The 52323-nt window shown below is 31.8% G+C and overlaps 4 protein-coding genes across 7 annotated transcripts; all 4 read left to right on the forward strand.

The window, feature by feature from the left end:
• The first annotated feature begins 14270 nt into the window (after positions 1–14270).
• LOC105115841 (T-complex protein 1 subunit zeta-like) lies at positions 14271–21339 on the forward strand. Its single transcript, XM_011012883.1, has 15 exons — positions 14271–14555; positions 14657–14720; positions 14993–15128; positions 15683–15834; positions 15916–15963; positions 16078–16170; positions 17623–17729; positions 17851–17965; positions 18060–18146; positions 19194–19398; positions 19638–19732; positions 20278–20346; positions 20432–20539; positions 20640–20758; positions 20979–21339. Exons 1-15 carry the CDS (start codon positions 14422–14424, stop codon positions 21052–21054), a joined length of 1608 nt encoding a protein of 535 aa, XP_011011185.1. The 5' UTR covers positions 14271–14421; the 3' UTR covers positions 21055–21339.
• Positions 21340–22282: 943 nt separating this feature from the next.
• Positions 22283–24697, forward strand: LOC105115842 (uncharacterized). Of its 2 annotated transcripts, XM_011012884.1 has the most exons (5): positions 22283–22402; positions 23067–23131; positions 23701–24082; positions 24169–24224; positions 24341–24697. In XM_011012884.1, exons 3-5 carry the CDS (start codon positions 23731–23733, stop codon positions 24515–24517), a joined length of 585 nt encoding a protein of 194 aa, XP_011011186.1. In that variant the 5' UTR covers positions 22283–22402; positions 23067–23131; positions 23701–23730; the 3' UTR covers positions 24518–24697. The 2 variants fall into 2 exon arrangements, with proteins under 2 accessions (XP_011011186.1, XP_011011187.1); XM_011012885.1 differs by lacking the exon at positions 23067–23131.
• Positions 24698–27392: 2695 nt separating this feature from the next.
• LOC105115844 (14-3-3-like protein A) lies at positions 27393–30954 on the forward strand. Its single transcript, XM_011012890.1, has 5 exons — positions 27393–27552; positions 28559–29069; positions 29201–29323; positions 29991–30107; positions 30676–30954. The coding sequence occupies exons 2-5, from the start codon at positions 28584–28586 to the stop codon at positions 30736–30738; spliced, it is 789 nt and encodes a 262-aa protein (XP_011011192.1). The 5' UTR covers positions 27393–27552; positions 28559–28583; the 3' UTR covers positions 30739–30954.
• A 548-nt stretch (positions 30955–31502) lies between these two features.
• On the forward strand, positions 31503–40193 carry LOC105115843 (ultraviolet-B receptor UVR8-like). 3 transcript variants are annotated; one of them, XM_011012886.1, is made up of 11 exons: positions 31504–31775; positions 31874–32018; positions 32465–32575; positions 32712–32772; positions 33077–33195; positions 33879–33964; positions 34117–34318; positions 34858–34911; positions 38616–38777; positions 39493–39549; positions 39808–40193. In XM_011012886.1, exons 1-11 carry the CDS (start codon positions 31747–31749, stop codon positions 40006–40008), a joined length of 1227 nt encoding a protein of 408 aa, XP_011011188.1. In that variant the 5' UTR covers positions 31504–31746; the 3' UTR covers positions 40009–40193. The 3 variants fall into 3 exon arrangements, with proteins under 3 accessions (XP_011011191.1, XP_011011188.1, XP_011011190.1); XM_011012888.1 differs by having other exon boundaries at positions 31507–31775; positions 38616–38729; XM_011012889.1 differs by lacking the exons at positions 39493–39549; positions 39808–40193 and adding an exon at positions 38966–39039 and having other exon boundaries at positions 31503–31775.
• Positions 40194–52323: the final 12130 nt, after the last annotated feature.

Genomic DNA, 52323 nt, shown 5'->3' on the forward strand with positions numbered 1-52323 from the left:
AAAGTTGTAGAAAATTATCTCAGATTTCTTGTGTAAAAATTTTAGATCATTTGGACTTTTAGAACTCTAGATATGGGTCAAGCACTGAACAGTGCTTAGGCTAGAGGACAGATTCAGACTTCTTTGTTATTGCTCCAATTTGGACAAAAATGGCCTTTTTAGATCTTTAGCTTATATGAAAGTTATAGGTCTATGTCTTACCTTTTCATCCATATAAAGTAGACATAAATCTGAGATCTACAGCTCTAGATATGACCTAATTACCGAACAATACTCCGGTTTGGATTGCACCAGCATCTTTTTTCTAAGTTTGGCCATCTCTTTGTCCTTTCAATTTCAGTTCTTAAATTCATCAATCAATCCTTTTATTTATATGATAAGCCTGCATTTAAAATAAATATTTACCATAAATTAAAGGTATCTTATATTATTAGATGTGTTATTATAAAAGATGCTTTAGTTAAGAAGTTATTGCTACTTCAAGTGCAAAATGATGATATAAAATCTTGATAAAAAAATACACTTTTAAGTACTAATCAATCATGTTCTTGCTCTCTCTTTATTGTAATACTTAAGTTTTGCTCATATTAATCTCTTGTTTATGCTTTTCATTTCCTTTCATTTCCTTTACTTAGTTAAATTGTATCTTATTTATGTTCTTATCTTGTTTATTTATATTTTTCTTTCTAGATTTATGTTGTATAACCTTGGTACAACAAATACCTAGTACTTTCATAGCACAAACCATATGGTGTAACCGATACCTGTGCTATGAAAGGAACTTGATTTGCTGTTAATATAAATTATAATCATGAATACCTGACAATATTTACAAGTATTAGCATTATTTGAATAAGATAACTAATGTAATCATGTTAGCAATTTATAATTCGATTGGAACCTCCTTTTGTGTGGTTTCCAGTTGAGTAATATGAGTTTATACTATTCTTATTTGAAATACCAGGAATCACTTCATAATAAGAATAACTGTGTTAGAACACTTAGAGAATGCATGAATCCCACAAGAACAAGTGCACCCTCATGCATAGTTTTCCCCCTAATGCATCTCATTTTAATTTTAAACTAGGTATTATTCAACTTTTACCTTTTTTTAATGCCTTAGATCTAGAAAATTCATACTTGCATTTAAGGAGATCTGTGACACCTATAATAACTTAAATTATAGCATGAACATCATTACATTAAAGCTTTTTACTTTTTCATTGAGAAAATAAAGCTAAAACATGGCTATAAAATTTGAGACCAGGATCTATTCGTGTTTGGGATGAAATGTAACAATAAGTTTTAAATAAGTTTTTTCCTTTTTATATAACAAACTCTTTAAAAAAATCATCATTTTCACTCAAAAACTAGCAGAAATATTTTACCAATGTTGGGATAGGTATTGAGACTTACTTAATACTTGCCCTCATCATGGTTTTGAAACTCTCTTTATTATTGTTGTTGTTGTTGTTGTATTGTTATTTATAATTTATATAGTTAACCTTCTTATAATTCGACCCCGGTCTTGCCGAGTTATTTATTACTTTGATATTCATACACTTGGGAGAAGACATAAATATTTCAATCGTGTCAAGAAGTTTTCTAATTTTGGTGTGACTCATAATAAGGTAAAGTGAAGCATTTTCTAAGAGCTTTTTTATTGGAAAATCTGTTTTCTTTGTCATAACCTCAATGTCATACACATTAAAAAAGAATATTGTTAAAAATATTTTTAACAAAATTATAAACATGAAAAGGAAGATAAAGGACAACATAAAGACTAGAATGGATATACATTTATTTTCTCACTGTAAAAATATAGAGTTGGTTTATGATGAGTCATAGGTCACAAATCCTAAAGCGAGCTTCGTCTTAAACAAGAATGCATAATTATTTGTCTATTAATAGTTTAAGAGTCTATGATTTTCTAATGGACATACTTCAAACATATCTAAATTCATGAGTTTGGAGGATTATAGATTGTATGGAATAAAAAGTTATGACTATCACTTGTGTATGTAAACACTCATAAAAATCAGTTACTTCTTCAGAGATATATGCTCCAACAAGTTGTATACATAATACATAGAGATGCTTCAAATGAATATTGTCCAGATAATTTGTAAACTTGAGATGATATTCCCTCCATATTTCTTAGATTCAATGAAGTATCTACCTATACATTTTACCAGTTAAGGATTACATATGCATCGTAATTGAATTTCATGTTGTCTTTTTTTATTTTAATTTAGAATGTTCATGTAATTTTATGTAGATATTTGTTCAATCTTAAGAGAAAAGTAAAAAAATAAGGTATATATTGAGGCTTTGATATGCAAAACTTATATTGTTAAAGAAATCTTAACATTTATTTCGAGCCTCACTTGATAAACATCAACCGTGTTCCAAGACATGATGATAGTGGGGAAGTGCCTTTAAGTGAGAACTTATTAATATTATCATAATAAATAATATATTATTTGTTGAATTTAAAATTGTATATAAAGTTAGTTTGTGTATATAATGTGATTATTTGTTAAATATAGATACAAATTTAGTTTGTGATTTTTGTATGCATAAAATAATAATAATAATATATATTAGGTGGAATTATTGGAAAATAAGATCGGATTTAGATTATTTTGTAATAAAAATATTGAAATAATGATAGAATTTCAACTTAAATTTAACATTGTTCAGTAAAAGCTCATGAATTGGATTATTAGGTTTAAATTAATTATTTAACATTCATAAATTTAAATAAACTTATATTGAAAATTTAGAAGCTACAAAAGTTAAAATTAACGGATTCATGAAAACATGTTATTGATATGTATTTATAGATAAATAAATTTTAGATAGTCTCCCGTACAGGGAAAGTATTACTAAATTATTTTAAAAATAAAAATAACTTAAAATTTTTTAATTTTTTAATTTATATAAATATCTAGAAAAAAATCAGACATGCATCATATAAACATAATCATTACTAGTTTTTTTAGAAATGCTTTTCACGACTATAAATCATTAGATGTAGATTATAAACAGTCACCTGAAATACGTAGAGCCTCTCACAACATGGGTTTACCAAGTGCAATGCCGTCAACACAACAAGGGAAACTCCATAGAAAAAGTCTCTACGAAGTTTTTTTCATTCCCTAAATTCCTTTTCTTATACTATATTCTTACAATAATCAAATTTTATTATTGAAATGAAGCTAGAGCCAAAATTGCAGGCTAAGGAGCAAAAAGGAATACGAAGAGAGGGATACATAAGAAAAAAGTAAGGGATTACAAGAAGGAAATACTCAATCAATCCTTATGAGCCTATGAACACAGTTCTATTAGGATCGAAGACCATAAAAGGATCCCCTCCAAATCTCTAAATAAATCTAAACCTGTGTATAAAAAGTTTTTATCAATTTTATTTAACAATAAATCGAGATGTATTTATCGAGAGGATGAAGAATGAGCTCAAAATGTATTCCAATTGCAAATCTTTTCCTAGAAAACCAACTTGTTGCTAACCATCCAAATTTCTCATGCTATGCCAAAGGCTAGCATTAGTATTCCTTTGCTCTGAAATTTCTTTTTTACAGGTGGAGACCATGCAAGTAAAAGTTCATCTATAGTACTGTTAGGTATGCATCATTGGATGCACAACCATTTCATAAAACGATTCCACAATTTCCAAACAACTGAACAATGCATGAAAAGATGATCCGCGGTTTCTATAGATTCATTACAAAAAGGGCACATAGATCTATCTCTAAATGCAAAAGATGTCTACAGCGTCGAAGTGTCCTGTGTATCCATGGAGGACTTGTTTTTCATGGACATCCCCAGGCCAGAGATAGAAGCTCACAGACTAGCCACGCCCTCATCGGTTTACATTCGTTTATCATTTACTTGACTCGAGAGAACAAGATGACAACAATTTAGTGGGAACCGCAGTAACCTTCACAACATAGCCTCGATCTGCATTAACCTTCATTGCATTATTCATGTCCTTTCATCTTTTGAACAAGAAATAGAACTGTGTTCATTGATGGAGTCTTCTCCAGAGCCAAGTACCAATGGTAAATTGCCAGTTCTTCCCTATATGTTCTTAATTAGACTTCCTGTTTGCCACCAAATTTTAATGCAAGATGTTATCTGTTGTCAGTGGATCACTATTTCAACTCTTCCTCACACTCGGAATCAGAAAAGAAATCTTAAGGTAAGCTGCTATTCCTAAGTAACTAGCCGGGATTGGTTGATAGATGGATGGCTAATGCCTTTTCTCTTATCTTGTGTAAAAGAGATCATATTCAAGGCTTCATAACATAATAATTTAAAAGAAGATTGAATTATATTAGTGCTAATTAATTCAACCAGAGATAAAAATAAAAATAAAGTTGATGAACATCTACGCTCTTTAATTTTAAATTTTTGAACTACGTCATACAGCACTAATTAAAGATGGTTATGATAGCAGAAGGTTGTTCCATGCTTCTCTGCTGCTTCTGCTTATGCTTCTGCTTATTGCCTCGAGTTGCAGCCAGCATAAAGTGACCGGATAAGAAAAGCTAGAATGATTAAAACAATAACTCCTAAGACCAACCCTGCAGTAATGTAATCGTTCATCTTGCTTCTTCAAATCACCCTTCTAGCTGTGAGTACTGTACCTGCATGCAAGGCCAGATTAATGGATTCTAATTAACATGCATAGAATTTAAATGCTCTTAACATTAATTGATAAGAGAGGCAAAGCTAGCTCACTAGTCTGCTTAGTCAAAAGCAATTTCCAGCGGCCGGGAGAGTACTTCCAGCGAAGAGTCTGACCTGTATTTATATAGAGTATTCAGTAGTCTGCAGTGTATACAGGAAAATATTGTTATTATCCAGTATAGGAAGCTTGGCTACAAGATGCACAGAACTGTATAGGAAATTGCTTCTTATGGAATAGGAAGTCATCTGTCCGAAATAGTATAGGAAAATTTTCTTTTGGCAGGTCCGATCACAACTATACGTACATGAACTTTTATGTTAGAATTTTATAGTATAGGGAAAGTTTCCTTCTGGCAAGCTGGACTACAACTATACGAGAAGGAACTTTTATGTCAGAATATTTTTTTTTTTCCAGTTTATGTCCGGAGAAATTCCCTCTTACAAGCAGACTTATTAACCATAACTAAATGTCATCGGTTTTTTATTATAGATTGCACTATACAATCTACGGGAAAAAGATTAATATCTTTTTTTTTTTTTTTTCATGGTAAACTATATAGTACAATTTATTAATAAAAGACAGAAACTTTTATTTTTGTAATTAAATTTTTTAGCTTAATGTAATTTGTTAATATTAAAATTTTTTTTTTATTTAGTTATCAAATTTTTATAATATGGATCCCAAGTTTAACAAGTTAACATGGTTTGACTAGTTAACCCAATAAATTTTTTTTTCTTTTTCTTCATTAATTTTTTTTCTTTCTATAGGTTTTTTTATTTTTAATTAATATTTTTTGTTTAATTTAGTTCACTAATATTAAAAAAATTTCTATTTAGTTATCGCACTCTTATAACACGAATCTCAGGTTTGACGGGTTAACTTAATTTGACAAGTTAACCCATTTAATTTAGATTTTTTTTCTTTTTCTTCATCAGTTTTTTCTTTCTAATTTCATCTTTTAATATTATAACTAGAGATCAACCTTTTAATATGGATTGCACTATGAACATCATGTGCCTTTTAGTTATAAGTTTTTTTTGTTGTTTTTTCTTTTTTTTAATTAATTTTTTTTTGTTTAATTTAGTTTGTTAATATTAAAAAAAATTATTTAATTATTATACTCTCATAACACCAATCTCAGGTTTACCGGATTAACTTGATTTGGCAAATTAACCCAGTTAATTTATTTTTATTTTTATTTTTTTTCTAATTTTATCTTTTAATATTATTTGATTGAGAAATAAACTTCATGATTTGTTTTATTTACATTTCATTAGATTATCGTAATCTCATGAGAGGATTTTATTGTACCTCTCCTCGCAAACCACTATTTATGCTTTGTTTTGTTTTTATCTTTTCAAATAATTTTTTTTTTGTTTCATTTTATTCTTTAACATTAATTTTTTTCTATTTAATTATCATATTTTCATGACATGATTTTACAGTTAGACCCACATTTGAGGCTCTTGGCTTTGGTGTTGCAACCAAACATAAGGCTTTTAGACTTGATATTGCAACTAGGTCCACTTAAACTTGAGTAATGCAAATTTAATATTATTATTAATATTATAAATATTATTCTTGGATCAGGCGGTGCAACCAAAATGAAGATTCTTAAATATGATTTTGTAAAAAATCTTAATATTTTTAAATTTTAATTGTTTTTGATATTTTTTATATAAAAAATTGACCAATAGCATAGCACGGTATACTATTATCTACTTCTAGATATTTCTTCTTTTTTATTAATTTCTCACACAATTTATATCATAATTTATTAGCTGAACACCAATTTATGTCATAATTGGCCGATGGCGTACCGCGGTCAATGATAAACGATGAACATCATAGAAGGAAATCCATGCCACCATGTAGAGCAGAAAAGACTATTTTAACCATCTATTCTCAAACTATTGGCACCAGAAAACTGTGGATCTACTCTCTAGTAAGCAAAGTAAGCTGCATCCTGGAACGAAAACCTTTTTCTCGACGGCGGCCAGATTATCTCATCAGATCAGAGTTCTCAAGCTTACCTCTATATTATCTCTTTCTTTAACAAAATCCCAAAAACAGCGGCCAGGGAAATCTTCGCAATTCTAAGAATATTCCTCTGGAGCGGATGGCATGACAAGAAGAAGCTGTGCAAAGTGGCGAGGGGAAAATGTATTCTAGAGAAAAGTTCTCCATTTTTTACACTTAAAGACATTCCATTTGCTGTCACTTTCATTTCACTTTTTAACTATACAGTGTATTTGGTATTGGAAATTTTGTTAAAACATAATTAATGAGCATATTCAAGACATGGGGTATACTAATTTTATAAATTAAAACTATATTAAAATTTAATCTCCACTATAAAGTCTTTGATATAAAATATTAATATGTATATCATCATTTATTCTTATTGCTTCCTACTTTGTTCTTCATATTCCACCTTCATTTTGATATTCAAATCAGGTTTTACATCGGCTACTTATTCTTGAATCAACTCCTGAAAAGTTATCACTATCTTGGATTGAATTGTAAAGTATCTAAAGTCAAGACACTAAACCCCACCTTTATATTTTAGGTCGTAGTTACAAAGATAATATAAATCTAATTTTTATTAGATCTATTAGGAGCTTTAACCATAACTTCAGATTATATTCCATATGGGTTAAAAGATCTTTTATGTGTTTGGCATACATGTTATGTTATATATTTCCTAAAAAATACAAGTCAAAGCTATTAATAAAAACACATTAGTTTAAAAAATATTCAAAATCTTTTAAAATTTACTTACAATAAACGTCTTAACACTTCATGAACTGTTTCACTCTTTTCTCCTTTCATACATGTGTTTGAACATATAGCTAACTCTATTAGATCAGTTGGTTCACTTCAAAGTTGTGTAACTTGTAAAATTAATAATTAGTTAAAAATTAACCATCTAGGTGGTGGTCAAGTGGTAAAGACTTGGGACTAAGGGGTTTGCTCTCTCTGTGGTCTCAGGTTCGAATCCTTGGTTGCTCATATAATGGCCACTGGAGGCTTACATGGTCATTAACTTCAGGGCCCGTGGGATTAGTCGTGGTGCGCGCAAGCTGACCCGGACACCCACGTTAATCTGAAGAAAAAAAATAATTAGTTAAAAATTATTATATATAAACACTAATATTCGAAGAAAAATGTTTAAAGATAAAACAGAGTCTTACCAGGCACTTTTTATTTTAAAAATAAATAAATAATTAGTTGGTATGCTTACTCATGAAACCATGAATTTTTATATTTATGTTTTGTACCTAGACTATAACCGCCACTTGAAACTATTTGAGATGTCATGAATTCTAGATTTTTTTTAATTATTTTGCATGACAGGAGGTCTAAAATTCTTTCATCATTTGACTCGACTATTTTCTTTGTATTTGTGTAGGCATCGTAACAATAATTGTCTAAGGATACACTGGGATCTAGTTTGGTAAACTGTAGATAAAATAATATAAAAGAGAAATGTAGGTTTGCTCTGCAAATGGTGTTTTAGCAACTAAACTCAGTTAGCTGTTTATTTTTATATTTTTAAAGTATTTTAAAAAAAATTAATTTTTTTTCAAATTAATACTTTTTTAATGTTTTGATGTATTTTGATGCATTAATATTAAAAATATTTTTTAAAAACTAAAAAAATATTTTTTAATATATTTTTAAATAAAAAAATTTAAAAAAACAACTACACTATTCAAATCATGGTTTACACCAAGGTTATGCCGATGACAAGAGCACCCCGCATTTAGCAGATGTACAAATGGAAGTGTGAAGCCATCCAAGTTCAGTGAATCTAACATAGAAATAAAATGTAAATTCACTAAATTTTGACAAAGGAGATTAAAAAACAAAGGAAAAGGAAAAGGCCTTCCTAATTATCATTTCTGCTTGCCCCCACATGAACTCGACAGTCGGGGGTATGAAAATTTAAATGCTTTTACCATATTAGAATTTGTCTTACAGTAGTTCTAATTATAAATCAGATCGTACTTCATGTCACCTTCTAAGTGTTTATATAAATAATGTAATCCTTTAACATTTATTATTATTAATTCTTACAACTTCATGTATATTATTAAAATTAAAAGTTGAGCTAATTATTCTTTTTAACATAGTATTATAAAAAATATAGGTTTTTTTTTGTTACAAACTATATAAATATTTTTTTATAAATTATATTTTTAGAAGATGCCGTCATTACAATAAAAAAATTTATTTTTATATTTGATATATAAATATTTAATTTTATATTATAGATAAACAAGCTTTATTGTTTTTTTTATTAACATATATTATTGATTGATTAATTTGATATGATATAATGGTAAAAAAATTTATTTTAAGTTAAAAGATTTTATCACATGCAAAAAAAAAAATACAGTGCTCACTTTTTTTATGCAATAATTGGTTTTTGATTCAGTACATAATGAAGCACAGACCTAGTTTTACACTAAATATCAACCAATAATAGTTTAGTGTGAAAAGATTTTGAAATATGAACTAAAATTAACACATGGTAGGGTGTGGAAACTCAGATATCGTATAGCCTTTAACAGTGTTTTGCATAATCAATAGTAACGTATTCATATTGAAATAATAGAACTTCTGTTGAAAATTAATATTCATATTTTAACAACACAATAAATAAATAAATAAAAATAAAATAAAAAATTTATATAAAATAAAAAATTTAAATATTGATGTAAACTTTATGATCAAGTAACCCATAATGAAATTGATAACGAATCTTGTAAAGTTGAAACTTGTTTTATAAGAATGTGGTACAACAAAAACAAATCCTAAAAAATAAATATTATTGGAATACGAACTTTTATCCTATAAATACCAATTTATGAACAAAAAATATAAAAAAGATACCACAAAGTCAATTAATTTTTGATAAGTCAATTTAACTCATTAAAGAACTAAAAAAGAGAGAATCTCTCTCACATAAGCTGAATAAATTCAGCAATAATAATATTATTAAGTCTAAATATTTTATCCTTGTAAAAAATATTTATACTCTAGAAAATAAAAACACTAATAGATCTATCTTTGTGGATTAAATTGATCTACTTACAAAAATAACTTAAAATTTATACTAATAAATCCAAAAAATTGGAGCCAAATAAGCCTAATAATTAAACCCAAACAAGCTTGAACCTTAACTAAAAACTAATTAATAATTAAGCACAAACAAACTTTGCCCTTAGATAATTAATCAAACTAGCATAAATTAATAATGAAAAACTAAGTGTTAAGAATTTTCTCTAATATGTCTAACTTAAAAGAAAACAAAAAATAAAAGATAATTGAAATTAAAGTATTTATAGAGCCCTTAATAATTATGTATATAGTAAGAATGAAAAGATTTTAATTCTTCAATGAATCTAAGTCGTATTTATAATAACCCATTATTATTATTATTATTTTCAAAAATTCAACAGAATTTCTTATATATTTATCTATTTTAAGTTATAAACTCAATAATTTTCACAACTTGTATTCAACAATCTCAATAATTTTCCTACTACCTGAGATTTCATCAGCATGGCAATATTAAGATCAAATTCCTATATTTCTTCAAGACTTATTCAATAGAATGATAGCTATAGTATTCCATGATTATGGCAGCAACAGTACGCTTAATTGCAAGTTAAAAGAATATCAAAATTAATGTGCAACAGAATTATAATCCACTTAAAATAAACAACTTCTTTAATTACATTTTCCATGCTTATATTATATAACTAAATACATTTTTAATACAAAATTATATTACAACAAAATATGCATTCTCTTGTGATTTGACAAAAGACATGTGTTCATGAAAATACTAATCGGTACGGTGATGCAACCATCCTAAATATCTAAAAATTATTATATATGTAAATTTGATGGGATCTGCTTTTCAATCAACAAGAATTAGTTTTTTTATTTATTTATATGGGTGTCAGGGCCTACAAGTACCATGACTAATTCAACGGCCCATTAAACACCCTGCAAATCCAGTAGGTATATAAGACACCGCGGGGATAACAGGCGTGTATAAGAGGACTCGAACCCAGGAGCAGCGAAAGAAGACAAGCCCCTCCCACCACTAGACCAAGACCCTCAATGCAAGAATTAGTTATTTTGACCTGGGCATACATGCACACAAGCATTCATACAATCCTTTATCGATTGGTTTATTCTTATTCCACCACTTCTTTTCGCAATTCAATATCATTAAAAACAAATTCTTTTAGACATGTCGTAAACCTTGACTAGTCTAATCCATATATTTAATTTATTACTAGATTCTCTAATTATCTATCACTTTAGGCACCAATCTTGTTTTTCAGGATTTGATTTCTCTGATTGTCTATTCATTAAACTCCAATCACATTAACCAAAATATTTGTTACTTAAATTATCTATTAACCAAGACACTAATATTATTAATTAGAGATTAGTTTTTCAATCCTCCCAATAATTAGACACTAATCTCACTAATATAATCAGGGTGTTAATCTCATTAATCAAGGATTAGTTTCTACAATCGACCCTTCATGCTTTTCAATTTAAAATAGGCTATAATTACAATAATTTTTAACTATTTTTTAAATAATTAATTAAATTTCTTAAAAGTGTTAGGCATCTGTCCAGGACCTGAATTCATGAAAAAGTCTCATGTTGTAGTGCTGAACTTGCTACCTCTCCAACCGTTTGGCATACAACATTATTTAACATTCAATTCTTAATTTATCATGAGTTTGAATTTGTACTCAATTATTTTAGTTCACTACCATATGTAAGTTTTACTCATTTTATGTAATACAACCACACTCATTCAAAATTCATTTTCCACACAACATTATGTATTTTCTCTCACATTATTTACTTAAGCAAACACAATTTTATTACATGCTAACTTGTTATCTTTTGGCTAACCATATATGCCTTTAGAGACACAATGCTTTTCTTTACAATTTAACACTCATGACAAGCTAATATAACCCAATTAGCTCAATTCACCCTCCATTTGCATTTGTCCCAATTTCAAATTTCAAATCCTAACATAAAATTCATAATTTAAACATTAATTTTTTCAATTGGATTGATACCTATCAATTTTTTATTTTGACAAACATAAAATTAATCACAAAAACAACAATATCATTGGCCAAAATCCATGCCACACGAACATATCCAATATTTCACACAACATAAAATTGATTAAATCGATCATTTAAGATGAGTTTGAGTTTGTTATCTTAGCTAGATGATAATTCAAGTATAAAATGCATGAATAACCCTAGCTCCCCTCACCCTTCTTCTTCTTCTTCTTCAAATCTCTTCAAAACCCTTGCTTTGATATTTGTTAATTCCTAGTATGAATATGTTTCTCTCTCTCAAAATCCTTTCTTTTCAACTACTAACCATCACTTTTTTAATTCCTCAGGGAGACAAGAAATAAAAAGAAAAGGAACAAGAACAAGAAAGAAAGAAAAACACTTTTTCTCTCTCTTGATTGCGCCTCATCATAATACATTTTTTAGTAGCTAAAATGGTTTGACCATTTTTGGTTTTGAAAAAATACACATATTTGATCATAAACTTTTCCTTTTCCTTTTCCTTTTCTTTTTCCTTCTTATTTTCTTATTTTATTTTATTACACTATAATTTCTATTACATTATTCTTAATTTATCTTGAGGCTTACAACATTAGAAACTCTCATGGCTTAAGCTTATGCAAAAGTTTAAGGCCTAAATAAGCCTAATATAATCTCCTTTTGCTATTCAAAATTTACCCATTACAAGTCTAGACTGGTTGGGTTGAAAAATTCAAAAATGAACACTTTGTCAACAAATATATTTAAATAATAATAGCAAGTTTGACCAATTTAAATGATATATTCTTGAACTTTGATTAACTTAAATGCTTACAATAATATAGTTCTACGTGTTTAGTATCTCTCTAAAAAAGTTCAGCTCAATTTGATATATGGTTTGAAAAATATAATTGATCTTGCAAAACTTGTCAATAAATATTTTAAGACAAAATTCAAACCTAACTTGGTTTGTATCAAGTATTGTTGGAAAGTCAATAATATATTATTATGGTTAATTTGTTTACAATATGCTTGAAACTTCATGTGTTCAGAATTGAATTCCAAATGGAATTCAATCTATAAAATGCTATAAAAGTAAATTAAAAGTCAACTTCTCTTATTTATAATTGTAAAGTGGAGAAATTTAATGTTAAAATTAAATTTATCAAAATAATCTAGCCAGTTTTCAAAAAGATATTTGAATAAATAAAATGAAAGTAATATAGAAAATAAAATGAATTGAATATTATCTCTTCCGAACGCGTGAATTCAACTTATATATTAATTTAATTCAAATCAAATAATATAATTAAATTTAATTACAATAAAAAAAATTAAATACAAACTACCTATTAATTATTTCAATCGGTTTTTAATTTTTGAATTTTTTTGGACATGTGTTAGATAGAAGCTTGGTTATTAAACCCAACTTGGCCCAGTAGGTCAACCTGATCGTTGGGCCGGTTCAAATTTAATAAAAGACTAGACTGGGCAACAATCCAACAAAATTTGGTTGACCAGGCAGGTCCACTCATAACCTAGGCGAATCAATATGAGACTCTGTGTTTTTTTTTTCAAATGTAAGATTTGAAATCCATTAATATATATACTTTATATTCTCAAGAAAAAAGTTATGTTTTTTCATTTTAGAATAAAAAACCTTTTGATTTAAATACTTCAACTTAAAGGGATAACATAATATTTTTTCAATGTAGGATTTAAAACCCTTTCATATATATACTTTATGTTCCAAAAAAAAGTCATGTTTTTTCAATGTAGGATTTGAAGCCTATTAATATACATACTCGACGTTTCCAAGAAAACAATTATGTTTTTTTAATGTGAGATAAAAAAATTTTTGGTTTAAATACTTCAATTGGATAATATAATATCTTTTCAATGTGAGATTTGAAAGTTTTTTGTATATATACTCAATGTTAAAAAAAATTATGTATTTTTTAACATGGGATTTGAAACCTATTAGTGTGTACACACATATATATATTCTTTATTTCCAAGAAAAAAATATTTTTTCAATATAAGATAAATTATTTTTTAATTTAAATATTTCAACTTCAAATCTTAACATAACATTTTTTTTATGTGGGATAATTTTTTTAAAAAATTTATTATTTATAATTTATATAATCTATATTTATAGAATTTTTTCATATGAAATATTAAAATTTTAAATATAATTTTTTAAATTTTTTTAGATTAATAGAAATTAAATTAAGTTTAATAATTATGGAGGGAAGTGAGAAAGTCAAACTAGGTTTTATAGGACCACTATGTCCATTAAAATCTGGACACGTGTGTAATAGAAAAAATAGAACTTGAGCTGGATTAAGATGTTTTAAAGATGAAGGACGTTCTTGACATAAAATCAGTAATATAAGGACCCCGAGCTCATCAACCCTAACTTTTTGGCGCTTGTGCTTAGCTTGAACTTCCAGAAAGCCCTAAAAACCCAAACAGCACATTACACACATACAGACACAGACAGTTCCTCTCTACAGTTCCATTAAAACTCCGAACGACAGCAAACTCCCGTACTCTCCCTCTCCCTCTCTTTTATTTTGAAAGAGAAAAATGTCGCTAAGAGTATTAAACCCTAATGCGGAGGTTCTCAACAAATCGGCGGCGCTTCACATGAACATCAATGCCGCTAAAGGCTTACAAGATGTTCTCAAATCCAATCTCGGCCCCAAAGGCACCATCAAGATGTAACTATTTCGCTTTTTCGTCTTCTGTTTTGTTTTTTCTCTTGTTGTAATTTGGTTTGTGTTTCTGCGATTTAATTGCTTTGTGTTTTTGTGTTTTTAAGGCTTGTTGGTGGTGCTGGAGATATAAAACTCACAAAAGATGGAAACACTCTTTTGAAAGAAATGGTTTGTTTTTTTTCTCTTTGGTTTTCTCGATCTGGATTTTTTGTGATTAAAGGCAGAGTTAGGGTTTTATGCTTTTCTTTTCTTTTTCTTTAAAGTGAGTCTTCCTAAGAAATGAGCTCTAGGAGCAACTTGAAGCAACTTTAGATTCTAAATGCTGAGTTAGATCTAAAAAGACAATGGGTATGCTATTTGAGGTTTTAAATAAACAATGGGTGTCTATTGGTGGTTTTTTTTTTTAAAAAAAATTGCTGGAATTTCTTTGATGGTTGCAGCAAATTCAAAGCCCTACCGCGATTATGATTGCAAGGACAGCTGTTGCCCAAGATGATATAAGTGGAGATGGTACGACATCTACTGTGATCTTTATTGGAGAGCTTATGAAGCAATCTGAACGGTACATTGATGAAGGTTAGTGAAGCTATATATTATGATTCTCTTGAGTTCTATACTTTTGATGTTTCTGTTATTTCTCATTGTCCCTTCTATTCTTGAATCATTTATTTTTTCAAATGTTTAGAGCCCTAAATAAAGAAAGACATGTTCTGACAAGACAGGGTAGTGAAAGGTGTTAGATTCTAATGCCCTAAAGTTCAAACAAGTTGGTGTTGTTCAAGGTTTGCATCTGTGTTGTGTTTGCGCGTTGCAGAGGCAAGAATAGAAATTTGCAAGTTTTTTGTGTATTTGACCTTGGAATAGTTAAATTTTGCTATGATTAATTAATTTATTGCGCTAGAATTTAACATCAAGGCACATCTTCATTCTGCTGTTATACTTTCTCTGATGGTAAAAATAGTTGTATCTTGTTCTTTCAATTATGCCTTCTAGGTTTTGGAATAGGGATGCTTGGTTCTTAGTTGTGAGTTTCATTTCAGAAAATCTACAACATTCTCATATGGTTTTTTTTATTGCTTGTCTGAGGTAACCTTTATATTTTATTCATGGGTGTTTATTTTGTCTTAAAGGGATGCATCCACGTGTCTTGGTTGATGGTTTTGAGATTGCCAAAAGAGCTACCCTCCAGTTTCTTGAAAAATTTAAGACACCAGTGGTGATGGGTGATGAACCCGACAGGGAAATTCTAAAAATGGTTGCAAGAACAACAATAAGGACAAAGGTAAGGTCTATTCATCAGTTTACTTTTTGTTTTATAACCTGTTTGGATATTATTTAAAGTTGACCTTATTCTTTTGTGCAGCTATATGAAGCTTTGGCTGATCAATTAACTGACATAGTTGTTAATTCGGTGAGTGTAGCCAGTGGTGCTGATATATCTTGAGGCTGTTGGAAAAGAAGACGTTTAAGTCAGATTTTGACAGCTTCTATTTTTGCATTAATTGTGATTTACTTGTTTGTACAGGTGCTATGCATCCGAAAGCCTGAGGAAGCCATTGATCTATTTATGGTGGAGATTATGCACATGCGTCATAAATTTGATGTTGACACAAGGCTTGTAAGTTAATCTTTTTTTATTTAATCTGGGTTCCTGTGGAATATTTTCACCTGGAATGTGTTAAAATTGTTTTACAGGTCCCAATTTCCTGATTGACTGATTTAGTTAGGCTTCAAGAGTGTATGTTTCAAATGGTTTTCTCAAGTTAATTTATCTAGTTAGGTTCTTTATAACTTTAGTTTTTGTTTTGGCATGAGGGTATTCACCAATGATGGTTGACTACTTAAATCATATTGAATAGAGATCCTTCAAGATTAAGATTGAGGGGTCACGGATCTTCAAAAACCCTTCCATGTGAAACATAATCATTTTTTTTTTTTGAATGAGATGTATTTAGCATTGAAATTAAATGGAATGCACTGCTCTTTTCCATTATTCAACCTTTATTCAGTAAAATAATGCTACTTGTTAGATTTTTCTCAATGCTGTTACGTTGGATTGGGTAAACTTTCCAGGATGTTGACGATTGGTTTTAGTTCGAAGGTTCCCAAGTGTAGCTTGGACAACTTTTAGTTATTGTTCATTTTTTTATTTCTACTTTGATATAATTTTTGTCAGTGTTGTCAAGAGGTGCTGAGGTGGCACTTGCCTGGGCACTCTAGGCAAGGCGAGGCTCCAACGCCTTTATTAGCCTTAGGTGTTGGATTTCAATGAGGTGCTGCCTATGCGAGCACCTTGTGAATGGGTGCAAGGCGCTAAGGCTAGCGCTTGCTTGAAGTTCTTCCTTTTCTGTTGGATTTTTCTTTCTTATTTTAAAATGATTTATGTTTTGACCTATTTGTCCATTTTTTTAATATACCACAAAAAAATAACTTAGGGATATTTTTGTAAAAAACAAATATTAGGGTAAAAAAATTAAAATAAATCATTAAAGTGGGAGACAAACAGAGAATGAAGGATACTTGGACGAGAAACACCAGCCAAACTTTTTTTTCAACAGTGGGAGTCGGAGAACACATCTGTACAAGTAATAATTTAATTTTTTCTAAACAAGTGCAGTATGGCTTGAGAGATGAGGATTTCGATTATAATCATGAAATGGAGGGTGTGGAGGATTCAAGTGAAGGAGAGGAAAGCATGGATGAAGATGTTTTTGAAGATTAATGAATAATGATGATGATTTTTAATTTTGTTTTTTAATCTATTTGGCTACTTACTACTTTAAATTATCTTATTTTGTTTCAAGGGTGAAATATAACTTTATATGACTATGTTATGGTATTTTATATTTTCTTTTGATTTTCTAATGATCTAATCTTAATTGGGAAGACATATATATATATATATATAAAATTTATAGCATATTGCCTTGGTTCATTTAGGCGAGCGCCTAGGGCATTTTACAGGCTTGGTGCCTTTTGCCTCTGACAACACTGATTTTGTCTTTGGAAGATAACTTCTCTACTTTTTTAAAAACTTTTTGTCCCAGTATTTACTTGTTCTGTCTTCCAGGTTGAAGGTCTTGTTCTTGATCATGGTTCCAGGCATCCTGATATGAAAAGACGGGCAGAAAACTGTTTTATCTTGACATGCAATGTCTCTTTGGAATATGAGAAAAGGTATACATCTTGTCAACTTCAATTTGATTGGAATTGATGTTGATATGAGCTATCAAGAACTCTGTAGATAGAGCTGTGGTCTGTTTCAGTTCATTGGAACCTAATATTTTTTTTTCCACAGTGAAATAAATGCAGGATTTTTCTACTCAAATGCAGAGCAGAGGGAGGCAATGGTTGCAGCTGAAAGGCGCCAGGTTGATGAAAGAGTTAGAAAAATTATTGAACTAAAAGATAAGGTTAAGTTACACATTCAATACATTTTATGTTCATGTTACTGTCCCTGCCAACATGTTGGTTTCTGAAGTGTTGCTTGTACTTTTGGTCTTCCAGGTTTGTTCTGGTACAGACAACAATTTTGTGGTTATTAATCAAAAGGGAATTGATCCTCCATCATTGGATCTTCTTGCACGAGCAGGGGTAAGTCATGGAACAATTATATTCTGTTCCCTAGAGATTGAAGGCGAGCAATAATTAGCTACTTGATGCAATAAACTTGCATCAGCTTGCTGCAAATCATGTTTATGTGTTAGTATTGGGTGTTGTCTTTCATTCTGTTTTCTCTTATGGTGTATGGCATGATTAGGGATTAAATGTTACTACAATGATCAATTTTGTTTGTTGGAAATATTATGAGAGGGGGGATGATTCAGGGATTATTAGCTACCCTCCAGGAGGGTGTAATTATAAACCTTGTGACAAGAAGGAAAAGGCTTTGAACTAGGGTGGAGGGTGGTTGGGTTCGACTTTCCGCCTTTCTTCTTCCTCAAATTTATAAATCACATTTTCTATCTTTTACTGTTTACTTGCACCTTATGAAGCATATTGTTTTATTTTTTCTTCATGTAATTTCCATTGTATCTACTGTAAGCTTTACCAAACATTGTTATACCTTTACCAATTGCTTTTGTGACAATACATCCTCTTTTCTTAACCCTGTAACGAACATGCAAACACCATGTTAGATTGATTTTGAACCTCAAGATTTAGTAGATACAGATTTCACAAGTTAATGATTGTTTGTGATAACAATTGGTTGCACATTTTGGAAGCCTTCCACCTCATGTTTTATTTTTAATTTTGTGAAATCATGCCTTATGCTCAATGAAATAATTATTAAAAGCAACTAAGCAAGAAGGCTTAATTTAATGGAGGTACGTGGACCACTTGCTACTTTTGTAATTCTCTTGATTTTGTGAAATTATGGATGCAGGAATGGAGACTTGAAATGGTTTTTCATTATAGTTTAGATTGTAAATATGGCTAGAATACCTGCCATTGTATGTGACTCTAGTTTTGGATGATTACAAGCAAGACTTGGCTTTTTGAATGCTTTGTCTTGGATTAGATTCCTTTTTATATGGCACCTAATGATATATGTACGATGACTATTGCTAGTTTGAAATCTGGTTAGTGTACCTGCTTGTCCTGATGTTGTTATTTGATCTGCTTTCTTATGTTTTACAGATAATTGCCCTTCGAAGAGCTAAGAGGAGAAATATGGAACGCCTGGTTTTAGCATGTGGAGGAGAGGCTTTGAATTCTGTTGATAGTTTAACTCCTGATTGCCTTGGTTGGGCTGGACTGGTTTATGAGCACGTCCTTGGCGAAGAGAAGTATACATTTGTTGAAAATGTTAAAAACCCCCATTCTTGCACTATCTTAATAAAAGGTATAGAAGCGTGTATGCATCCTCAGCAAACTTGTATAAATGTTTACGATTTTCTTTTTTATTTGTTCTAAATGCTATCAGATGATTTTTTCTTGTTTGTTTTAATTGCTTCTTTAAGGCCATTTAGCCATGAGGTTGAAGTATGTACTCTTTTATTTTCTAGCATGAAATGTATATTCGTCTTGCAATTTTGTAATTTAGCAGGGGCGAATCATCACTCAACTTTTTTATTGTCACAGGACCTAATGACCATACAATTGCCCAAATAAAGGATGCTGTCCGTGATGGCTTGAGAGCAGTAAAAAATACTATTGAAGATGAAGCTGTGGTACTTGTAAGTTCTGCTTGCAGAAATCTGTGACATTTGTATGTGCAATCATGCTTGATTAAATTGTTGCATATTGATTTATGTAAAGCCGTGCTTGTGGCCTTTGATGGTGGCTTTGGAAGTTCTGTGGTACATCTAAAATGTGGTTCATGTATATGCAAGTTATGTTTCTGCTCAAATGAAGTGTGCTTCATGAAAAATCTGTTTCTTGTATGTACTGGCAGTTTAGGACACAGTCAAAAACCAACATTATTATGAACCAAGAGTGGTTTCAATCAAATAAACTTAAAATCTAATTTGCATGAATGCTGATTAGGATGAAATTTGTGTATGGTGGAGCTGTGGACATCAATGTATTGGATTATAGGATGAAAATAATTGACTTGAAAGTTGAGATTGGCCTCTTGGGATTGGGTGAGATATAGAGTATTGACATGTTTTCTGTTGTAATTCTTATCATATAATTCTGCAAATAAGCAACCATTTGTCGATGACTTGATTCAGTGCTGAAATTTCTTTCCCACTCAAATGTTGTCATTTATTTTCTTCAGGGAGCAGGAGCTTTTGAACTTGCAGCCAGAAAACACCTGATCAATGAAGTAAAGAAAACAGTTAAAGGGGTAAATGCCTGTCTGTTTTCTATATTTGAGTAATTATTCCTATCCCCTGGTTAATTTTAAACTGGTGTTTGCAAATGTGGAACAGCGTGCTCAACTAGGTGTTGAAGCTTTTGCTGATGCCCTTCTCATGGTGCCCAAAACTCTGGCTGAGAATTCTGGGTTAGACACTCAAGATGAGATTGTGACTCTCACGGTAACCATCATTGGAATCCATCCATCATCCTTTTTTTCCTGGGGGAGCAAAAGACACAAGAAAAGAAACTGACTTAAGCTTTTCTTGCATGTTTATTCAGGGAGAGCATGACAGGGATAACATTGTTGGAATAAATCTCCAAACAGGAGGGCCTCTTGATCCTCAAATGGAGGGTATCTTCGACAACTACTCTGTCAAGCGCCAACTCATAAACTCAGGGTACACATGAACTCCTAGCTTTGGAGTCTGTCCTTTTCTCTCTCCCTATCTCTTTTCCCTCGGTCCAGCTTTTGTTATACTACATAAATGTACATATAAAGAGATACGTTTTCCAAACTTCCCCTAGATGTTTAAACTAGAGAAACCTGTTGAAGTTCTCTCAGGTTTGAACTCTTAACATGCCTAACCTAGTTATAATCACGCTGCTGTAATTTTCCAGGCCTGTGATCACATCACAATTGCTACTGGTGGATGAAGTCATTCGCGCCGGGCGTAATATGAGGAAGCCAAATTAGTCATGGATATGCTCCTGCATTTTTATTTTATTTTTTAAAATTTTTTCCTCGTGGGGATGTTGTGCTGATTGGATGTGTAACAAAACCGTTTGTGCCTATATGCAATGGAGGATGGTTGTGTTTGTAGGATTGTGTTAGAGGGAATCTCCATTCATCTCATGGAATTTTGATGGAGAATGAACTTTTACTTAGCGGTATGCTTATCGTCCATATTAGCAAGCATTCATTTTTTTGTACCCACTGATCGGAAATTTCGTTTCAAGTTGAGAGTTTCAATTTTTGTAAGGTCTGTATGCTATTTGGGGTCCTTTGTGTGCTTTGTGCCTGCCTGATTCTATTAAGGGGCAAGTGGCCGCACCATGCTGAGTATTTCGAGGAGCTGTTTGGCACATGAATTGGAACCGGAAATAGAGTGGAGTATGTCAAGGCATTTGAATGTTCTTGGGGATCACAGGCTTTCTTAGTTGCTTGACCTGACATGCTCCCTTCCACGGCTTCGGGGGTTTTGTTGCTCTTTCGGCTGGTTATAATGGTTATGGGTGCCTTGAAACCCAGCCTAGTCGACCCCTAGATAGCGTTGGGGTTTCTTTTAGCTCTCTTTTATATATTGCGTTTTAATAGGGTTAGCTAAATTTTGAAGAAAATTAAATTTTATTTAAAATTAATTATTTTATATTTTCAAATTGTTTTTGATTTATTGATAAAAAGCAATTTTTTAAAAATAAAAAATATTATTTTAATACATTTTTAAATTAAAAGTACTTTAAAAAATAATTATTATTCTATTTTCAAACATGATAAATTTTATTAAAAAAAAATTATTTATAATATCATTATTTTAGAATTTTTTATTTATTTTAAAAACAAGAAAAAAGTTGGTAAATTGAGGTTTTTCTGCATCAATAATTTTATTTTTAAAAATCCTCGACAGAAAAGATTAGATTATCCGTTTTGATTCTCCAGATTGATATTTATTTATAGATAGATAAACAATGTTATGAAAATATTTTGTATTTTGCATTTTTTTGTGGTTAATAAAGTTGCATCATTCCATGATAAAAAAATAAAAAAATATTTGCAAACAAAGGGTTTACCGTTGTGACTTCAATTTAATCAATCGAAAACGCTGACGTTTAGTACGAAGCAGCGGAAACCCAAACTTGTCTTTCCAACGGTCATATTTTTCTTCGAAATTCAAGAGCCCTCTCGCTATAAAAGCAACGGTCATCTCCCTCCCTCCCCTTCCTTTTCACACACAGCCCCTCTCTCTCTGAAAAAAAATCTCTCTGCGCATCTAAAACAAAAACATTCAGAGATCAAAAGCCTATCATCGATCAGTGGCCTCAAAGTAAGTTTCTCAGATCTAATTTCACTTTCTAATACTTTGAATAGCGTTTTAAATTCTTGAAATCGATTTGGTTTTCTTGTATTTACCTTCGAACAACCCTAGTTGTTTTTTACCTTATCATCTTAGATGAATACTTTCTTGGTAGTGATTCTCTAGTTATTCTCGAATTTATCAAGTTATTAGATTTGCTGCGTGTTTTTATAATCCGGTCTAAATTTGTTCTCTATGATTTTTTATTTGTGTGTGAAGTAGAGATTTTAATTCTCTGTTTTCTTAGAAGTAAATCTTCTCTGTTTTCTCAGCAAACAAACAACTTTCTCCTTCTCCGTATGCGTGCATTGTGTTTATGATCGATCTTTACTTCAATCATAAATACACGTGATTCTGCTGATTTTTCTATTGTTATGTAAAAATCTAGTGATCTGGTTTTGGGTTGCTTGGTGCACTTGATTTTATTTTCAGCATGATATCTGTGTTTTAAACACGGGGTGATCTGGTTTTGGTTTGCTTCGTGCACTTAATTTCATTTTCAGCAGAATATCTGTATTTTAAACATGGGGTTAGGACAATGAGTCTTTTAAGTTGACGGGTCTTGTAATCTATTATGTTTTACTGTGATTAATCTGTTTGTAGAGACTAATCAGTTTTAACTAATATTTGAAAGGGAATCAGAGGATAATCAGTTTCAACAAATATTTGACAGATTGCTGCTTCTAAACTTTTAACAAGGTTTGATTCTTTTTTCTTTATTCCCTTCCTTGAATGGATTGCTTGTTCATGTCTTTAGATTTTGGCAAATCTTGCTTTCACAATCTACTTTCATTTTCGCTTGTATTAATACTCATTGTTGTTGCTAGATGTGTAATCCCAAATCTCTAGTAGATCGCATGATCTCCTATTTCATGCTATTCTGTTTGATAGAGGATTCAAAATAACGAAAGTATGATTTGTGATCAATGCCACTGTTACACCAGATGTTGAATTGGTTTCACGAATTCGTCCATCTTCTTGACAAGTAGTGTATGTTTTATCTTATTGATTATTCAGTTACAATGATTTACATATACCATGCTTGGTATAGCTATGGAGATTCTAAGAATTTCAGGAAATGTTATGGGAGTATTTGTCCTAGAGTTTAGCTGGTTTGTTCTGACTTGCTTTGTGTGGGGTTTGTGCTCTTGGGGGTAACTTTTTTTCTTGGTTACTTTCTGAAACTGAATTTATGGTATAATGCGGTCATCCTTTCCTTATTTTACATGGTTTATCTAGGGTATTAACCAGTTCCAATGCTTTTGCAGAATATTTCTTTGAACTCATTTACAGCACCAATGGCATCACTAGTGAGTAGACGGACACCTCTCGGTGATTTGTCAAATTCAATGAAGGCTGTTGCCTCTCGAATTCCACATGACGCAAGCAAGATGAAAAGTATCTCCAAGGCACCAGGGAAATGGCAAACTGCTGGCAGAAAACCACTTTCCGACATTTCTAATTCAAGGAAGCCAGAAACAAAAAAGCAGAGTTTCAATGCAAAGAAGCTAGCTGTCTTGACAGAGGAACCAGATCAAACCAGTGCAATTGCAGAGGAAAGGTTTCTGCACAATCATCAGGAATGCATCAAAGCACAGACAAGAGCTATGGACATCAATGAATTTCAGCAATCAATTGGACTAAAAGATGGTAATGGGAACTTAACATTCTTCTGTTTATAGTCACTGCAGAATCTTTCCTCGTAAAATTCAAATCATATTTATTATTTTGTCCAGATTTTTCCAAGCAGTTGGCAACTCCATGTTCACCGCTGGCATCAATTACAATGAAGGTCACTTTGCTTTCCCTTTCCTCGTTTCTTCATTAGGGTCTTTCTTTCTTGTTTCATAAACTAACTTTTCCTTGATAATTATCTAAACAAAATACTGATTTCTATTTAATGCTCAGAGTCCCCCTAGGCCCTTGCAACTGGAAGCGATGGTCGAGCAGCTCCTTAAAGATCAATCTTGGGAATTCAATCTTGATTCTCCATCTCCTTTCAGAACGCCAATATCACCAAGGAATTATAGGGACTGGAAGGATCAGAACGCCAACATCAGCTTTAAGTTGATAGAAACCCCATAGTCGTTGCCAAAGCATTGATTTCTCTCTTCAATGCTCTGCATCCATGTTATGTCAACTCTTTTTAGCCTTTTGATCAGGATTGGAAAGGAAAATTTCCTTTTTGGTGATTTTTTGGTTATTTTGGAACGACTAGTAGTGCAGTAGCGTGACATCCATTCTTTAGGATTTGTAGTCACATTATCTCTCGCTGAAGGTTTCTTCTGTTATGTGTTTATTAACTAGGATTGAAGATGCTAACTTTATCAATGTTTCTTTAACACCCTTCCTTAAACCAAGTTCTTCATGCCCCCGTCTTTATCAATGTTTATTAACTGGGATTGAAGATGCTAACTTTACCAATGTTTCTTTAACACCCTTCCTTAAACCAAGGTCTTCAAATTTCTTCATGCCCCTTCGTCTTCTTAAACTTTAAGAAACAAATAAGAGACTTTGTAAAAATATTAGCAACTTGATCTTCGGACAAACAAAACTCAATCATGATTTCTTGATCTTTCACCAAACTATTTGATGCTAATATGGTTGCTAAGACCATGAGATAAGTGATTCTTTGTTAATATAATAGTATATTTATTGTTATGAAAGATCTTTATTAACTTGTTTTGATAATGTTGCGACTCACTAAAACATTTTTCTCTACCACGTAGTTCCAAGTAGCACAACTTCCTACTCAATACAGAGCTCGATAGTAGAAAAAGCAACCACTTGTTGTTTCTTTAAAAATGAAGAAGAATATGAGAATATATAGCAAAAATGAATAAGTATATTGAGTAGTTTCTAACATGTTGTGATCGTTAATCATTATTTATTGATGTTCATCAGTGGAATTTAATTATCTACTAATTTTAATAAATTTTTCATATAACTCTTTTTTCTCATCAAAGTTTCTTGTTTTCTAAAATAACTTGTGCAAACTCTTTTTATATTCTTTCCCCAAGAGAAGCACAATATATTAAAACTCTTTTTTTTTTCTAACTCAAAAACTTTTCTTTTATCTTTTAAATAATTTTTTTTATCTCTTTAAGTCTTTTTATCAATTTATCTCAGGTTTTACATATCTTATTTTTATTTTATTAATGATATATAAAAAATATTTACTCCGTAAAATGTAAAAGATTTTTATTACTAATTAATATCATCAGACCAAATGATTCCAATTCCTCCACTTTATTAAAACGACAAATTCTTGAATTATAAATATCCATGAATTATTAAAATAAAAAGTTCACACTTTTTACTTTTCAAGCATTTATAGATTAATATTTTAAGCATTTATCATATAAAAACAAAAATAAAAATTATTATTCTTAGATTTTCAAGTTATTTTTTTAATTTATTATAATATCCATTTAAAGTTATTGATTTTATCACTAAAAAATTCCTAAATAAAAAAAAACCTGTTTTGATGGTATTGAATTTCCTGAGCTACAGAGAAAAATGTACATTTAATTAACTATTATCAAAACACCAACTAACCTCATTTATAAACGTATTGAATTTTAGTTCATTGAATTTTGGGCCATCATCTAAAGAAGTTATAAACTAGAACCTAAACCCTTTCATGAAGTAAACATAATGATGCATCGATGACACAACTCTTTGTTGGCATGGTGATAAGGCCTTGCCAATGAATGAATAGCACGCTAATAACTATGAAATTTTATAGTATTTATACAAAGAATCTTTTTAATTTCAAATAATTATTTAATTTTCATTTATTTGCAAGTGATTACTTTTCACCAAATGCATATCAAGATGAGTCATAACTCATCACCTACCAAGAATCCTCCTCCTCCTATTATTATTTACTATAAAAAGTATAAATACTTGATTAATTTATTTTTTAATTATGGGAATTACAAACTATTTTTTAAAATTTAGACAAGTAATTAGATTGACTAAGAACTAAATTAATTTATTTTTTAATTATAAAAATTACAAACTATTTTTTAAATTTAGACAAATAATTAGATTAATCAAGAATAGATTAATTTATTTTTTAATTATAAAAATTACAAACTATTTTTTAAAATTTACACAGATAATTAGATTAATCAAGAATAGATTAATTTATTTTTTAATTATAAAAATTACAAACTATTTTTTAAAATTTACACAGATAATTGGGTTGATTAAGAACTAACCAACCCAAGAACAAAAAAGACAAAAAAGCATAACTGATTAAGTTAAGAAAGTCAGTTGATGTAATGACTTTGCTATTAAGCCATTGATTTCTTTTTAATTATTCTTATAAGAACTCCATTATTATAATTTTTTTTAATATATATTTTTGTTGAAGTCGATTGAGATCGACCGGCCAACCTATAATTCAAGTTGGGTTTTAGAGAGACGTAGGAAGCATAATGGGAAGAAGAGAATTGACAGGATAATAATTGATGAGGCAAAGGCAAACCCTAAAATCTCAAAACTCCAAGTCCCCATTTTCCTTGAAGTGATAGCCAACCTAAAGAAAAGAAAAAGAAACTCAGGCCCACCACACACAGACAGTCGAATCATCAATACACTAAGGCTGTTTTTTATTTTAAAAGTTTATTTATGATTGTTTTTTAAAATATTTTTTATTTAAATATATATTAAAATAATATTTTTTTAATTTTAAAATATTAATAAATTAAAATTATCTAGAAATATTAAAAAATATTAATTTAAAATAAAAAATAATTTTTTTAAAAAACATATAAAACAAAACAGAATCTAAAACTTTATGGGCTCCCGACTACACACGCACACAGAGGATCAGTCGTTCAGACCATCTCCGTTGACGGTCAAAGCTAGAGTGTCCTTCCCAAAAACAATAAATCCGAAAAGAAAAATACGAACTCCCACGAAATCTCCGCCACCCATTACTTGTCACTTTTTCATTGGACCCCTAACCTCATGACCTCTCTTTTTGTAACCCCAAAGTACCCCTCCCTCGCAGTCTTTTTAACAAGCCCAAAATACCCCTCCCTCGCAGTTTCTTCCCTTCCATTTGACGCACAGAGATAGACCCGTGTCTGCAGAATTCACTCTTCAAGGTAGCGTTACATTTTTTGTTTTTTTTGTTTTTATGGTTAGATCTGTGGTTTTAATTTTGTGGATTTATGTTATTTGTGATTTGTTTGGATTTATTTGGTTTGTTTTTTATTCGATCTGCTGAGATTTATGTGCTTTTTAATTTTTTTGTGGTTTGTTTGGATGCTGAGAAAGTTTAGGAAATGTTGGTTTTGGTGTCTTTTGTTTTATCTTAATGTGTTATGACGCTTAACTGATTGGTTTCGCTAAATACAGGAGATTTTTTTTGTTTTTAATTTTATTTTGGAGATAGCAAAGCATATGAGGTCAGAGTTGATTGTTACAATTTTCCGAAGAATATTTTTGAAAGTAATGGGATCGGTAGCTTGGATTCGTGCTTTTAATTAGGAGGCCAAGACTCTGAATTTCCAAGTGAAATTGTTACAAGATGAAACTTTTTGTATGCTAAGGCATGGTGTTGCCGTTTCCATTTACGTGCGTGTGAATCTGATCTGTTTTATTAACGAGAAAATGTTGGAGAAATTAAGGAATTAGAGTTTGATTTATTTCATTTCTAGATGGTCGGTTTTGGGATTAATTTTTTTTGTTGTAAAAACAATAACGACTATCTAAATGACTTGTAGAAATCAGATTTCATAACTTGATCCGGGGCTGTGATTTTGTTAATGTTGTAAAGATATTTGAAGGATAATTCTTGCCATTCTTTTTTGGGGGTTGTTCAGAATTTGTGTTATTTCAACTTTCTTAGCGTCTCTAGGCTCTAGCTGACTTGGTTGAAGCTTGAGGGATTTCATTCTAAAGCTTGCAAAAGGTCTGCAGTTTTTGTAAATTATTAATAACTTACGGATGAAAAAGTTAAGAATCAATAGATGGAGACGTGTTATTGAGTGGTTGATGGAAGAGTTAATTTATGAATCTGTGCAAGCTAGTTATGTAATTAAATGTAGCCCTTAGAGTTCGATATTGTTCAGCTCATTCTAATGATACGTGTTTGGAACTTCCTTGCAGAAGTAGCTTTTAGTTTGATATAAAAATGTCGCCAACTGAATCATCACGTGAAGAGAATGTTTACATGGCCAAGTTGGCCGAACAGGCTGAACGTTATGAAGAAATGGTGGAGTTTATGGAGAAAGTTGCAAAGACAGTTGATTCAGAGGAGCTAACTGTGGAGGAAAGGAACCTGCTCTCTGTAGCCTACAAAAATGTCATTGGAGCTAGGAGGGCTTCTTGGAGGATCATCTCTTCAATTGAGCAGAAGGAAGAGAGTAGAGGAAATGAAGATCATGTCACAATCATCAAGGAGTACAGGAGCAAGATTGAAGCTGAGCTCAGCAAGATCTGTGATGGAATCTTGAACCTCCTTGAATCGCATCTTATTCCTTCCGCCTCATCTGCTGAGTCCAAGGTATTTTACCTCAAGATGAAGGGTGATTACCATAGGTATCTTGCTGAGTTTAAGACGGGGGCTGAGAGGAAGGAAGCTGCTGAGAGCACTTTGTTGGCTTACAAGTCTGCTCAGGTGGGCCCTTTTTGTGCCAGCATGATGCCAATTCTTATAAATTTGAATTGTCGATGTTGTTTGTGATATTTAGCTTTATATGTGCAACTATTATTTCTCTGCTTAGTTTGCTTTTGTTTTGTTTTTTGCAGGATATTGCACTTGCTGAACTGGCTCCTACTCACCCAATAAGGCTGGGGCTTGCTCTTAACTTCTCTGTCTTCTACTATGAGATCCTTAACTCTCCTGATCGTGCTTGCAATCTTGCCAAGCAGGTATTTCCTTGCATACAGTAGCATTTTTGCCTCTATGGTTATAGGCAAGTTGTGAAAAGCATAGTCTTCTGTTTTCTTTTCATTATTATTTTGAGTAAAAGGAAGTGATTGGTGTTTTTCTTCGCTTTTGGGAGCGTATTTCTGGCTCTCCATTCCTCTCATTGGTTTTAATTTGTAAATTTTATAACTGGCATGGAATTGGATCCTAGCTATTAACTTGTGGAAGCTAACAGTATTGAGTGCTTTAATAGTTGTTGGGTCAATAATGTTAAGTAAATTGTTTGCTCAAACCTGGTTTAGTTAGTTTGTGAAGCATTGATGCCAGTACATCTGGTTTCTCCCCTAAATGTAACCATGTATTGGTCCATAGGGTTGTCATGTTTCATTGATGTACATTTATGGAGATCTTTCTTGTCCCTTCTTCACTTTACTAAATAATATTACAATTTAGTGAAATCAGTTTGCTTTGTAATTGTTTCATGCTAGTTGTTCGTTCTTTTATACTCAATTTGTTCTATATTAATATAAAACCTAGTTGATAAGCGATGTTTCCTTAAACATAAGTTGATCTATTCAGTCCTTAGTGTTGATATCTTTAATTGCATACCAGTCACGGACCAATTTCTTGGTCCTATTGACATCACTAAAAAGTACTATATTTGGGCAGGCTTTTGACGAGGCTATTTCCGAGCTGGATACATTGGGTGAGGAGTCTTACAAGGACAGCACATTGATCATGCAACTTCTCCGAGATAATCTGACACTCTGGACCTCTGATATCACGGTCTCTCTCTCTCTCTCTCTCATATTCATATTCTTTCCCCAAGGTTGCACACATGCGCACCCATTTGCACATCTGTGTAAGCATGCATTTATGTACATGTGTTTTTTGAGGTTTGGCTGACCCCTGAAGCTGTCTAACCATTGTCGTTTCTGATTACAGAATCATTAAATCCTGTTTTGGAACCATATGTGCATAATAACCCATTTGTGCATTGCATATTTTAAAGAACGCTATATGCTTTGCATTTTTAACTTGCAACGATCACTACCTGAGTGGACAGAGTTGACAACATTCTCTCAAGTTCAAAGGCAAATTATGCCTGATACTGTATGTTACGGTTGCCAGTTTATGTTGGCTTGTTTAGGCCCTTTTTTTAATATCACAATTCATCATTGTTTAAAGTTATAGGGCATCTTATGAGAGACCTAAGCAGAGTATGATATTAGAAATGGTCTTGGGTGGTTTTCACCTGATGCTGCTTATGCATGAGCAACTGCTTGTAACTTTCAAAGGCTTCTAGTTTATATTATTCCGGTTATGCTTGATGTGTTCATTATTCCAATTTTAGGATGATGCCGGGGATGAGATCAAGGAAGCATCAAAACGTGAATCGGGCGAGGGGCCGCAGTGATGAAGTTCAGTTCATAGGATATTTGCACTCTGTACTTCTATCTTGTGAAATTTACAGACGCCTGTGGGTTGTTGTAGTTGGATTTATTAATGAATTTGATAATCTTGATTGCCGTGCCACAGTACTTGGGATTGAAATGTACCAACAGATTATCAAGTTTTTAGTATTGATGCCTACAATCTGGGTTGATGTTTTTATGAGATTTTCATCTTCCAATTCTGTGTTCCTTTTGGCTCTGCTATATGATATTACATCAGTGACGAAACTACTGGTTTCGAATTTTAAGCATTCAGAGCCCCGTTTGGTTTATCAGAAACACCTTTAGGGGGTTGTAGTACAACAGAACAGGAATTATGTAAGTTACCGAATCAGTTTCCCTCCTTTAGGTCATCAGAACATCAAGCATCTTCCCTCCAAAGTAACTAGGTCCGACGGTGTCTAACTGTGGATGATTAAAATTGAATGTATAGGCGTTTATTCAACTCGACCAAGTTGGACTTCCAGAGAATGCCAAGTGGACGAGCAATTTGTTCGTGTCATTGTAAAGAGCTTAACTGAAAGGGAAAAGGACAAAGTAGAGAGTAGAGCCTTGCCATGGCTTGAAATGGATTAATTTTTTGAATTTCTTCATTGTGCTTTGAAATTGATTAATTTTTTATTTCATGAAAAAGCATTTTAAAAAACATGGGAAATCCATTACCAGATCTAGTAGGGTTGTAGATGATGTTACAATGGCTGGCATCTTAAAATCGTGTTGGAAAATGACAAGTAAATTTAGCCTACAAATCCACAAAAAGGGAACCTCAAGGTTGTCCATTTCCACTAAACTACGGTTCTGGCTAAAGCTTTTTAGACCACTTGCCGAATCCAATTCACCTCGCATAAACAAGGCGATAGGCAGGGAAAAAGGGAAAACCCCCACTGGCACCACTAGCTCCAAAAACCCTTCAAAAAATCTCCTCTTTATAAATACACCCACGTACTTATTTCTTAGTCGCTTTCTCTCCAATGGCAACCGAGTCCTCTGTGATTGCCTGGTAAGCATCCTCTCTCACTGTTAACTGTATAAAACACGTGTACAAGTAAAATCATGGCAATGTTTTCGGTTTTATTTTGTTTGTGAAATATGAAACAGGGGATCGGGCGAGGATGGCCAACTAGGGATAGGGAACAACGAAGACAATGAATGGGTTTGCGTTGTCGAAGCTCTCGAGCCTTACAAAGTTCGCTCTGTTGTTGCTGGAAGTCGCAACTCTCTTGCCATTTGTGATGATGGCAAGGTTTTTATTTTTCTTACCCTTCCTTGGCTTTAGCTAGAATACTAGTATGCACTGAATAGTTTGTTTGATATCAATGGTAAAAATTTGATTTAAGTTGTCTTATTAGCTTCTAGTAAAAAAATAATGATTGAAAGTTCAGCCTTTTGACTTATAGTAAAGTTTTAAATTTTAAGTCCTTTTAAGTAACTGATGATTAAAGTAGTTGAATTTTTTTTAGTGAAATAACCCTGGAATTTATTTGGATTAAAGTAATTAAATAACTTGATTAGATTTATTGACTTGTTATTGATTTGGACTGAGTCAAGAATAAAAAAAGAAGAAGCTCAACTTGAATGAATTGTTGAGGACACTTTTGTTTATGCATGCAGCATTTTTTTTGGTTTACAATATGTTGGTGTTAATGTAAATTGGTTTTTTGAAATTTTTTTTTTGATTGATATTGCTAGTTGTTTACTTGGGGTTGGAACCAAAGAGGGACATTAGGGCATCCACCGGAGACCAAGACTGAGAACATTCCTAGCCAGGTCAAGGCTCTTGCTAATGTCAACATTGTTCAGGTAATATCTTTTCTTTGGTTATTTTTTTGGAAACCATGATGATTATGCTTCTCTTTGGTTATGCAATCGGTTCGTGTGTGTATAAGTCTGTGTGTCAATCATTTTGTTCCAATATTTTGAGTTTCTTGATTATCAGGCGGCTATTGGTGGCTGGCATTGTTTGGCTGTTGATGATCAAGGACGTGCTTATTCTTGGGGTATGTAATGATCCCCTTTTAGTTTTTTTCTTGAATTAATCATCTCATTGTCTGCTTATAAGAATGAATCATTGAGATAACAAGGAGGTTTTTTCCCTGTATCTGAATAGCATTACTTGGTTTGGTTAATTCCTGCATGAAAGAAAAAATTTGCAGAAAATACAATGATTTTGTTTTTTTGTATGAATGAAAATTCATGTTCATACTTTCTTCCTTCTCATGAATGTAGTTTGTTCACTCAATGTTCATAAATAAGTGGAAGAACTAATGAATTTAACAGTATGATATATTTTTAACAATGTAGGTGGGAATGAATATGGCCAGTGTGGTGAAGAACCTGAGAGGAAAAATGAAACTGGGAGGCCTTTGAGAAGGGACATAGTCATCCCCCAACGCTGTGCATCAAAACTTGCAGTTCGCCAGGTGATTTTCTTTTCTATCAATCATTATAGAGTGCAGGAGTTGAATTATTTTTAAGGAATCCATTTCAATATCTTCCCCAGCACCTCCCAAGCTGTATGAAATATGAATATGGTTTCAGATTGTCTCCTTGGTTATTATGTACAAATGAATACTCAGGAATCTACCATTTGTACTTAATTTCATCCCCTTTTCCTTGTGTGGGTTGTATTTGCTCTCCGAATGATATTGTAGAAGAGGATGGTTAACTGTGCATGCTTATTTTTCAAGGCATTAATTAAGTCAATATTAATAGTATGTAACTTCCTCCTTCGGCTGCATGCTATAAGCCAAGAAAGCTGACCGACAACCTTAGAGTGACATGAATACTCAAGAACGGTATTTGAGATGTTAGAGTGCACGCATGAGTTGTAATCCTGCTTCTTAAATTCTATTCCAGCATCAGGGAGTCGTTTTCCCCCCCGTGCTGGTGGCATCTTACTCACTGAGGCATAAGCCTTAAGTATCGGTTTTATGGATCATAGCAACTTTGGACAAGCATGCGTACAACTCAGAAATTTTTTCACTTACATCCCTTCTATATTTGTGACTGTACTTGTATGTTAAATGACATTTCTTGGCCCTCAGTTGCTTTTCTGTCTGTTCTAATTGCTGATATGTCATCTCTAATTGCTAATATTTTTTAGGTAGCTGCTGGGGGTACTCACTCTGTGGTTCTCACACGTGAAGGGCATGTATGGAGCTGGGGTCAACCATGGCCTCCTGGAGACATGTACAGTTTCCTTGACTTAATCATCAATTATGTTTTTACATATCCTTGTTTCTGGTCCTTGCTACATGTTTTTGAAGTGTGCTTATATTGATAGCTTGCTGCGTCCTCATATTATTGCTGTTTTAACCATTTACAGTTTTTCATATTTTCAGAAAGCAGATATCTGTCCCTGTGCGGGTACAAGGTCTTGAAAGAGTGAGGCTCATTGCTGTTGGGGCATTTCATAATTTAGCTCTTCAAGAAGATGGAACTTTATGGGCGTGGGGTAATAATGAATATGGACAGCTCGGAACTGGTGATACGCAGCCAAGATCACAACCTATTCTTGTCCAAGGACTTTCTGGTCTCAATTTGGTTTGTATTACATCCTTACGTCCCTTTCTGCTTGACTTCTGTTTTTATTCCATTTCATTAGGCATCGTTAGCTGCACAATACAGTTTCTCAAAAAATCTCATCTGAAGTGTTAGGATTTATTGATGAATGGGTTCCCAATTCAAGTTTATTTTTGAAAATTCTTCTTCCCAGATTATCTGAATAAATCCTTTGAAAATATGTCATTTTTTATAACTGGTTGTTTGAAACCTTTCTATGAAAACACTGCCATCATCCAGTCTGAGAGTGCCCCATGTGTAGTGCCTTGGCATGATCAAGGTACAATAGTTCGATTTAGTGCAGTGTAAACATGAAAGCTTATAAAAGGGGAGTGAAGACTCGTGTTACTCAGTGATGCAGAGAATCTGCACTGTAAACTTGTTAACTTCTTATAAAGGCTTACGCTAATATGCACTGAGATTGGTGATATGGAATGATCTGTTTTCTTTCTTGTTAATTTCTTAGACATTTTGAGCTTGATTTCAGTTTCATATCTATAATAGCCTGAGTGTATGTCTAGGTTGATATTGCTGCTGGTGGATGGCATTCTACTGCATTGACTGATGATGGGGAGGTAAATATGCTCTTTGATGTCTAAAAGTTTCTTTAATTAGGTTGACCGCACGCTTGTCATTATTATAACCTGTTCAGGTGCAACATTGTATATAGCAGAGAAGTTCCTTCAGTTCTGTACTTTCATCGTCAGCTTATGTTTTATTCATGTGGGTTATGTTTGGTATGATTTTTGCAAATTGATTCAAGTTGTTTTTCTTGATTTTTGACCCTCACAGATATATTTGGATAGAATCATATTTTGACTAAAATCAAAAGTTAGTTACAAATCCAAGTCAAATTTTTTAATATTTAACTTATGGTATATTACATGTCTTCCTCAAAAGAGTTGCTTTCAAGTCTTAACAAACATACTTCTAACTTAAAGTCATTTTAACTTTATTTTTGTCGTACGTTGTCTATGAGAAAAAACTTCCGAATTATGACTCAAAGTTAAAAGCTACTTTGTGTGGCAGATCTTTCCGAGCTTAGGGTCAGAAAATCCACTTGTATCAATCTTAAAAAGGCTTGTCTCTTAGGTTAAAGAGTTTGCTTTTAGCTATTGGCTTTCGGGCCATATATAAACCCTTTCTCTTCTCTGACTTTTTCATGATGCTTGAATTGGATCTTGCTGATTATAAATAAGAGACGCATCCTTGGATTCAGTATGGGAACTGTATCCATTGCTTTGTGAATAAGGCTCCGCTTGACATGACTTGTGGGAAATTATTTTTGATTTTGAGCCATGATTCAAAAGCTATGTTTCTTAAATAGCTTATGAAAAAAAGAAGTGAAGATGTTTGACAAAAATTAACACAAAGCAACTTTTTATTGATGAAGGGAAGCGGTACAAGTTAGAATCAATTAGTTGGAAGTTTAAAATTTTTAATGCAAAATCTTGACTCAATTTTGTAAGGATTTTTTTTGATGAAAGTCAAAAGTTATTTCTAATAAAACATATTTATAACTTTTCTTGAGTCAAAAGATAAAAACAACTTAAATTAATTTGTGATGTTGGCGGAAGTTACATAGCACAGTAACAACATGAAATTGCAAGAAAAAGATGCATAATACTTAATGAGTGAAGAGGGTTGCAGATGTGAACCTGAATTTACAACTTTATTACTTGAAAATTAAAGCATATGGTAATTGTCTCTTTAAAAGGTTTACAAGATATTTAAATGGGTAAGAAAACCCCATCTCAACTAGGAAACAACTAGGAATCCGAAAACATAAAGGAAGTAAACAAAAAACTTGAATTAAAACATAGAATTAAAAAAAAAAACATAGGAAAAATAATAAAAACTGTCATACCAGGAGCATAAGTGCCTAGAATATGATTCTGAAAGATATGTGACAAGATAATACAAGAGAAATTCTGAAATGTTTTCTGTCCCCCTTTCACTAAGAGAGTTACAATATATATATACATCAAGAAGTATCAAAACCCTTAATTCTAGCATCTAATAAACATAATCAGATTCTTTAATACTAGGCCTAGACAATAATTGAGATCTTTAGAGAGAATCCAGGGATATACAGCTATGACAGAAATTAAACAAAGAAAGAAGAATATAGTGACAGCTATGAAAGAAATAGAATAAGAAAAGGAGAATATACTGACAGCTACAAAAGAAAGACTAATAGCTATTAAAAAAATGAAATAAAAGAGAATATATTGACATCCCCCCTCAAATTGATGCGGGTAGATGATGGTCTGTTTAGCAACATAGTGGTTACCCTAGGGAAAATTCCTCGTAGAACTACTTGTAAAAATTTGAGTTCGATCCAACAGTTAGATCTCCTGTTATTGTAGTTTTAAGGAGCTAACTAGACTTGGCCATTTCAAATTTTTTTTTTCCTAGGGCAACTCTCTGCTTTACTATACTTGCTAGCCTGATGCTCAAGTTCACCACATCTGCAACAATGAATTCTAAAACCGGAACCTTGACCCGATGCCTATTGATTTTGCTGAGTTGGCCTAGGTTGTGTGGTGGTAGCCTTTTGATTATTGATATGCCCGCCTATATTATTCTAATCCACTTGGAAACTTATACTCCTAGTCCTAGCAGCCTGCTGTTTCTCTACGGTTAAGGCTCTCTGATAAGCTTTAAAAACTATTAATAAAGATTGGAGACACCTTATAGACTGCTTTAGACCACTTAAATACCTTGCAACTAACTGCTTTTTTGTTTCTTCTAGATTCCAAGCTATTAACTAGTAGAAATTATTAGTGTAATCATTGACAAACTTATGCCAACATGTGAAGCCTCTGGTATAGGGTTTGAGAATAATTGAAAGGAAGGAATTGCTTCCTCATCATCTTCTTTATTTTATCCTAGACATTGATTTTCAATTTTCCTTGCCTCTCCCGTGTTTTCTTCAACTGTTACCACCAGGTAGATGCTTGACCTTTCAATTTGATTGTGATTAATTTAACTTGCGTTTGCTTAGGAACCTCCTTATACTTAAAAAATCCTCCCAGCTTTGTTCAATTAGTTTATAAACTTGTATGTCTGTAAGGTTCCAATAAACGTAGGGATTTTGATGCAAAACTTGAAATTTCCAATTCTGACCACTTCCCTATCATGAGATTGTCTTCTCTGTTTGAGCCTTTGGGTTTTAAGTACTACCCAAGGACCCGTGATCATTCTCCTGGGTCTGTTCACATTTCTCTTTCTCTTCTAGTCTACGAGTCAATTATGTGATATGTCTCTGCATGTTTTCCATGATGAGCTCCTGGACTTTTCTCCTCGAAGGGGAGGATGAGGCTCATCCTCCCCTTGGACATGCCCCACTCCACGACCTCTTCTCACCATGGTTATTTAGTGGAACACAACAAGCAAACAATTATCCAAGAAATTGCAGCACACAACAAGCAATATAAAACCTGGGATTGTTAGACCTTGATACGAATTAATGCAGGCAGAAGCTACGTATGACAGTAACAACATGAAATCACAAGAAAAAGACATAAGATACTTAATGTGCAAAGAGGGTTTCAGATGTAAACCTTGAATTCACAACTTTATCCTTTGAAAATTAAAGCATACGGTGGTTGCCTCTTTAAGAGGTTTGTAAGATATTTAAATAGGTCAGAAAACCCTATCTTAACTAGAAGGTAGTTAGGAATCTGAAAATATAAAGGAAATAAACAAAAAATAATCTGAATTAAAACATAAAATCTGAAAAAACATAGGAAAAATAATAAAAACTGTCATATTTGAAGCATAAAACACAATTCTAAAAGATTTGACTGTTTGTTCAGTGACGCAGTGGTTGTCCTATAGAAAATTGTCTATAGCATCACTTTAAAAATTTGAGCCCAATATAACAAACAAATCTTCCATTATCACAGTTTTAAAGAGCTAATCAGATCTGGCCGTTCCAAATCTTTTCTTAGATCTAGATCTATCCCACTAGTCCATAAAAACATCTATTAGACCATCGACATAGTATGTCTAGTTTAGATTCCTGTCTAGTAATGTTAGATCATCATTTAAATACTCAGAACTGCCTGTATCTACAAGCCTGGCTCCATTAATTTGCAAGTCATACCAACAGAACTTAAACCTAGCTTCCTTCTGATTTTGTTTTTAAGGCGAATCAGGTGTTACCTTTCTTGTTGCATATGCTACATATGTCACCTGATCTGATCTGGTTTTCTTTGTCTTTACTATTCGGGTTGAAAATAATTTTTTGCTTAATACCTGTCTTCTATTGCAGGTGTATGGTTGGGGAAGAGGTGAACACGGAAGATTGGGATTTGGAGATAATGACAAGAGCAGTAAAATGGTCCCCCAAAAGGTTAATCTTTTAGCTGGGGAGGACATTATTCAGGTATCATCAACATATGCTTTTGGGAACTCTCGGAAATTCTTATTTACGGTTGGTATATAATACAATTTTTTGGCTTTGTTAACCCAAACTTGCAATTCCTTTTATTTGTCATGTGTGCATAGGATTGTAAACTACTAAGTTCTACAGAATATGCATGATATGTTTCCTGAGAATGCTCGTTGATATTGAACAATTAAGCTAATCTTTTGTGGCCCTAATATACTAAATGATGTAAGGTCTTTTCGGGAGGATGTTGAGCATTTGGTGAATTTTGACTTCAAACTCAACTTGGCATTGAAGTTAATGGTGGAACCATTTCCCCGAAGTACATGACTGGATTACATGCTCACACATTCACGGGGCCAAGTAATCTCTGGATTTGGATGCATTAATTTCAGTGACCAAGTAATCTCTGGATTTGGATGCATTAATTTCAGTGATCATAGTATATTGTTAATAGTAATACTTAATCATTGAAGAGCAATTACTCAGATTTGACAGTAGGTTCCCTCAACTCTTGCTAGGAGCTTTAGGAACTCTGGGAACTGTTTGATGAGGACATGCATGCCTTCTGTTTTTTTAATATAATTTCTAGTGATGCCCTGTATTTGAAGCATATATTTTAGTTTGTTGTGACAATTCTCATTATTGTAATTGATTGTAAAAGAGAGAAAACTGAATTGGTATTTTTTAGCTTGATATGGTTAACCAGTGTAATATCCTCCCATGGTTCAAGATTGAACTGGTTTTATTTGCAATCCAGGTATCTTGTGGCGGGACTCATTCAGTTGCGTTGACACGTGATGGGCAGATGTTTTCCGTAAGTATAATCAGCTCTATTTATTCCAATGGCAATGGCATCATATATGGGTGGAGTGCAGTTTTTGTTCATCATAGGGGTTGATTCCTTATCTGCATCGATGCATATTCTCTCTCTCTCTCTCTAATATCTTTGCCTGCATGGAAACTTAAACACACGTACATAGGTACACAAATATTTGCACTTTTTACCACTTTCTCAGCAAACAACTTGTTTTAACATTGAGTAGTAATATATGCTGACCGGATTTTCTGGCAGTTTGGTCGAGGTGACCATGGACGACTTGGATATGGGAGAAAGGTGACTACAGGTCAACCAATGGAAGTGCCAATAGACATCCCGCCACCTAAAAATTTTCGTGACAATGGAGACGAGGGACACTGGATTGCTAAACTTGTTGGTTGCGGAGGTCGCCATACTTTGGCGATCGTGGAATGGCAGAGACTTGAATCTAAATAGATTTGACATGTTGTCTAAAAGTCTGCTTTTGTATTACGAGACAATGCAAGACCAACTCAGAGAACATGGACACTGGATAATTTTATAAATTACTGGATGGTTATTGAGATGGTATTCACTTTTCCATTTTACTTACGGGAAGAGTTCAATTTCCATGTCATGGGATTTGGTTTTTGATGATGTTTTAAAAAATTTAAGTATTTTGGGGTCAATTTTATGTCTTGAGTCTGATAATCCGATTCATTTTTTTAGTCAAGATATTTAGAGGCGGGTGCCTGATATTTGTAAGAGATTTTCTTTGGTGAATTTATGAACCTTTCAACGATCAAGTTAATGATTTTTTTAAAAGAAAATGCAACAATATCATAAAAAATACTTTGTAAATTAATAAATATTTCAAACTTTTTATTTAAATAATTTATGGTTTGTTTATAATCTATGAATTTTTTTATAAAGATAAGAGATTAAAAAGTAATATTGTTCTAATAATATTAAAAAAAAAATCACTAACATATGTGTTACAAAGAGATATTTATATCTTTGATACATGTATTGATATAGAATAAAAATATGGACTATTTAAAAAATTCTTACAAACTATTTTTAATATAATATTAATATTGATGAAAATATAGTGGGTTTTTAAAGAACTTTTATACAACTAATGGGTTTTTGAAAAATAAATACAAAATATAGTTGAGCTTAATAAATGTTCGGTTTTATGGGGTTTTTTTTAGCTATTAAATTTGAGTTTATTAATAGCTTCCCAAGTCTTTGTAATATTTATATGCAAAAACTTGTAAAAATATCTGTTACAATGAGTTTGTCAATTTTATTTTGTATGAGAAACATAATGGAAACCTCAATTTATATACCCGAGAGCTTGTGTGTAGGGGATACCACATGTTTGAATTTTTTTTAAATATGTAAAGGTGAATCATGAATGATTCATACTTAGAAAATTTTCTAAGAGGGTGAGGTGAAACCATATAGGATTTCATGCTTAGAAAATTTTTTTAATAAGTAGAGAAACCTAAAGAGGGTGAGCCTATATTTAGAAAGTTTTCTGAAAGGTTGAGAGAAATCCATGAAAAGTGGAGTCTGTGTTTAGAAAATTTTCAAGTAGCTGAGGGGAACGTAAGAAAAAAAAGCCTATATTTAGAAAATTTTCTAAGAGGCTGAGGAACAAATCCCCATCGATGCTTATACTTGAAAAATTCTCAAGGGACAAGGGGGACAGACCCAGGTTAATGTCCATACTTAAAAATTTTTCTTAGAGGCATGAGGGAATCTAAGGAGGGTTAGCCAATATTTAGAAAATATTCTAAGAGGCTGAGGTGAACGAATCTCAATCGACACCTATACTTGGAAAATTCCTAAGAGGTGGAGGGGACAAACCCATGTCAATGTTCATACTTATAAAACTTTCTAAGGGGCAGAGGGGAACTTAAAGAGGGTTGTGCTATTGCGCTGAGAAGACCAAGTCAATTCTTTTCTTGGAGAGTTATTGCATTTTGTTAAGAGTTAAAGGCCTATGGCCTCCTTGGCGATGACATAAGGAGTGGGAACCTCCTACTAGAAAGAGGGACCAAACTTAAGAGTGGGAGATTAGAGATCATCCCTAGAAATAGCATAAGATTCAAGAGTCTATCTAGAGAGTTATGTTAGTTCTTTAGGTTTTAGTTAGCCTTGGTGATATATATTTGGTTAAAGGATGGGGGCCCTCTTGTTTTGTTGAGGTTGGTTATCTCAAGCTATCATGGAGGGTGGAGCTATCACACTAAGAAAAACCTCTTTCAAGGAGATTGTGTTAAATTCTAGAAGCCTTTGTTGAAGATCTATAGATAAAGAATACATATTAGAGAGATAATTATTTTAATTTAAAAATAAACTTACTTCTTATCAATGATAATATATCATGAGGTGATTTGTTGGACTCTAGGGAGTCCTTTGATCCATTATTTTGAGAGTGGTGCTATTGCACTAGAGAGACCCCTGATCAATCTCTTTCAAGGATGAGGATTCTGCAAGTGCCAAGATTTGTTGAGATGGCAAAACAGCCAACACAACCTAAGTGATGGGTTGTACTTGGTTGATAAGTTATTGAAAGTTTGAATGGGCAAAAGTTTGTGGTAACAAGTAGACCCATAAGCATTCTAGCCCAAATGTGTTATGGAATGACTTGGGGATGTTGTTAGAAAGAAACTCATGACTTTTTGATCAGTTTTTACAGACAACACCAATTATGATGATCCAAAAAATCCAAGTAGCTTGGGGGGTGTTGGGCAATCAGTTAATCTTTTGATTTTGGTAATTCGATCTATTCTTTCTAGCTAAGATGGCTAAAAGTGGGTGCTTGATGTCTATAAAAGATCCTGATGATGTTTTAAAAAATCAAAGTAGCTTGAGGGTAAGACTTATGTTTTAGATAATCAGTTAATCTCTTGGTTTTGACAATTAGATCCATTCTTCCTAGCCGAGGTGATTGAAGGTAGGTGTTTGATACCTACAAAAGATCACATTTGGTGAATTTAGGGACTCTCTGATAATCAAGTTAGTAATTTTTTGAGAGAAAATGCAATAATATTACATAGAGATACTCTGAAAATAAATATACAGTAGTGAATGAAGATTCCAAACCTTTTATTTAAAGGATTCATAGTCTATTTATAGCTCTTAAATGTTTTTATGTAGATGAGAGGCTAAAGTATAATATTGCTCTGATAGTATTAAAAAAGAAAAATATTTAAACGTGATCTAACGATCGAATAAAAGGTTATGGTTCTTTTAAGCCGTTATTCTAATTTGGTGTGTCTAGACCTTCTTTTGGACCTAGATCCATTCCACTAGTTCATAAATATATCTGTTAGGTTATTTATATAATTTGTCTAGAATAGATCCTCATCTAGCTTATCTGCTCAAAATCACCTGTTATCGCAATCCCAACTTCATCAAAAGCCAATCAAGGCTTGATGAACAAACTTTAAAGCTGTCATTGTTGAGTCAATCATTGCTAGTTTGTCAGCTAATACCTTTAATTTATCTAGATAGACTGTGGTAGATTCGGTCCCCATCCTTGTTCACTTAAACTCGTTTCGGAATTGATGTACGTGTTACAGACACAGATGCATAGTGTTCCTTTAGGACTTCCCATGTCTCATGACAAGTTTGCATGCCAATAAGATTAGGAAGAACTCCAACTAAGATGGTTGATTGCAGGCAAGAGGATGTCGATCCATAAGCTTCCATTCGTCAAACAATGGATTTGGTGTGAGAATAGCATCTGGATTTGTGATGGATTATATATGCTGGACATCTAGATGTTCGAAGCAGCCATGAGCCACCAAAACATTGGAAATTTGTTGTTTCCAGACAATATAGTTCTTTGAATGAAGGCGGAAAGTCACCAGTGTCGGAAGCTTTGAGATGAAGAATTTGAGATTTGGCTTAATACCTTCCATGGGAGAAAGTAGAATATGCGAGAGGATCAGAGGAGAAGCTAGTCACGTGGCTCTGAAACCTTGAAGAGTAAAAGAATGTCTTTTTTATTCACAGAACATTGATTTACAAGAGACACTTATTTATAGAGCCTGCTGTTACATTATTTGTAGATAAGAACAAACTAAAACAAAAGATATCCCATGAAATATTTTTGTTTTTGAATCCTGAAATAATAACCAAATGCAACCTTTGTTGATTTTTTTTTTTTTATAAATTTTTCTAGATATATTCTGATTTTTTTTAAAATTTTTCTTTGTTATTTTTGGATGTTTTTTTCTTTTCAACTTGGGTTGGTTAAATATTTATCTAATTAGTTGTAAGTTTATTTTTTTTTCAAAACAGTTTATCAAAATATTATTTAAATATTCTATCTCTTTATGTGAGTATGGTTCTCCCAAATCCTTCGCATTTTCTGTCTTCCTAACTTTTCTTTTAATTCTAATTATTATAGTTTAAGCTCCACCAAGCTATTTATCGTTTCCTAGCTAATACAATCTATCACTAACTTAATTCTGGATGCAGATCAGCATGTACTATGGTTCCCATACAACACCCACTGCTCTCCTCTTCTAAGGCTGATCTGAGCTCTATTTTTATAACATTCTAAGGTGTTGTATTCTGAAACTAATTATGTTGTGCAAGGGAAGAAAAAAAAGAATTAAATATCTTTTATCTTAATTGTATTAATAATATCTTACTTATAGTAGAGTCCTATCCTTATTTTTTTATATATATAATTTAAAGGAAAAATATTTTCAATGGTTACCTCCAAATTGGAATTAAACAGGAAAGGAAAACTCTTTTATTAGTTTGGAGCCCAAAACATTAACTTAAGAAAAACTATAGAAAAAATTACAACAGATAAAGTTTAATACTTATCTTAATTATAATGACATTCCCACCCAAAAAATATTTTTAAGGAAACAACTAGCTATAAATTGCATATATGGTTTCTAATTATTTTAATAAATATATATTCATGCTATCGAGTTTTTCTATTGTAATTTTTCTTAATGTTAACGTTTAAAATAGTGGCCTAAAATATGATTCAAAAATCAATGAAGGATTTTATTTTTTTGCTACAGAAAAGTTAAAGTATACATTAGAAGACATACAAAATATGTATAATAATCTAATTGAATAAAATTGTGAAGTATCGTGTAATGTTAGAAAATAATATAAATTATATCTTGAAATCTAATTTGACAATTTAAAGTTTTGGGTTGAATTGGTTCTTTAACATAGTATCAGAGACTTAATGATCAAGTGGTCACGAGTTTGAATTTCACCATTTTTATTTATTTGATATAAAAAATTAAGCATAAGATAATGTGGACCTGTGCAAGTTTCAAGTTCTAAGAGCTTTTACTTGAGGTGGTGTGTTAGATAATAATATAAATTATATTTTGAGATCTAATTTAATATTTTAAGCTATTGAGTTGAGATGATTTTTTGACATGTAGATAAAATGCAACGATCAATTCCTAACATTAAATAAATTAAAATAAAAAACATTTGGTATGGGAATTAATATTTAGTTCAACATGGATGTCATAATATATTCTTTTACATGATGTGTATGAATATTATTTAAATTAATAGACAAACGTATAAACTCTAAATCAAAGAAAATAAAGAAAGGGTTGGTTTTCGATTTTGTTTCACCGCTCCTATAACAATGGTTTCGCCACTGGTTGTGGAAGAACAAGATCCAATACCTTACTTCTTGATGACTTTAAATTTAATATAGGATTTCAGTTTGAAAAGCCTCTTAGAGCTTTTTCTTTAAAGAAAATTATTGGAGATGGTAAAGTCAACTTCAAGATAAGAGAAACTTCAAATTTTTTCACTGTCTAGTAGTTAGCATATTCACAGAACATCTCACAAGCTTAATTCAATTGCACCACTTTTTTTTTTTTTTTTAATTATAGTATATTATGTATTATAGGCTTGTATATATTAAAAAAATTTTTATTATTATTGTGATTATTGTACATTTCCCTACATATATAAATAAAAAATATTAACTGACTAATAGGTTAAGCCTTCTATTATTCTTAACTTGATATCAGAACCTTTACACTTTAAAAATCTTTGTTATTCTCTCTAATCACTACCAGAAATTCACTTAATATCAATGAAATTATTGATGGAATAATACTATTGGTAATTTGAGGTTGCCATTACTAAACGAATTTAATCCATCGGTAGCTACTGACAACCAAATTCCATCGGTAGCTACCGATAGAATTACAAATAGAATGTTGAGAATATAAAAAAAAAATAGTTCACTGACGTGGAGGTTATTGCGGGTATTTTTTACTAATGAAATCACCGAGGGATTCAAAACATCAGCTCTGTACGGTGACATGACCGATTCACAGATGAAAATGCCAATGGAATCACCAAGGGATTCAAAACAGCAGCTCCGTACGGTGACGTGCCCTGTTTACCGTCAGACTAGCCGATAAAATCATAGAAGAAATAGGTCCGTCCATGAAGCCATCGGCAGAAGTTAATATATCCCTTTTCTACCGACCCTCTCTTTCCCTATTTCTCCTTCTTCTTTCCTATCTCAACTCTCTCCAACTGCAAACAACCAGCCCCCCCAAAAAAATCTCCCTCTCCTCAGCACAACAAGTCATTTTTCTTGAACTCTTCTCGTCACACCATCCGTATTCTGATTTACCGATGGATTTTTATCAGTTTTTGTAAGTAATTATATCTTTTTAAATTTTAAATTTTAAATGTGAATTTCATTGTTTTTATTATATGTATTTTGTTAGTAGATATATATGTTTTATTATTATTTCTCAAATAAGCTTCTTTTTTGACTGTCATCGTCGTTTCTTGCCACATAATCACAGGTACAGAAAGAATAGAAAAGATTTCTTTGTTGACAGAGTTGAAAAGGATGTTGCACCCTCGCATCTTTCTGGTGAAGAATTGCGTGATGTTGTATTAGAGTACGGTGACATTGTGTTTGGTCTTCAATCAGGTAAGTAGAAGTTCCCTGGTTTTAGTTTGATCCATAATTGGGTAAAGCGAGGTATCTTTTGAGAACTTCCTTATTGGAAGACCAATCTTCTCTGCCATAACCTTAATGTCATGCACATTGAAAAGAACGTGTTTAAGAATATTTTCAACACCATCATGGATTTGTAGGGGAAGACAAAGGACAACATCAAGACTAGATTGGATATAGCTTTGTTCTATAATCGTAAAAATATAAAATTGGTTTGTGATGATTCACAGGTCGTAAAACCAAAAGCAAGCTTCGTGTTAGAGAAAAACACACAATTACTAGTCTACAAATGACTTAAGAGTCTGCATTTTCTGGATGAACATGCCTCGAACATATCAATGTTGGTTAATATGGAGGAATGCAGATTGTATGGAATGAAGAGTCATGACTGCCACGTGTTTATGAAAACACTCATCCCATTAGCTTTTCGTGATTTGTTGCTGAAGGGGATATGAGATGCACTTATGAAGATCAATCATTTCTTTAGAAATTTATGCTTCAACAAGTTGAATGTTTATTACATTGAGAGACTTGAAATGAATATCGTCGAGACACTATGCAAACTTGAGATGATATTCCCTCCATTATTTTTTGACTCAATGGAGCATTTCCCCATACATCTACCGTTCGAGGCAAAAGTTGAAGAACCAGTCCAATATGTATGGATGTACCTATTCAAACGGTTAGATATTACAGTTGCAATGTAATTCATATGTAAAAATATTTTCTTTAGTTTTCTTCATTGAAAATATTTAATTAATTCAATGCAGGTACTTGTTCAATCTCAAGAAAAGGTTAAGAACAAGGTGTATGTTAAGGCTTTGATATATGAGGCCTATATTGTTGAGGAGATCTCAGCATTTATCTCGTATTATTTCAAACCTTATCTGAGAATGAGAATCAATTGCGTTCCACGACATGATGATGGCGGTGAAGTGTCTTCTAGTGGGAACTTGTCAATATTCTCCAATCCTGGACAATCCACATCTAAAAATGTTGTAAGAGGAACATATTTATCAGTAATAGAATTCAAACAAGCACACAATTATGTTCTATTTAACTGTGATGAGTTGAGATTTTTTATTTAGTAAGTGTATATATGTGTAATACTACTTAAACTTTGTCAATAATATATTGTTAATTATATATTGTAATATAATACACTTATTACCACTTGTAGGGAACATCAACAATATTTGCTGTCTAATAACTTACAACTGATCGAATCCTAGATCTTTTAATTACAAGATGAACAATTTGCCACATGGTTCAGAACACATGTAAGCACTATCACAAATACATTCTCACTTGCAAAATTATTATATGCATGTCATTACATCATTCTCGTTTACTGTTCATTGATGTACATTATATACAAGGTTTATCAAATGAGAAAAAGTGCTGCTAAGTTATTGTCAATGGATATATTTTCTATACTAAAGAATACAGGCATGGAAGAAAGACATACAATAACAATGTTTATGTTAAGTGATCGACTAGTAGTGAGTTAGAAGTTGACTACTATGATAGATTAGAAGAGGTCATCAAACTACAATATCATAGTGAGCAGAATAGAGTGTTTTTATTCAAATGCTATTGGTATGACATGATTGACAGAGGAATCAAAGTTGATCCACACTATGGTCTGGTCGAAATCAACTCAAAAGCTAGACTCTGCAATGTAAACGATGTCTTTATTTTCGTAAAGTAATGTCAACAAGTTTATTACACATACATCCCTTCTTTTAGAAAGGATTGATCAAGAGTGGATTGATTGTCTATTTTAGAAACGAAACCCAAGGGTTGTGTCGAGCTTGTTCAGGATGAGAACGAAGACATAAGTGTGCGAGATGAAGTCTTTCAAGTTAGTGAGTCGGTTGAACCATATCAAGTTGCTCTTTCGATTGCCTTGGAAGAAAATTCAAATTTTCATATTTTCGATGATAGTTTTGTTGATGTTGATGCAGAAGAGTTGAATGTTGTTTTGAACTCTAGTGGACAAGTAAATGTTGATGAAGATGATGATATCCATATTGAAGATTGTGATGAAGGTGATGACTATTCAATTGACGACGAAGAAGAAGAAAATTCAGACTAACTATTAGAATGAAGCCCTATGTAAAACATTTTTTTTCATGTAATATATATTATGGACGATATAGTTTGTAATATGAAATATTTATTTTATAAGTTTATTTATTATTTAAGCACTATTGTTATTTTTTTGTGCGATGGATAATTTAACAATCAAAATAATTACTTGAAATGCCACTATCACCGAAATCCATACTACGGATAAACATCCATTAGCATTTCACAGAGAGTTAAAAAATAATTACCTGAAATGCCACTATCATCGACGTCCATACCAATAGACAATCTTCTGTTGGCATTTCACAGAGAGTTGAAAAATAATTACCTAAAATGCCACTATCATTGACGTCCATACCAATAGATAATCTTCCGTTGACATTTTACAGAGAGTTGAAAAATAATTACTTGAAATGCCACTATCACCGACGACCATACTGACGGACAATCATTCATCGGCATTTCATAGAGAGTTGAGAAATAATTACTTGAAATGCCACTACCACCGACATCCATACCGACAGATTCCAATCCCTCGGTATGTTGTTAGCGGGTCACTATTATCGACAACATCATTGACGAACTATGCGAATTCCAAAGAGTGGTGCATTAAATGCATCTCTGACCATGTCATTTTGCTAACGGAATTACCGACAAACAGTGAAATCAAAAAATTCATCATTGATAACAACAAAAGATTCATTAATTTAAAACTCAGCGTCTTGTTTTAATTTAAGCATATTTAACTTTACTATTAATATGCATGCTAGATTTTCTGATTTTATATTAATTGCAAATTTAAATATATACCTAGCATGCATGCTAGTATTTTATTATTATTTTTGTATTGAAAGCATGTTTGCCATAAGTTATCCTTTTACATGTTTACAAGGCTTTCCTTAAGAAAATTTTTCATGTTTTGCATGTTTTATTATGATAAATTAAACATTATTGCTCATTGGTCTAACACACGCACGCTTTCCTTAAGAAAATTTGTCATGTTTTGCATGTTTTATTATGATAAATTAAACATTATTGCTTATTGGTCTAACACACACACACACACACACACACAAACATTGTTTTATAATCTTAAGGCTTTATCTTTATTATATTAGACTTTATTTAGTTTAACTTGTGGGGAAAAGAATTATAATATAGATTAATTATGACAAAGATTTTTACTATCTTTAAAATTTAAGTTATTATTTAATTTCCTTTTAAGTTTCTATATATTTGTATATAGATTTTTTATGCTTTAATTTATAACCTTTTGACATGTTATGATTTTTCTTCTTCTTGTTTAATTTTAGAAGGCTGCTCTATATCTTTGTTTCAAAGTTATAGTTTATCTTCTAAAATTATTTTTTATGCTATTTGGATGGTTTGATGCACGTCATAAATCTTGTTGATTTATATTTTTCAATAAGTAAATTATTGTTTTGTTTTATGATAGTTTTTGTTGTCTTATTTACATTATAAGATTGGCAACAAAGTTATTTGGTTGGTTTTTTTATATACATTACTTTTCATATATTAGAAGTGTACGTAGTGAATAGATATGGTATAGAATGTTTTATCTAAAAAGATTGAGTTTGAAGCAGGATCGTTTGTGACCCCACTAGTCTTTCCTGAGAACTTACATATTAAAAGCATAATTCACATGATAATATTTTTGTATATGATATAATTCATAAATAAAATTATAAAACCTAAACTTTTAGCCCAAACCCAACCTAAGTTAATCTAGGTACTTGAAGAAAAGATGTAAGATAATTGTTTTTCTCTCTTTTTATTTTTGTGATTATCGTGACTTTCCCCTCATTAAACAAAGAATTTCAGTTTTGATCTTGATTTTTTAGGTTTAAGAAAGGTAGAAGTATCAAATAAGTGGTTCTCTCTCATATTACATTCGATTATGGTTTGTTTAAATAATGATTAAATAAGATATTAGGGTTTATAAAGATTTGAGGTTTATGTTGTTAAGATTAATTCATGATTATTATGGGTTTAAGGTTAAATAATTGATTTTGGGATAGAATGTTCTCTAGGTTGAAGATGAAATTTTACTTTGGTCCTTGATTTATAGAAATTACAGTTTAATCCTTAAACTTTGAAAAATTATAATTTGACCCCTAAAATGTATATGCATGTAATATAAATAAATATATATGTTGATTGTATAATGAATACGACCATTTAATTTCTTGAATATTTATATATGTTGTTTTATGTTTTGAGTACTCATCTAGTATTGAATTTGCATTCGTATTTTGTTGAACTAAATTCTATTCGATATGATATACATTGCTTTGATAATTATACGAATATCTATTATGTCTTGATATAGGACTTGTTAGTAACTCCATGCTAATAAAGAGTAGCTAGTCTATGTCATATTGTATTGTGTCTACCTGTCTAGTGATAGAGACACCGGCTTATAACGACTGATCCTCCTATAGTGGTCACTTTCGGGTGTCATCTGATCTTTGACATATATTCCACTCCTTTATGATAATATATTTTATGATAAACTCAATGAGTTGGTTGAACTCACCTTTTATTTTTAATATTATTAGGATTTTAGTTTCTATTAGTAGATGGATTTTATTGAGTGTTCCTTTTTATTCAATTTTGATCGGCATGCCTTACTTGTTTTACGAGGCTTTGCTTTTAAGTTTTGATTCGATGTTATAGACAATCCACTATTTCATTGTTTTATTTAGAGTTTTGATTTTGACAATATAATAAGTATTGTGGATTATTTTGAAGTGATATTTGATTTTATTGGTTTTGAATAATATAATATTTTAAAAATTTACGAAGTACTGCGCTAATTTTTTAAACTTTTATTTATGATATGTATGCTCTAAGGCTTAACATAGCTGTTATGTCCCATTGGCACTGCTCCTGCTTTGCCAATCATGGACCTGAGATTCGGGTCATGATAGAAATAATGATAATTGAATAAATCTCAGTGAATAAAATAAGGCTTAACATAGTAACCTAAGAAAAAGAATGATTTTGGATTTTATCTTGCTTAGTTTAAGTATAATTTATTTAAAAAGTTGTTGTTTTACAAGTTTTAATTTTATCACTTATTTATTATGAAGCCAAAATATTTATCTATAAATATTATCAATTATTTTTTTTATAGATTATAGTTTTTTACTTTTACTCAAGATTTGGTTAACCAATGTTGCTTCAGGAAGTACTACTTTGATAGTGAGGATTCCACCATCACCTTCTAAGGTGCATAATGAGAAATATTAAAAGTTGAATGGATTGAACTTTAAAAGGTGGCAACAAAAGATGCTATTCTATGTGACTATCTTAAACTTGTAAAAGTTCTTAACTAAGAAAGGGTCAAAATCATTAGAAAATGAATCTAACCCTATTATTATGACGATTGTGGATGCATAGAATCATTAAAGCATAGGATATTGACATGACCAAAAGATTGATGTCTTCTCCCAAGTGCAGGAGTGTTGAAGTAATAAATAACCCCACAAGACTGGGGTCGAACCACATGGAGGTTAATTGTATAAATTATAGATAACAATAATACAACAACAATAATAACAAAAAAAATAGTAACAATAGTAGTAGTAGTAGTAACAGCATTAGTAATAGTAGTAGTACTACTAATAATAATAATAATAAAGAAGAAGAAGAAGAAGAAGTTGATGAGAACTTTG

The sequence above is a fragment of the Populus euphratica genome, unplaced genomic scaffold (genome assembly GCF_000495115.2).
Source record: "Populus euphratica unplaced genomic scaffold, PopEup_1.0 scaffold785.1, whole genome shotgun sequence".
Classification (NCBI taxonomy): domain Eukaryota; kingdom Viridiplantae; phylum Streptophyta; class Magnoliopsida; order Malpighiales; family Salicaceae; genus Populus; species Populus euphratica.

Coding starts and splice junctions, on each gene's coding strand:
- LOC105115841 (XM_011012883.1), top strand. CDS start 14,422: ATGTCGCTAAGAGTATTAAACCCTAATGCGGAGGTTCTCAACAAATCG. Junction 14,721..14,992: donor ACACTCTTTTGAAAGAAATG/GTTTGTTTTTTT, acceptor TGATGGTTGCAG/CAAATTCAAAGCCCTACCGC. Junction 20,759..20,978: donor CGCCAACTCATAAACTCAGG/GTACACATGAAC, acceptor GTAATTTTCCAG/GCCTGTGATCACATCACAAT.
- LOC105115842 (XM_011012884.1), top strand. CDS start 23,731: ATGGCATCACTAGTGAGTAGACGGACACCTCTCGGTGATTTGTCAAAT. Junction 24,083..24,168: donor ATCAATTGGACTAAAAGATG/GTAATGGGAACT, acceptor TATTTTGTCCAG/ATTTTTCCAAGCAGTTGGCA. Junction 24,225..24,340: donor TGGCATCAATTACAATGAAG/GTCACTTTGCTT, acceptor TTTAATGCTCAG/AGTCCCCCTAGGCCCTTGCA.
- LOC105115844 (XM_011012890.1), top strand. CDS start 28,584: ATGTCGCCAACTGAATCATCACGTGAAGAGAATGTTTACATGGCCAAG. Junction 29,070..29,200: donor TGGCTTACAAGTCTGCTCAG/GTGGGCCCTTTT, acceptor TGTTTTTTGCAG/GATATTGCACTTGCTGAACT. Junction 29,324..29,990: donor CTTGCAATCTTGCCAAGCAG/GTATTTCCTTGC, acceptor ATATTTGGGCAG/GCTTTTGACGAGGCTATTTC.
- LOC105115843 (XM_011012886.1), top strand. CDS start 31,747: ATGGCAACCGAGTCCTCTGTGATTGCCTG. Junction 31,776..31,873: donor GAGTCCTCTGTGATTGCCTG/GTAAGCATCCTC, acceptor AATATGAAACAG/GGGATCGGGCGAGGATGGCC. Junction 34,319..34,857: donor GACTTTCTGGTCTCAATTTG/GTTTGTATTACA, acceptor GTGTATGTCTAG/GTTGATATTGCTGCTGGTGG.